The 69,751-nt window shown below is 43.8% G+C and overlaps 1 protein-coding gene across 1 annotated transcript; it reads left to right on the plus strand.

Moving 5' to 3' along the window:
• Nucleotides 1–43,541: 43,541 nt before the first annotated feature.
• slc25a48 (solute carrier family 25 member 48) lies at nucleotides 43,542–56,663 on the plus strand. Its single transcript, XM_055888290.1, has 7 exons — nucleotides 43,542–43,748; nucleotides 47,779–47,822; nucleotides 48,574–48,645; nucleotides 49,346–49,598; nucleotides 50,696–50,986; nucleotides 55,061–55,194; nucleotides 55,935–56,663. The coding sequence occupies exons 1-7, from the start codon at nucleotides 43,703–43,705 to the stop codon at nucleotides 56,037–56,039; spliced, it is 945 nt and encodes a 314-aa protein (XP_055744265.1). The 5' UTR covers nucleotides 43,542–43,702; the 3' UTR covers nucleotides 56,040–56,663.
• The last annotated feature ends 13,088 nt before the right edge of the window (nucleotides 56,664–69,751 follow it).

Raw genomic sequence — 69,751 nt, forward strand, 5'->3', positions numbered from 1 at the left:
CGTACCTACGTGTGTGGAAAACATTTCATCACAGGAAATACATTTAACCTTGTTTAGTATAGTCAGTTTTTAACTCCACTCACTACTTGTAGCTGTGTAGTCCTTTTGTTTGTGTTGTTGGTTTTGGCTAGCTTAATGTTTCCGGTTGGTAGCTTGCTAGCTAGCAATCACTTAACATGGCTGCTAGCACCATCATGAAAAAGAGCATGAGGGAAGCCCTACAGAATGACGTTTTTCAAGATATGCTCTCTTATCTCTCGAATCCTAATTGCATTGTTGGCCAAAACCATAATTATAATTGCAGTCTCTTGTACATCTGTAAACAAGCGTCCTCATACTCCATGATGTCTTTGCCTTTCCACTCTGTACAGAATTCAAACACCAGTATGTGTTTAGCATAGGAACTGTAAACAATGTACAAAAAAATGTAGTACAACATGATAACCAACCTCATTCATTCAATGCAGTGCAGTAAATGGATGGCTTAGAGTTACAAATGTTTATGCAATACTATGCAGTCATGCGTATTTTCCAGTACATTACTGTAATGCTAAAATAGTCATTAGATAGTTGCACACCTGTTCTCATTTCTGAAGGTTCGAATTATGGACGCCACTGTAAATCGACTCAAGTTGGGCTGGACTCTCAGTCCAGCCTCTCTCATGGTCAAACCGTGGTTGATCACATGATCAACAAGTGTTGCCCCAATCTCAACAGAGATGGCTCTCCTTCCTTCTCTTCTTCGCCCTCGTCCTCTTCTTCCTCTTCCCCTGCCTCCTACTCCTCTTGCTCTCTGTCCATTGTTGGCATCCATTGTTCAAAACAGGTAATCTGACCTTTGACATATTTATAGCCCTATACTACAGTCAAGCAGTGATTGGTTAGTGATCAGTTAAGCTATTAGTGTTTGCACATGTGAGGAGTGTGTGTGTGACCTGGTGAATAAGTGTAGCATTTTGATTGGTTGTGTTTGGAAAAGGAAAGCAAGTCACTTCCTGTTAGATTTTTGTGTTTTAGGTAGAGAATTGTGTGTAGTGTTTTGAAAAAAGTGTTTTATGCAATTGACAACTGAGTCAAAGGCTGAGAAATAGCTTATGGTTTTGGCTATTTGGTGTGTAGTTCTGCACTTTGAGTGAGAGGTTTCAAAAATCGTGTGACATGAAAAGATGTTGTGTGTAAGCAGTTGGGAAAAAAATGTAAAACATTGCTCATGTGAGCTCTGTCCAGATGCCAACAGGGCTCTAGACCTTCATCAATGGTGCAGAGGTTATACACACGCACACGCACACGCACACGCGCACACACGCACACGCACACGCACACACACACACAGGTTGTACAGCAGCATCCGCCCCAAGAACACGAGAACTCACTGTAGATTCTCCGCCAGCCAGACAAATTCCCACAATTTACACTGTCACAAACAAAAACTTTTCTGTAGGTTTAAACAGGTTCTGCTCCTGCTCTTCACAACTGAAGCCAGCTGGCTCCTTCTCTAGAAACAATCCATTGATTTCTAAAAATGTGTTAGAGGTATTTGAGGATAGCATAATGTGCCTATTGTAGCAGAAGTAACTACATTCCTATAAACTTATACAGTATAACTTGTAGATAACTTGTGTGTGTGGTATGTCCTAGTTAATGAGTATCTAAGTAAAGCTCTGTTGTCATCCTCGCCTCTCCTAATCAATACCAGTCTTCTCTAACACACTGTCTGGTCATTTACTGCTGCCCACAGACTTTATGTGGATAGGTCAGACTGATTGCTGTCTTAAAAAAAGCTTACGGCAGCATTTCAGCCTGAGAGCCAGGCAGTACAATCATTTTTTCTCATTTAGTATGCTGCATTGAATCAGAGTTGGGGGGGGGGTCATTGATCATTGATTCCGGTGTAGACTACAGCCATTTACTTAGGCCAGTGTCTTTGCTATAGCTGTTGTATTCGGTGCTATACCTACTCTAGCTCATAGCCTAGTGTTGTTTTTTAAAATGTTTTAAATAAGGTGTTTTCTGAATGTGCTGACTCATTAGACTGGACTGGAAAGGGGAAAGAAGTGGACATTTTTAAAGTGGACACAAATCTTTTTGTTCAGTATGTGTTTACTGTCTCCTGAAACACATGCATAAATGTGTCCTGTTGATAATGACTTTAAGTTTCTGTGTTTGTTTAGGGTCAACTGTCTACTGTCTACTTTCCTAAAGAGTTAAATTCAGTTTTAAAACATGAATGGGTCCAATTCACAAGGCAGGCAGTAGTTTATTAACTATCTTGACCACACCCTTTCCCAGGCTCCTCCCACTCACAAAGCAGGCAATATGCTTGACCACACCCTTTCACAGGCTCCTCCCACTCACAAGGCAGGCAATGTGCTTGACCACACCCTTTCCCAGGCTCCTCCCACTCACAAGGCAGACAACATGCTTGACCACACCCTTTCCCAGTCTCCTCCCACTCACAAGGCAGGCAATACGATTGACCACACCCTTTCCCAGTCTCCTCCCACTCACAAGGCAGACAATACGCTTGACCACACCCTTTCCCAGTCTCCTCCCACTCACAAGGCAAGCAATACGATTGACCACACCCTTTCCCAGTCTCCTCCCACTCACAAGGCAGGCAATACGCTTGACCACACCCTTTCCCAGTCTCCTCCCACTCACAAGGCAGGCAATGTGCTTGACCACACCCTTTCCCAGGCTCCTCCCACTCACAAGGCAGACAACATGCTTGACCACACCCTTTCCCAGTCTCCTCCCACTCACAAGGCAGGCAATACGATTGACCACACCCTTTCCCAGTCTCCTCCCACTCACAAGGCAGACAATACGCTTGACCACACCCTTTCCCAGTCTCCTCCCACTCACAAGGCAAGCAATACGATTGACCACACCCTTTCCCAGTCTCCTCCCACTCACAAGGCAGGCAATACGCTTGACCACACCCTTTCCCAGTCTCCTCCCACTCACAAGGCAGGCAATACGCTTGACCACACCCTTTCCCAGTCTCCTCCCACTCACAAGGCAGGAAATACGATTGACCACACCCTTTCCCAGTCTCCTCCCACTCACAAGGCAGGCAATACGCTTGACCACACCCTTTCCCAGTCTCCTCCCACTCACAAGGCAGGCAATACGCTTGACCACACCCTTTCCCAGTCTCCTCCCACTCACAAGGCAGGCAATACGATTGACCACACCCTTTCCTAGTCTCCTCCCACTCACAAGGCAGGCAATAGGCTTGAGCTCATCTTTACTAGAACCTTTATTAGAATCGTTTCACTCCCTGCTCTCTACCTTATCTTCTTCAATATCTGCTACCAAAGTGACTTTATATCACTCAAAATGTCAAGCTTCTGCCTCTAACCATAGAAAACTCTTTACCACCTGCTCATCCTTCCTCTTCCATCTCTGCGGACGACTTTGTCAACCACTTTAAAAAAAAAAAAAAGGTTGACAACATCCGCTCCTCATTCACTCAGCCTATTCAGTTCACTGATCCCACTCACACAGAACTACCCTGAATCTTGACCTCTTCATCCCCTCTCTCTTCTGATGAAATCCTGCGACTAGTGAGGTCTGGCCGCCCGACAACCTGCCCGTTCGTTCCCAACACTTTTGATATTGCTACTACGCAAGTATGCAGGTAGTATCACTGTACCGTTTACACATTTACATTTACATTTAAGTCATTTAGCAGACGCTCTTATCCAGAGCGACTTACAAATTGGTACACCTTCTGTATCCTGCGCATGTGACAAACAAACATATATTTTATTTGATGTCGTGTGTGTTTACCACGTGGACTCACATGTGCATCCTTAAAGAGATGGGTGGGACTAAAGGCTTAAGAGGGTGTATCAGGAATCAAGGTAAGACCCAGATGCAGACTGTGTCGGAGTAACAATGTTTATTACGGCAACAGGGTAGGCAAATGACAGGTCATGGCAGGCAGGGGTCGATTACCGGAGCAGTGGGGGAAAGGTTCAGGATGGCAGGCAGGGGTCGATTACCGGAGCAGTGGGGGAAAGGTTCAGGATGGCAGGCAGGCTCAGGGTCAGGACAGGCAAGGGTCAAAACCAGGACGGCGAGAAAAAGAGAGACTGGGGGAAAAGCAGAAGCTGACAGAAAAACTCTGGTTGGCTTGACAAACAAGACGAACTGGCCACATACAAACAGAAAACTCAGGTATAAGTACACAGGGGATAATGGGGAAGATGGGCGACACCTGGAGGGGGGTGGAGACAATCACAAAGACAGGTGAAACAGATCGGGATGTGACAGTGAACGATGCTGAATGGATGTAGACAAAGAACAGCTCTCCAGTAGGTGTACCAAAATATTCAAGGGTCATTTTCTCAAAAGCGGGGTTACAAGTTTATCAACTTTCAGAATTACTTTCCCATTGTTCCTCAACTGCAGTGTATGACATACCATTTTCTAGCTCTGAGTCTCCACTTTTATCCAATGTAAAAAACACAACTTTTGCTACATAAGACAGAATCGGGTGGTCGGTCACGTATGTCTCACGACCACCTCTTCTCTCTCTGTGAGATATGTCTCATCACCACCACCTCTTCTCTCTCTGTGAGATATGTCTCACGACCACCTCTTCTCTCTCTGTGAGATATGTCTCATCACCACCTCTTCTCTCTCTGTGAGATATGTCTCATCACCACCACCTCTTCTCTCTCTGTGAGATATGTCTCATCACCACCTCTTCTCTCTCTGTGAGATATGTCTCATCACCACCACCTCTTCTCTCTTTGTGAGATATGTCTCATCACCACCACCTCTTCTCTCTCTGTGAGATATGTCTCATCACCACCACCTCTTCTGTCTCTGTGAGATATGTCTCATCACCACCACCTCTTCTGTCTCTGTGAGATATGTCTCATCACCACCTCTTCTCTCTCTGTGAAATAGGTGTCACCACGACCTCTTCTCTCTTTGTGAGATATGTCTCATCACCACCTCTTCTCTCTCTGTGAGATATGTCTCATCACCACCACCTCTTCTCTCTTTGTGAGATATGTCTCACCACCACCTCTTCTCTCTCTGTGAGATATGTGTCATCACCACCTCTTCTCTCTCTGTGAAATATGTGTCATCATCACCTCTTCTCTCTCTGTGAGATATGTGTCATCACCACTACCTCTTCTTTCTCTGTGAGTTTTGTCTCATCACCACCTCTTCTCTCTCTGTGAGATATGTCTCATCACCACCTCTTCTCTCTCTGTGAAATATGTGTCATCATCACCTCTTCTCTCTCTGTGAGATATGTGTCATCACCACTACCTCTTCTTTCTCTGTGAGTTTTGTCTCATCACCACCTCTTCTTTCTCTGTGAGATATGTCTCATCACCACCTCTTCTCTCTCTGTGAGATATGTCTCACCACCACCTCTTCTCTCTCTGTGAGATATGTCTCATCACCACCACCTCTTCTCTCTCTGTGACATATGTCTCATCACCACCACCTCTTCTGTCTCTGTGAGATATGTCTCATCACCACCTCTTCTCTCTCTGTGAGATGTGTCTCATCACCACCACCTCTTCTCTCTCTGTGAAATATGTGTCATCACCACCTCTTCTCTCTCTGTGAGATATGTGTCATCACCACCTCTTCTCTCTCTGTGAGATATGTGTCATCACCACCACTTCTTCTTTCTCTGTGAGTTTTGTCTCATCACCACCTCTTCTCTCTCTGTGAGATATGTCTCATCACCACCACCTCTTCTCTCTCTGTGAGATATGTGTCATCACCACCTCTTCTCTCTCTGTGAGATATGTCTCACCACCAACTCTTCTCTCTCTGTGAGATATGTCTCATCACCACCTCTTCTCTCTCTGTGAGATATGTCTCACCACCACCTCTTCTCTCTCTGTGAGATATGTCTCATCACCACCTCTTCTCTCTCTGTGAGATATGTCTCATCACAACCTCTTCTCTCTCTGTGAGATATGTCTCATCACCACCTCTTCTCTCTGTGAGATATGTCTCATCACCACCACCTCTTCTCTCTCTGTGAGATATGTCTCACGACCACCTCTTCTCTCTCTGTGAGATATGTCTCATCACCACCTCTTCTCTCTCTGTGAGATATGTCTCATCACCACCACCTCTTCTCTCTCTGTGAGATATGTCTCATCACCACCTCTTCTCTCTCTGTGAGATATGTCTCATCACCACCACCTCTTCTCTCTTTGTGAGATATGTCTCATCACCACCACCTCTTCTCTCTCTGTGAGATATGTCTCATCACCACCTCTTCTCTCTGTGAGATATGTCTCATCACCACCACCTCTTCTCTCTTTGTGAGATATGCCTCTCCACCACCTCTTCTCTCTCTGTGAGATATGTCTCATCACCACCTCTTCTCTCTCTGTGAAATATGTGTCATCATCACCTCTTCTCTCTCCGTGAGATATGTGTCATCACCACTACCTCTTCTTTCTCTGTGAGTTTTGTCTCATCACGACCTCTTCTCTCTCTGTGAGATATGTCTCATCACCACCTCTTCTCTCTCTGTGAGATATGTCTCATCACCACCACCTCTTCTCTCTCTGTGAGATATGTCTCATCACCACCTCTTCTCTCTCTGTGAGATATGTCTTATCACCACCACCTCTTCTCTCTTTGTGAGATATGTCTCATCACCACCACCTCTTCTCTCTCTGTGAGATATGTCTCATCACCACCACCTCTTCTGTCTCTGTGAGATATGTCTCATCACCACCACCTCTTCTGTCTCTGTGAGATATGTCTCATCACCACCTCTTCTCTCTCTGTGAAATAGGTGTCACCACCACCTCTTCTCTCTTTGTGAGATATGTCTCATCACCACCACCTCTTCTCTCTTTGTGAGATATGTCTCATCACCACCTCTTCTCTCTCTGTGAGATATGTCTCATCACCACCTCTTCTCTCTCTGTGAAATATGTGTCATCATCACCTCTTCTCTCTCTGTGAGATATGTGTCATCACCACTACCTCTTCTTTCTCTGTGAGTTTTGTCTCATCACCACCTCTTCTCTCTCTGTGAGATATGTCTCACCACCACCTCTTCTCTCTCTGTGAGATATTTCTCATCACCACCACCTCTTCTCTCTCTGTGAGATATGTCTCATCACCACCTCTTCTCTCTCTGTGAAATATGTGTCATCACCACCTCTTCTCTCTCTGTGAGATATGTCTCATCACCACCTCTTCTCTCTCTGTGAGATATGTCTCATCACCACCTCTTCTGTCTCTGTGAGATATGTCTCACCACCACCTCTTCTCTCTCTGTGAGATATGTCTCATCACCACCACCTCTTCTCTCTCTGTGAGATATGTCTCATCACCACCACCTCTTCTCTCTTTGTGAGATATGTCTCATCACCACCTCTTCTCTCTCTGTGAGATATGTCTCATCACCACCTCTTCTCTCTCTGTGAAATATGTGTCATCATCACCTCTTCTCTCTCTGTGAGATATGTGTCATCACCACTACCTCTTCTTTCTCTGTGAGTTTTGTCTCATCACCACCTCTTCTCTCTCTGTGAGATATGTCTCACCACCACCTCTTCTCTCTCTGTGAGATATGTCTCATCACCACCTCTTCTCTCTCTGTGAAATATGTGTCATCACCACCTCTTCTCTCTCTGTGAGATATTTCTCATCACCACCACCTCTTCTCTCTCTGTGAGATATGTCTCATCACCACCTCTTCTCTCTCTGTGAAATATGTGTCATCACCACCTCTTCTCTCTCTGTGAGATATGTCTCATCACCACCTCTTCTCTCTCTGTGAGATATGTCTCATCACCACCACCTCTTCTCTCTCTGTGAGATATGTCTCATCACCACCACCTCTTCTCTCTCTGTGAGATATGTCTCATCACCACCACCTCTTCTCTCTCTGTGAGATATGTGTCATCACCACTACCTCTTCTTTCTCTGTGAGTTTTGTCTCATCACCACCTCTTCTCTCTCTGTGAGATATGTCTCATCACCACCACCTCTTCTCTCTCTGTGAGATATGTCTCATCACCACCACCTCTTCTCTCTTTGTGAGATATGCCTCTCCACCACCTCTTCTCTCTCTGTGAGATATGTCTCATCACCACCTCTTCTCTCTCTGTTAAATATGTGTCATCATCACCTCTTCTCTCTCTGTGAGATATGTGTCGTCACCACTACCTCTTCTTTCTCTGTGAGTTTTGTCTCATCACGACCTCTTCTCTCTCTGTGAGATATGTCTCATCACCACCTCTTCTCTCTCTGTGAGATATGTCTCATCACCACCTCTTCTCTCTCTGTGAGATATGTCTCATCACCACCACCTCTTCTCTCTTTGTGAGATATGTCTCATCACCACCTCTTCTCTCTCTGTGAGATATGTCTCATCACCACCACCTCTTCTCTCTTTGTGAGATATGTCTCACCACCACCTCTTCTCTCTCTGTGAGATATGTCTCATCACCACCTCTTCTCTCTCTGTGAAATATGTGTCATCATCACCTCTTCTCTCTCTGTGAGATATGTGTCATCACCACTACCTCTTCTTTCTCTGTGAGTTTTGTCTCATCACCACCTCTTCTCTCTCTGTGAGATATGTCTCATCACCACCTCTTCTCTCTCTGTGAAATATGTGTCATCATCACCTCTTCTCTCTCTGTGAGATATGTGTCATCACCACTACCTCTTCTTTCTCTGTGAGTTTTGTGTCATCACCACTACCTCTTCTTTCTCTGTGAGTTTTGTCTCATCACCACCTCTTCTCTCTCTGTGAGATATGTCTCACCACCACCTCTTCTCTCTTTGTGAGATATGTCTCATCACCACCACCTCTTCTCTCTCTGTGAGATATGTCTCATCACCACCACCTCTTCTCTCTCTGTGAGATATGTCTCACCACCACCTCTTCTCTCTCTGTGAGATATGTCTCATCACCACCTCTTCTCTCTCTGTGAGATATGTCTCATCACCACCTCTTCTCTCTCTGTGAGATATGTCTCATCACCACCTTTTCTCTCTGTGAGATATGTCTCATCACCACCACCTCTTCTCTCTCTGTGAGATATGTCTCATCACCACCTCTTCTCTCTCTGTGAGATATGTCTCATCACCACCTCTTCTCTCTGTGAGATATGTCTCATCACCACCACCTATTCTCTCTCTGTGAGATATGAAGGGATGACACCAGCTATGATTAGGCAACATATTGGAGACATGTCTGTGCAGTAGCAGGCTATTACTTTGTTGTTGCAGTGTGTAGCGTGAGAGGCTAGAGGACTCCAGTTCAACACCTGCAGAGAGGAGTTAAGTGATCCGATCAATGGCTCAATTGGCAGGGGCAATATGAGTGGCTACGGCAGGTGGGAAAGGGCAGTGTGGAGTGCGATTGAGATTGTGTCATCTGTGGATCTGTTTTGGGCAGTATGCAAATTGGAGTGGATCTAGGGTATCTGGCAGGATGCTGTGTTGTTTGCCTCGAAGCGAGCATAAAAGGCATTTAGCTCGTCTGGTAGGCTCGTGTCACTGGGCAGCTTGCGTCTGGGTTTCCCTTTGCAGTCTGTAATAGTTTTCAAGCCCTGCCACATCCGACGAGCATCAGACCCGGTGTTGTAGGATTGAATCTTAATCCTGTATTGACGCATTGCTTGTTTGCTGGTTTGTCTGAGGCATTCATTGTGAAGCTGAAGTATTCTTTCAAGCTATTTCTTTTTCAGAGTAGATTCACTCAGTCAGGTCTCTGTAGGATACTGTAGGATTGGGAAGGGGTAGGTAGGTATATTTATACTGTAGGATTGGGAAGGGGTAGGTAGGTATATTTATACTGTAGGATTGGGAGGAGGTAGGTAGGTATATTTATACTGTAGGATTGGGAAGGGGTAGGTAGGTATATTTATACTGTAGGATTGGGAGGAGGTAGGTAGGTATATTTATACTGTAGGATTGGGAGGTAGGTATATTTATACTGTAGGATTGGGAGGTAGGTATATTTATACTGTAGGATTGGGAAGGGGTAGGTAGGTATATTTATACTGTAGGATTGGGAGGAGGTAGGTAGGTATATTTATACTGTAGGATTGGGAAGGGGTAGGTAGGTGTATGTATCCTATACACCATGTGGCATGCTAGGTTGTTTCCATTTTGAAAATCCTGGAGAAAAAAATCTGTCATTAAATAAAATCCCCCGGTATTTTCAATGGCGTATCACAGCAACCCGTTCTTTCAGGCGTTGCGTAAACGTCCATATGGTCGGGGGAGGCAGCATTGTGACATCACAACCTCCTTCAGTTCCTTCCTGCTGATTCATAATTGGTTATCAAAACAGATTCCAGGTACATTTAGCATGGCTATGGCTGCTTCCCAAATGGCAGCCTTTTCCCTTTATAGTGCGCTACTTTGAGCAAAGCCCCATGGGCCCTGGACAAAAATAGTGTTATTATTATTATTATTATTATTTGAATATTATTATTACTATTATTAATATTACTATTATTATTATTCAAATATTATTATTAGTATTATTATTAGATTATTACTATTGCTATTATTATTAGTATTATTCAAATATTATTATTAATATTAATATTATTATTATTATTATTATTCTAATATTATGATTAGGATTGTTATTATTATCATTATGTTATTATTAGGATTATTATTATAGATTGGAAGAGTGTGAGAGTGTATAATAACTTAGAGATTTTCACAGATATTTCCTGTACCTACAGGAAAATGCAATGCAGTGATAAGGTGAGAGACCAGACACAACATCAAACATCCACATTACTGAAAAACAAAACAAGAATGACAGCTTAAGGACTCTGACCCCTCCCTTCCACATGACATAGCTGTCCCTCCTACACTCAATGTTACACATCCCCTTAAGGACTGACCCCTCCCTCCACATGACATAGCTGTCCCTCCTACACTCAATGTTACACATCCCCTTAAGGACTCTGACCCCTCCCTCCACATGACATAGCTGTCCCTCCTACACTCAATGTTACACATCCCCTTAAGGACTCTGACCCCTCCCTCCACATGACATAGCTGTCCCTCCTACACTCAATGTTACACATCCCCTTAAGGACTCTGACCCCTCCCTCCACATGACATAGCTGTCCCTCCTACACTCAATGTTACACATCCCCTTAAGGACTCTGACCCCTCCCTCCACATGACATAGCTGTCCCTCCTACACTCAATGTTACACATCCCCTTAAGGACTCTGAACCCTCCCTCCACATGGCATAGCTGTCCCTCCTACACTCAATGTTACACATCCCCTTAAGGACTCTGACCCCTCCCTCCACATGACATAGCTGTCCCTCCTACACTCAATGTTACGCATCCCCTTAAGGACTCTGACCCCTCCCTCCACATGACATAGCTGTCCCTCCTACACTCAATGTTACACATCCCCTTAAGGACTCTGACCCCTCCCTTCCACATGGCATAGCTGTCCCTCCTACACAATGTTACACATCCCCTTAAGGACTCTGACCCCTCCCTTCCACATGACATAGCTGTCCCTCCTACACTCAATATTACACATCCCCTTAAGGACTCTGACCCCTCCCTCCACATGACATAGCTGTCCCTCCTACACTGAATATTACACATCCCCTTGGCAAGACCTCCTCCAGTCCTCTGTGGTCTCTCTATGATGATGCAAGACCTCCTCCAATCCTCTGTGGTTTCTCTATGATGATGCAAGTCTTCCTCCAATCCTCTGTGGTCTCTTTATGATTTTGCAAGACCTCCTCCAATCCTCTGTGGTCTCTCTATGATAATGCAAGACCTCTTCCAATCCTCTGTGATCTATTTATGATGATGCAAGTCTTCCTCCAATCCTCTGTGGTCTATTTATGACAATGCAAGACCTCCTCCAATCCTCCGTGGATCGCTTTATGATAATACAAGACCTCCTCCAATCCTCCGTGGATCGCTTTTAGCGTTTTGTTAATGGTGGCATTGCGGCTGCAGCGGTCCTGTCAAAATGTGCTTGATGGCGAAGGAGCCTGTGACTGCCTGACTGCTTGGGATCGCCTGCCTGTCTGCCTGCCTGTCTGCCTGCCTGCCTGCCGGCCTCTACACTGCAGCATGAGACAAGACTAATGGTATACCAGGTTGGGGAGTTTTATTTCCCTCCCTTCCTCTCCATCTCTCTCTCCATCTCTCTCCATCTCTCTCTCCCTCTCTCTCCATCTCTCTCCCTCTCTCTCCACCTCCTTCTCTCTCTCTCTCCACCTCCTTCTCCTCCTCTCTCTCTCCACCTCCTTCTCCTCCTCCTCTCTCCCTTGCCAGACAGTTTTGCGGTGTCTCCACATAGTGATGATCTTGTGTTGCCATAATGAAGCTAGCAGCTTCTTCAAATCCAAACCCCATTCTGTCACACTCCCACCCCGCCCCACCCGACCAGTGAAATATACATCAAACCTCCACAATAAAGAGTGTGTGCAGCCAGCATGGCGCTGCTATTGGCACAACTATAATGGAGACAGAGATTGATGGTCGGGACCAGGTGTGTTTTTGAATCCTACCTGATTTAATAGCTTTTCCCCTCCACCACCAAGCCAAGCCAACAGAGCCAGTGGAGGAGGAGAGTAGCTCTGAAGGTGAGGGGAGGGGAGGGAGGGAGGGTGGGAGGGAATGGAGGGGAGAGGAGGGAGGGAGGGAAGTGGGGGGAGTGGAGGGGAGGGAAGTGGAGGGAGTGGAGTGGAGTGGAGTGGAGTGGAGGAAAGTGGAGGGAGGGAGTGGAGGGACGTGGAGGGGAGGGGAGGGGAGGAGGGAGGGAGGGACGTGGAGGGGAGGGGAGGAGGGAGGAGGGAAGTGGAGGGGAGGGGAAGGGGGAGGGAGGGAGGGAGGGAGGGAGGGAGGGAGGGAGAAGATAAAATTGAGTGGAGGGGAGGGAGTGGAGGAGATTGAGTGAAGAAGAGGGAGTGGAGGGAGTGGAGGGAAGTGGAGGGAGTGGAGGGAGTGGAGGGAAGTGGAGGGAGTGGAGGGAGTGGAGGGAAGTGGAGCGAGTGGAGGGAAGTGGAGGGAGTGAAGGAGGGAGTGGAGGAGATTGAGTGAAGGAGAGGGAGTGGAGTGGAGGGAAGCGGAGGGAGTGGATGGAAGTGGAGGGAAGCGGAGGGAGTGGAGGAGATTGAGTGAAGAAGAGGGAGTGGAGGGGAGTGGAGGGAAGTGAAGTGAAATGAAGGAGGGAGTGGAGGAGATTGAGTGAAGGAGAGGGAGTGGAGGGAGTGGAGGGAAGTGGAGAGAGTGGAGGGAAGTGGAGGGAGTGGAGTGGAGGGAGTGGACGGAGTGGAGGGGAGGGAGTGGAGGGAAGTGGAGGGAAGTGGAGGGAAGTGGAGGGAGTGGAGGGAAGTGGAGGGAGTGGAGGGAAGTGGAGGGAGTGGAGGGAGTGGAGGGAAGTGGAGGGAGTGGAGGGAAGTGGAGGGAAGTGGAGGGAAGTGGAGGGAAGTGGAGGGAAGTGGAGGGAGTGGAGGGAGTGAAGGGAAGTGGAGGGAGTGGAGGGAGTGGAGGGAAGTGGAGGGAAGTGGAGGGAGTGAAGGGAAGTGGAGGGAGTGGAGGGAGTGGAGGGAAGTGGAGGGAAGTGGAGGGAGTGAAGGGAAGTGGAGGGAGTGGAGGGAGTGGAGGGAAGTGGAGGGAAGTGGAGGGAGTGAAGGGAAGTGGAGGGAGTTGAGGGGAGAGGAGGGGAGGGGAGGAAGTGGAGGGAGTGGAGGGGAGGGGTGGAGGGAGGGGAGGAGAGGGAGTGGAGGGGAGCAGAGGGAGTGGAGGGGAGGGAGTGGAGGAGAGGGAGTGGTGGGAAGTGGAGGGAGTGGTGGGAAGTGGAGGGTGTGGAGGGGAGTGGAGGGGCTGCGATGTAGATGACCTGTTTCACTGCTACATTATCATGTCACGGCACAGCCCCCATCATGGAAACCTCATCCCTTCCCCTCCATTTATATTAAAATAAAACTTCCTGCCTTTCGCTTCTGGCCTTTCGCCCTCCTCTCCTGGGTTCACCTGCTGAGATTCAGCCAATGACCACACTAAGCCTTCTCCTCTCCTGGGTTCACTTCCTGAGATTCAGCCAATGATGGTATTCAACGACAGGAATAATTAGACTAAGCCTCCTCTCCTGGGTTCACCTCTACTCGATGCCATGCAAGAGCAGAATAACAATACCTCTCTGTTTTAATGGCATGCCGGCTGTGTCTGTGGCTGTGTCTGTGTCTGTGTCTGTGGCTGTGTCTGACAGGTGTAGCTGGTAATACCCTATGCTACAGCCATGTGCTTGTGTGTGTGTGTGTGTGTGTGTGTGTGTGTGTGTGTGTGTGTGTGTGTCTCCTCCACTCTCTGGGAGTGTAACCCTTCATGCCTCTCTCCTCACCGCTCACAGGGCCTCAACCCCGGGTGGTATTCAACGACAGGAATAATTAGACCAAGTCTCCTCCTCTCCTCTAGAATAAATGTGGAGTCTATTCTTCCATATCACCTATAAAGCTAATGTACTCACCCGGACATAAACATTTTTAAGAATCACTGTAATTACGTTTTGTATGTATAATGGCACAGTGAACAATATGAAAACAGTCTAGATGTGCAAACACAGTGTTTATATGTATGTTCCTAGTGAATAATGACAACTGCTTTGGTACAGCACATTCAGATGTTTATTACTGAACACAGAATCACGTAGATTTGGTGTGTCAGACACCACGGCGACGTACGTAATCTGTCACCACGGCGACGTACGTAATCTGTCACCACGGCGACGTACGTAATCTGTCACCACGGCGACGTACGTAATCTGTCACCACGGCGACGTACGTAATCTGTCACCACGGCGACGTACGTAATCTGTCACCACGGTGACGTACGTAATCTGTCTGTGGGACAGAGTGTCTGCTAAATGACTCACTACTGTAGTGGCTCTGGATAAGAGTGTCTGCTAAATTACTCACTACTTATCAACATTATCGGGGATGAGAGGAGAGACAATACAGTTAACCAAACAAGGCAGTGAAATGTGTTGTTTTACAGGGTCAGTAATAGTAGCTCAGCGCCCCTGGAGTAAATTAAGGGTAACCCCTTTCCTGCAGTCAAATGACCTAGTGGTCTCATGGGTGGAATGTTATTCATATATTTCATCATTTCATAATTAATAAATATTCAAACGGTTTTGTTATATTTCAGTCTTCTGTGATATATGTAAAGTGTACTATCGGGATGAAAACTGAAAAACGAATACATTTCAACTCTATATCTGACATGGTACAGGTGTCTTATTTTTTAAGCCCGTAACCATGTGTGTGAAGTGTGTACTTTTGTTTCAAAGAAGATTTGTTGAAGACAAACGGAGAAACACTCCGTTACTCTGAATTAACCCACTGCAGTAAAAGGTTAAGTACCTTGCTCAAGGGCACATTGGCAGATTTTCCACATTTTCCACCTTGTAAACCAGCTTCAAACAGCTGAAAGTACTATATTTTTGGTTATGGAAAATACATTAGTCAGAGGTTCTGATGGTACAATGAGTCTCTACACAATGACTGCTTGTTTTGTCACATAAATTCAATTTAGGGGAACAATTTGAATTGTAGCAACCAGGAAATGGCAGAGATTTCTGCATGGTGCGTCTTTGAAATATTCGGCATACAGTAAAAACACTGTGTGTTTGTTGAAGAAAGACTTCTCGTTGAAGTGAGAGAAGACAGAAAAGCGTGGAAAGGATTGTCTTTGGAAGTGTGAAGTCTGTTGCTGGGCAATGGGTCCTGATAGGGAAAGAAGCGGATTAACTTGCACGCTTATTAGTTCCACTTATTGAGAGGGGTGGTGGAGTATATACTATGTAATAACATTATTAGGAGGGGAGGGTGGGGTATAAACTATGTAATAACATTATTAGGAGGGGAGGGTGGGGTATAAACTATGTAATAACATTATTAGGAGGGTGGGGGTATATACTATGTAATAACATTATTAGGAGGGGAGGGTGGGGTATAAACTATGTAATAACATTATTAAGAGGGGGGGGGGGTGGGGGTATTACTATGTAATAACATTATTAGGAGGAGAGGGTGGGGTATAAACTATGTAATAACATTATTAGGAGGGGAGGGTGGGGGGTATATACTATGTTTAACATTATTAGGAGGGGAGGGTGGGGGTATATACTATGTAATAACATTATTAGGAGGAGAGGGTGGGGGTATATACTATGTAATAACATTATTAGGAGGAGAGGGTGGGGGTATATACTATGTAATAACATTATTAGGAGGGGAGGGTGGGGTATAAACTATGTAATAACATTATTAGGAGGGGAGGGTGGGGTATAAACTATGTAATAACATTATTAGGAGGGGAGGGTGGGGTATAAACTATGTAATAACATTATTAGGAGGGGAGGGTGGGGTATAAACTATGTAATAACATTATTAGGAGGGGAGGGTGGGGGGTATATACTATGTAATAACATTATTAGGAGGGTGGGGGTATATACTATGTAATAACATTATTAGGAGGGGAGGGTGGGGTATATACTATGTAATAACATTATTAGGAGGGGAGGGTGGGGTATAAACTATGTAATAACATTATTAGGAGGGGGGGTGGGGTATATACTATGTAATAACATTATTAGGAGGGGAGGGTGGGGTATAAACTATGTAATAACATTATTAGGAGGAGAGGGTGGGGGTATATACTATGTAATAACATTATTATGAGGGGAGGGGTATATACTATGTAATAACATTATTAGGAGGAGAGGGTGGGGTATAAACTATGTAATAACATTATTAGGAGGGGGGGGGTGGGGGTATAAACTATGTAATAACATTATTAGGAGGGGAGGGGTATATACTATGTAATAACATTATTAGGAGGAGAGGGTGGGGTATAAACTATGTAATAACATTATTAGGAGGGGAGGGGTATATACTATGTAATAACATTATTAGGAGGGGGGGTGGGGGTATATACTATGTAATAACATTATTAAGAGGAGAGGGTGGGGTATAAACTATGTAATAACATTATTAGGAGGAGAGGGGTATATACTATGTAATAACATTATTAGGAGGGGGGGGTGGGGGTATTACTATGTAATAACATTATTAGGAGGGGGGGTGGGGGTATTACTATGTAATAACATTATTAGGAGGGGAGGGTGGGGTATAAACTATGTAATAACATTATTAGGAGGGGAGGGGTATATACTATGTAATAACATTATTAGGAGGAGAGGGTGGGGTATAAACTATGTAATAACATTATTAGGAGGGGAGGGGTATATACTATGTAATAACATTATTAGGAGGAGAGGGTGGGGTATAAACTATGTAATAACATTATTAGGAGGGGAGGGGTATATACTATGTAATAACATTATTAGGAGGGGGGTGGGGGTATATACTATGTAATAACATTATTAAGAGGAGAGGGTGGGGGTATAAACTATGTAATAACATTATTAGGAGGGGAGGGGTATATACTATGTAATAACATTATTAGGAGGAGAGGGTGGGGTATAAACTATGTAATAACATTATTAGGAGGGGAGGGGTATATACTATGTAATAACATTATTAGGAGGGGGGGTGGGGGTATATACTATGTAATAACATTATTAGGAGGGGAGGGTGGGGGGTATATACTATGTAATAACATTATTAAGAGGGGAGGGGTATTACTATGTAATAACATTATTAGGAGGGGGGGTGGGGGTATATACTATGTAATAACATTATTAAGAGGGGAGGGTGGGGTATATACTATGTAATAACATTATTAAGAGGGGAGGGTGGGGGTAATACTATGTAATAACATTATTAGGAGGGGAGGGTGGGGTATAAACTATGTAATAACATTATTATGAGGGGAGGGTGGGGGTATTACTATGTAATAACATTATTAGGAGGAGAGGGTGGGGTATATACTATGTAATAACATTATTAGGAGGGGAGGGGTATATACTATGTAATAACATTATTAGGAGGAGAGGGTGGGGTATATACTATGTAATAACATTATTAAGAGGGTGGGGGTATAAACTATGTAATAACATTATTAGGAGGGGAGGGGTATATACTATGTAATAACATTATTAGGAGGGGAGGGGTATATACTATGTAATAACATTATTAAGAGGGGAGGGTGGGGGTATTACTATGTAATAACATTATTAGGAGGGGTGGTGGGGGTATATACTATGTAATAACATTATTAGGAGGGGAGGGTGGGGTATAAACTATGTAATAACATTATTAGGAGGGGAGGGGTATATACTATGTAATAACATTATTAGGAGGAGAGGGTGGGGTATAAACTATGTAATAACATTATTAGGAGGGGAGGGTGGGGTATAAACTATGTAATAACATTATTAGGAGGGGAGGGTGGGGTATAAACTATGTAATAACATTATTAGGAGGGGAGGGTGGGGTATATGCTATGTAATAACATTATTAGGAGGGGAGGGTGGGGTATAAACTATGTAATAACATTATTAGGAGGGGGGGGTGGGGGTATAAACTATGTAATAACATTATTAGGAGGGGAGGGTGGGGGTATTACTATGTAATAACATTATTAGGAGGGGAGGGTGGGGTATATACTATGTAATAACATTATTAGGAGGGGAGGGTGGGGTATAAACTATGTAATAACATTATTAGGAGGAGAGGGTGGGGGGTATAAACTATGTAATAACATTATTAGGAGGGGAGGGGTATATACTATGTAATAACATTATTAGGAGGGGAGGGTGGGGTATAAACTATGTAATAACATTATTAGGAGGGGGGGGTGGGGGTATATACTATGTAATAACATTATTAAGAGGGGAGGGTGGGGGTATTACTATGTAATAACATTATTAAGAGGGGAGGGTGGGGGTATTACTATGTAATAACATTATTAGGAGGAGAGGGTGGGGGTATATACTATGTAATAACATTATTAAGAGGGGAGGGTGGGGGGTATATACTATGTAATAACATTATTAGGAGGGGGGGTGGGGGTATTACTATGTAATAACATTATTATGAGGGGAGGGTGGGGTATAAACTATGTAATAACATTATTAAGAGGGGAGGGTGGGGGTATTACTATGTAATAACATTTTTAAGAGGGGAGGGTGGGGGAGTATATACTATGTAATAACATTATTAGGAGGGGAGGTTGGGGTATAAACTATGTAATAACATTTTTAAGAGGGGAGGGTGGGGGAGTATATACTATGTAATAACATTATTAGGAGGGGAGGTTGGGGTATAAACTATGTAATAACATTATTAAGAGGGGAGGGTGGGGTATATACTATTTCCATTGTGGATGGAGAGACTGTGGGATTCAATATCATTATCAAGTATGAGGGAGATGATGTGAAGAAAACGCCTATTCTGTTTGTTTGTTGGAGAAACCAGAATAGATATTTAACGGTGTGGATGGATGGTCGGTCTGATTAAGGAGAGAAGCTTATTAACTCACAGGCAAAACAGCCCCGTGACATTATTTGTAAGATATGTCACTACCATCACATCACAACGCTCCCTGACCTTCGTGACAAAGTCCTAACAGACTCCTGACAGACTCCTAACAGACTCCTAACAGACTCCTAACAGACCCCTGACAGACTCCTAACAGACTCCTGACAGACTCCTAACAGACTCCTAACAGACTCCTAACAGACTCCTGACAGACTCCTGACAGACTCCTAACAGACTCCTGACAGACTCCTAACAGACTCCTGACAGACTCCTGACAGACTCCTGACAGACTCCTGACAGACTCCTAACAGACTCCTGACAGACTCCTGACAGACTCCTGACAGACTCCTGACAGACTCCTGACAGACTCCTAACAGACTCCTGACAGACTCCTGACAGACTCCTGACAGACTCCTGACAGACTCCTAACAGACTCCTGACAGACTCCTGACAGACTCCTGACAGACTCCTGACAGACTCCTGACAGACTCCTGACAGACTCCTAACAGACTCCTAACAGACTCCTGACAGACTCCTAACAGTCTCCTGACAGACTCCTGACAGACTCCTGACAGACTCCTGACAGACTCCTGACAGACTCCTGACAGACTCCTGACAGACTCCTAACAGACTCCTAACAGACTCCTGACAGACTCCTGACAGACTCCTGACAGACTCCTGACAGACTCCTGACAGTCTCCTGACAGACTCCTAACAGACTCCTGACAGACTCCTGACAGACTCCTGACAGACTCCTGACAGACTCCTGACAGACTCCTAACAGACTCCTGACAGACTCCTAACAGACTCCTGACAGACTCCTGACAGACTCCTGACAGACTCCTGACAGACTCCTAACAGACTCCTAACATACTCCTGACAGACTCCTAACAGACTCCTGACAGACTCCTGACAGACTCCTAACAGACTCCTGACAGACTCCTGACAGACTCCTGACAGACTCCTGACAGCCTCCTAACAGTTGATGTGGCTTTTGATAGATAGAAGTCTAATCTGGTCACATCTTACTCACACTGCCTCCGTTTTATGATAGATTATTTTTATATTTCCATTTTATAAATTCCCTCTTTCTGTCTCTCTTGATTCCTTTTGGTTGTTCAGTCTGTGTTATTTTTTCCAATTTCCCTTCAGTGACATTAGGTAATAATAATAATTTGGTAGGTGCTGTATTTGTCTTATTTCACAAGTACAAGCCTGTTTTTCCACACGTGTGAGTTGGAAATGTGTTTTTTTGCATATCCAAACTCCCACGGCAACATCCTCGGAGACATCCTCGGAGACATCCTCGGAGAGTGGGGTCATGTCCAGGGCCGTTATCAACGGCAACCCTGGAGTCATTTAAGTGCCTTGCTCAAGGACAAATCGACAGATTTTTTAACTTCTTTTTCAAGACACATATTACAGATCAATCTCATATACTCCAGCGTGTTAACACATGTTACACATCAATCTCATACAATACAGCATGCTGAACCCTGTGACCTTTACTCCATTACAAAAGCCCTCTCACCAAACCCATCACTGTACTGGTAGTGTGTTTACGTACAAGCCAGGTCTGACAGTCGAAACCTATTTCACAGTTTAAATACATGATCAAATATATGTTGCTGACCCCCACTTGACTTATCATACACCTGGGGAGCCCCTCCCCATTGAGAACTAGGCCTGCATCATAAAAGGCATCCTATACCCTATGTAGTACACTTATACCTGTATTAGGGAACTGGTCAAGAAGCACAGCCTTTTACAGTAGCCCCACTGATGAAAACTTAAATCCTTTCCTCAGGAGGTTGCTTTCCGTTTAGTTTCTCTCTCTTGGTTCTACTTAATCTCCAGTCTGCATAGTTGTTACATTTCTACTCAGACCGACTGATGGCTAAATCCCAAAACAGCGGAACAGACCGGGGGTTTTGATGGCTAAATCCCAAAACAGCGGAACAGACCGGGGGTTTTGATGGCTAAATCCCAAAACAGCGGAACAGACCGGGGGTTTTGATGGCTAAATCCCAAAACAGCGGAATAGATCGGGGGGTTTGATGGCTAAACTATCAAACAACAAAATAGACCGGGGGGTTTGATGGCTAAACTATCAAACAACAAAACAGACCGGGGGGTTTGATGGCTAAACTATTAACCTGTTTGGGCTGGAGCCCGACACCGGTACACTTATGACAACATCCAGCTCAAGTGCAGGGCGCGAAATTCAAAAGATTTTTTTTTTTTTATATTTAACTTTCACACATCCTGGTAAACCAAGTGGATGTGCCCTTCCCAAATGGAACCCTATTCCTTATAAACTCAGTATATACCCTATGGGCCCCTGATCGAAAGGACTGCACTATATAGGGAATAGTATGCCATTTGGGACGCAGGCTGTGTCTGCCGCGAACACGGGCCGCTTTCATTCCTCAAATCTGTTTACAACACCTGCTTTACAGCGGTACAGAGAGGAGAGTGAACCTGTTCTGTTTGAAGGTTGTAAAAGAGGTTCAGAAATTCAGCTGATGGAGAGAAAATCTGAAATATATACTTTTTTACTTTGCCATCTTCGAGATAACTAATTGGGCTTTGATATTTGCATCATAAATGTCCTTATGAAAGTGATTGAGGACACCATAATAGGATATATTAATATACAGACAAAATGAAGTCGTTAGGAAATGAGACCTTGGAGGACAGGGTAGTGGTAGGAGTGGTACTTGGTATTCAGAGGGATACAGGTAGCTAATGCTGACCTTCAAAATCAGAAACACTGAAAACCTTTAATCATGCTCTACTCTGTTCTTTGTTCAGCACAACGGCACTGATAGATTTCTCTTTAAAGTATGTGTCACGGATTCCCTCGGTACTGCTGCTCATTCCGTGCACAAGTTCCGGAGGTCTACGTCACCGGCCTCTAGACGTCATTGAACTGTCTCATTACGCACACCTGGTTCCAATTCCCCCTGATTAGTAATTGTATATATATATATATATATGCTGTCTGTTCCCCATTGTCTTGTCGGTTATATTTCCCATGTCTGTTGGTCTGTGAGTACTTTTCCTTTGTAATCTCGGCTTTCGTGCTGCGTGTATTGTGCACTTGTTATTACGGGTCTCGTCCCGTGTAGTGTATTACGGGTCTCGTCCCGTGTAGTGTATTACGGGTCTCGTCCCGTGTAGTGTATTACGGGTCTCGTCCCGTGTAGTGTATTACGGGTCTCGTCCCGTGTAGTGTATTACGGGTCTCGTCCCGTGTAGTGTATTACGGGTCTCGTCCCGTGTAGTGTATTACGGGTCTCGTCCCGTGTAGTGTATTACGGGTCTCGTCCCGTGTAGTGTATTACGGGTCTCGTCCCGTGTAGTGTATTACGGGTCTCGTCCCGTGTAGTGTATTACGGGTCTCGTCCCGTGTAGTGTATTACGGGTCTCGTCCCGTGTAGTGTATTACGGGTCTCGTCCCGTGTAGTGTATTACGGGTCTCGTCCCGTGTAGTGTATTACGGGTCTCGTCCCGTGTAGTGTATTACGGGTCTCGTCCCGTGTAGTGTATTACGGGTCTCGTCCCGTGTAGTGCATTACGGGTCTCGTCCCGTGTAGTGCATTACGGGTCTCGTCCCGTGTAGTGCATTACGGGTCTCGTCCCGTGTAGTGCATTACGGGTCTCGTCCCGTGTAGTGCATTACGGGTCTCGTCCCGTGTAGTGCATTACGGGTCTCGTCCCGTGTAGTGCATTACGGGTCTCGTCCCGTGTAGTGCATTACGGGTCTCGTCCCGTGTAGTGCATTACGGGTCTCTTCCCGTGTAGTGCATTACGGGTCTCGTCCCGTGTAGTGCATTACGGGTCTCGTCCCGTGTAGTGCATTACGGGTCTCGTCCCGTGTAGCGCATTACGGGTCTCGTCCCGTGTAGCGTATTACGGGTCTCGTCCCGTGTAGTGCATTACGGGTCTCGTCCCGTGTAGCGTATTACGGGTCTCGTCCCGTGTAGCGTATTACGGGTCTCGTCCCGTGTAGTGTATTACGGGTCTCGTCCCGTGTAGCGTATTACGGGTCTCGTCCCGTGTAGTGTATTACGGGTCTCGTCCCGTGTAGTGTATTACGGGTCTCGTCCCGTGTAGTGTATTACGGGTCTCGTCCCGTGTAGTGTATTACGGGTCTCGTCCCGTGTAGTGTATTACGGGTCTCGTCCCGTGTAGTGTATTACGGGTCTCGTCCCGTGTAGTGTATTACGGGTCTCGTCCCGTGTAGTGTATTACGGGTCTCGTCCCGTGTAGTGTATTACGGGTCTCGTCCCGTGTAGTGTATTACGGGTCTCGTCCCGTGTAGTGCATTACGGGTCTCGTCCCGTGTAGTGTATTATGGGTCTCGTCCCGTGTAGTGTATTACGGGTCTCGTCCCGTGTAGTGTATTACGGGTCTCGTCCCGTGTAGTGTATTATGGGTCTCGTCCCGTGTAGTGTATTACGGGTCTCGTCCTGTGTAGTGTATTATGGGTCTCGTCCCGTGTAGTGTATGTGGGTCTCGTATTTAACCTCGCTCTTATGTTTGGGTTACATCCCTGTGTTTACTAGAGGTTTAACCTCTTCTGTTTGGGTTACATCCCTGTGTTTACTAGAGGTTTAACCTCTTCTGTTTGGGTTACATCCCTGTGTTTACTAGAGGTTTAACCTCTTTTGTTTGGGTTACATCCCTGTGTTTACTAGAGGTTTAACCTCTTTTGTTTGGGTTACATCCCTGTGTCCTGTATTTACTAGAGGTTTAACCTCTTCTGTTTGGGTTACATCCCCATGTCCTGTATTTACTAGAGGTTTAACCTCTTCTGTTTGGGTTACATCCCCATGTCCTGTATTTACTAGAGGTTTAACCTCTTTTGTTTGGGTTACATCCCTGTGTCCTGTATTTACTAGAGGTTTAACCTCTTTTGTTTGGGTTACATCCCTGTGTCCTGTATTTACTAGAGGTTTAACCTCTTCTGTTTGGGTTACATCCCCATGTCCTGTATTTACTAGAGGTTTAACCTCTTGTTTGGGTTACATCCCTGTGTCCTGTATTTACTAGAGGTTTATCCTCTTTTGTTTGGGTTACATCCCTGTGCTTTTGTGTTTGTTTTGGGCTTCGTCCCCGTGCCTTTTCATGTCATGTTGTATATCTTGGGTGGAGTATTAAACCCCCCCCCCCCCCCCCCCCCCCCCCCTATTACGAATTCCTGCGCCTGTCTCCAATCATTTATACAACGTGACAGTATGAGTTGAAATCTAATCGTATCGGACAAAACAATATGTACTGTTGAGGTAAACAAACAATAATAAAGGTTAGCATTTTGCATGCACTGTTGCACTATAAGGTATTTAATCAAGGTCAGTTATTGTCATGGTCAGTTCTTGTTATTGTCATGGTCAGTTCTTGTTATTGTCATGGTCAGTTCTTGTTTTTTCCCCCCCAAGAAATGTCTACTAAGTGCATCCAATGTGAAATGGCTAGCTAGAGTTGGGGCATGGCGAGGGATGGAAGCAAGCCTGTTAAATCAAGGTTGGCTTTGCTTACATCCTGACATAATAAACATTTCAGTGTCCCTGCATGCACACAGGATACATTTGTATAATGAAGGTTTTTAAAATGTTTTCTCGCCTCAAGTCTTTTCCTAATAAACATTGGTGATGTAATGGTCCAACATGGTTTTGAGGCTCTAGCAAATTGTCTCTTAACAGGTCAAGACTAGGGTGCATCCCAAACAGCTCAGTATTACCTATAATAGTGCATTACTTTTGACCAGGGCTATATTGGGATCTGATCAAAAGTAATGCACTATGTATGTAATAGGGTGAGGTTTGGGACGCAGCCTAGGTAATGGATAGGACATGGAGGATGCTGTGGCCGGATGCCAGGCTGGGGATTCACTCCTACTTACAGCAATGACAGGACATTATCAAGTCAAGTCTAGGAGGGGAGGCACTGTGACTTTGTTCATGAGACAGGGAACAACAGGGTGTTTTTATGGCTGATTTACAGAGAACAGGGATATGGCCCAAAATATTCAGAACAGACTGTAATTAACCAGTATTGACAGAGTACTAATTATCTGATGGAGCCAGACACAGACCAAACACTTAGCAGACGTACAGTAGCAATTAGGGTTAAGTGCCTGTGCTCAAGGACAGATCACACATCAGACTTTTCACAAATAGTCAGCTCAAGGATTTGAACAAGCAATCTTTCAATTACTGGCCCAAGGCTCTTAACCGCTAGGTTACCCTGCCACCCCCTGAAGATATCCACCCCATTAAACTATGGGCCAACTGTCTTAGCGGGACTGTGCCACCAATCTGCCAGAGGCTTTGCTAGTCTGAGATCCAGACCATGAGGTTCAACAGCAGCTTCGATACCCAACGGAAATGGTATTTAACAGGGTTGGCGTCTATTTCAATTCCAGTAAATTCAGGGAGTACACTGAAATTGCAAATTCCAATTCTCTTCAATGCTTTTCAATGAGGAAAATGTTGAATTTGAATTAGGTTTACTTTCTGAATTGAAATGGAATTGATCCCAACCCTGATATATAGAGTGTCTAGTCATGGTCAGGTAGAGGCTTTGAGGCTCATTTCAAATACGTCACACTGCATATGAACATGGACAGCTGCAGGGGGAGACATAACACCATAGATATTAGCAAAATTCTCAAGCAGATAAATTAGCAGGCAAAGTATTTGATCTCTTTTGACAGACCCTTGTACTAGGGAGGGGAACACTATTTTGCAGTACGGATATTATCAAACAGAATGACCCATATTCCAGGTAGCAGATTGTCATATTCTCATATGAGAAGATGAGGCAGCTGCAAAAACAAGCTTAATGTGTGTCTGTTTCAGTATTCACACTAGCTAGCACACTCTGTACTGTGAAACAACACCCCGGGCATGCATTCTAACTAGTATGGACATTGGAACACATCACATCTAATGGAACTCACGAGTGGAACCATTGGAACCCCATGTGAACAGAGCAGGCCAAGGTGACTGTTTGGATACGATTCCATGTGGGAAATAAATGCATCCTTTAATTTGAAACACTTTGTAATTAGTTTGTATTAAATGGTTAATAATCATGTAGCCAAATGAGAGAAATCACTGATGTTTCATCACATTGATTCAACAGACCTTCTAGAATGATCTGCTGCTGTCGTAAGTGTGATTACAGTGGATAAATGAGTAAAATACTTGTCATGGGACTACAGTATGTTACTAACAGTCAAGTCAAGTACGTCAAAAGATAAACATGGTGGTGGAGTCATCCTCATCCTGCAGATATATTTAAGATGATTGAGAAGTTCTGACAGCTCAGACACGACCAATGACTGTTCGCTTTCAGGATTCTCAGCAACCACTTGGCAACACTGCGAAGACCTAACCAGTAATGAATTAGCCCTAAAGACAGCCAGACTGGAGAATCACCTCAGAGGAAACAGAGAACAGTCTAGAAGCCCTAAAGACAGCCAGACTGGAGAATCACCTCAGAGGAAACAGAGAACAGTCTAGAAGCCCTAAAGACAGCCAGACTGGAGAATCACCTCAGAGGAAACAGAGAGCAGTCTAGAAGCCCTAAAGACAGCCAGACTGGAGAATCACCTCAGAGGAAACAGAGAACAGTTTAGAAGCCCTAAAGACAGCCAGACTGGAGAATCACCTCAGAGGAAACAGAGAACAGTCTAGAAGCCCTAAAGACAGCCAGACTGGAGAAACACCTCAGAGGAAACAGAGAACAGTCTAGAAGCCCTAAAGACAGCCAGACTGGAGAATCACCTCAGAGGAAACAGAGAACAGTCTAGAAGCCCTAAAGACAGCCAGACTGGAGAATCACCTCAGAGGAAACAGAGAACAGTCTAGAAGCCCTAAAGACAGCCAGACTGGAGAAACACCTCAGAGGAAACAGAGAACAGTCTAGAAGCCCTAAAGACAGCCAGACTGGAGAATCACCTCAGAGGAAATAGAGAACAGTCTAGAAGCCCTAAAGACAGCCAGACTAGAGAATCACCTCAGAGGAAATAGAGAAAAGTCTGTTTCGTTCTCCGAAGTTAAATACATCATCTGCTAATGTAAGTATTAATCGTGGTCTATGCCATACTGCTCTGTTCTCCTATTTGGCATTTCGGATTTGATATTTGGTATTTGAACACCGTGGCCTTGTCTATGAAGGCCGGTCTCTGTCTGGAGAGAATAGGGTTTGACTTGAGATGCAGACAGCCTCCCTGGCTGTGGTCTCTGTCTGGAGAGAGCAACTGAGAGTTAAACACACACACACTCCTGCTGCCTGGAGAGAGCAACTGAGAGTTAAACACACACACTCCTGCTGCCTGGAGAGAGCAACTGAGAGTTAAACACACACACACTCCTGCTGTCCGGAGAGAGCAACTGAGAGTTAAACACACACACACTCCTGCTGCCTGGAGAGAGCAACTGGGAGTTAAACACACACACTCCTGCTGCCTGGAGAGAGCAACTGAGAGTTAAACACACACACTCCTGCTGCCTGGAGAGAGCAACTGAGAGTTAAACACACACACTCCTGCTGTCTGGAGAGAGCAACTGAGAGTTAAACACACACACACACTCCTGCTGCCTGGAGAGAGCAACTGAGAGTTAAACACACACACACACTCCTGCTGCCTGGAGAGAGCAACTGAGAGTTAAACACACACACTCCTGCTGCCTGGAGAGAGCAACTGAGAGTTAAACACACACACTCCTGCTGCCTGGAGAGAGCAACTGAGAGTTAAACACACACACTCCTGCTGCCTGGAGAGAGCAACTGAGAGTTAAACACACACACACTCCTGCTGCCTGGAGAGAGCAACTGGGAGTTAAACACACACACTCCTGCTGCCTGGAGAGAGCAACTGAGAGTTAAACACACACACTCCTGCTGCCTGGAGAGAGCAACTGAGAGTTAAACACACACACTCCTGCTGTCTGGAGAGAGCAACTGAGAGTTAAACACACACACACACTCCTGCTGCCTGGAGAGAGCAACTGAGAGTTAAACACACACACACACTCCTGCTGCCTGGAGAGAGCAACTGAGAGTTAAACACACACACTCCTGCTGCCTGGAGAGAGCAACTGAGAGTTAAACACACACACTCCTGCTGCCTGGAGAGAGCAACTGAGAGTTAAACACACACACTCCTGCTGCCTGGAGAGAGCAACTGAGAGTTAAACACACACACACTCCTGCTGTCTGGAGAGAGCAACTGAGAGTTAAACACACACACTCCTGCTGCCTGGAGAGAGCAACTGAGGTTTAAACACACACACACTCCTGCTGTCTGGAGAGACCAACTGAGAGTTAAACACACACACACTCCTGCTGCCTGGAGAGAGCAACTGAGAGTTAAACACACACACACTCCTGCTGTCTGGAGAGAGCAACTGAGAGTTAAACACACACACTCCTGCTGTCTGGAGAGAGCAACTGAGAGTTAAACACACACACTCCTGCTGTCTGGAGAGAGCAACTGAGAGTTAAACACACACACTCCTGCTGTCTGGAGAGAGCAACTGAGAGTTAAACACACACACTCCTGCTGTCTGGAGAGAGCAACTGAGAGTTAAACACACACACTCCTGTTGCCTGGAGAGAGCAACTGAGAGTTAAACACACACACACTCCTGCTGTCTGGAGAGAGCAACTGAGAGTTAAACACACACACTCCTGCTGTCTGGAGAGAGCAAATGAGAGTTAAACACACACACACTCCTGCTGCCTGGAGAGAGCAACTGAGAGTTAAACACACACACTCCTGCTGTCTGGAGAGAGCAACTGAGAGTTAAACACACACACTCCTGCTGCCTGGAGAGAGCAACTGAGAGTTAAACACACACACTCCTGCTGTCTGGAGAGAGCAACTGAGAGTTAAACACACACACTCCTGCTGTCTGGAGAGAGCAACTGAAATCGCAGGGAGGTAGAACACATGGAAGACAGCTAGTAAAACAACGCACCCCACAGGAGTTGAGATTGGTGATTTATTTCTCCCGGCGGTTTCTCGGGGTGAGAGAAGAGGAGGGAGAAGAGGAAGAGCTGAAGGATGGCCTCTAGAGAGCAAGCACAGGGCCAGGCGGCTTGTTGTCAGGGGAATGTGGAATCATACCACCACGTAGCAACAGAGAGAGAAAAACTGTTTTATTCAGGGGCCTCATTCTAGAAACTAGTTTATAATATAGAGAAACATTTTAATAATAATATATGGAAATATGGAATCTTATTAAAAAAGAGCAGAATAAATAAACAGTTACATTCCATAAGTCCAGAATCTAGAAAAAAAAGTCCAGAATCTAGAATTCCACCATATGGAATCACAAGAATTCCACACATGCCTCTTTCAATTCACGACTTCTGTTGGGGAAGTAAGCTCTTGATAAACGTCCTTCCTCCTTCCACTTTATTGTTTTCCATCTTTCAGAAGAAGCCTTTAGTTTTCCAACCTGCGGGCCAGGACAGGGCCAGTCAAAGCCGGCACGGCCGAGCCTCTCTTCTCCTCTCCCCCACGCTATGCCACACTCACAACTAGACAAGCAGCCCATTCTGTTTCAGAACTGTCACTCTGCATTACGCTGCCTCACCCTCAACTTGCAGCTGTAGGGTCAAATACAACCTTGCTTTACATAAGCACCTAATTCTTGTTTAGACCTTAGCCAAGCACATCTCCCTCGCCGTGCTCGTAGTGACTCACATGTCTTCTGAAGGCAACGAGTGTGACTCAGTGACAGCTTTAACCTTTCACTGGAGACAAGGAAGAAGAGAAAGAGGAAGAGGGTTTGGCCCTTTGTGACTGTCCTGGTCTGTGTGGTCTGTACAGTACCGTGAATCTCCATACCTGCTCTGTGTGGTCTGTACAGTACGGTGAATCTCTATACCTGTTCTCTGGTCTGTACAGTACGGGGAAGCTCCATACCTGGTCTGTGTGATCTGTATAGTACGGTGAATCTCCATACCTGGTCTCTGTGGTCTGTACAGTACGGGGAAGCTCCATACCTGGTCTGTGTGGTCTGTACAGTACGGGGAAGCTCCATACCTGCTCTGTGTTGTCTGTACAGTACGGTGAAGCTCCATAGCTATTGAAACCTTTTTCATGTTCAGTAGTTTTGGACATTGTACTTTTTCTCCTCAAAAACAATCTATTTTTACAGTTAACAGTATCAATGTCTCCACAATCACTATAGAGGTTGGCTTGTCACAGCCTGAACTGAGTCCTTTACCATACATGTGCAGTACGACCAATTATTATGACCGTGTCTGATCCTCTGTTACCATAACAATGTAGGCAGATATTTTCATCATGCTATAGTAGTAGTTGTCTGTTCCATCCAATAATATAATATGCACAGTGGAGTTATTATCCAGCTACCTTAGGCTACTTCCTATATGTGGTGGCGTATCTCCGTTTTCTCCTAGTTTTATACACTACACTACAAAAGTATGTGGACACCCCTTCAAATTTGTGGATTCAGCTACTTCAATCAGACCCGTTGCCGACAGGTGTATAACAACGAGCACACAGCCATGCAATCTCCACAGACAAAAATTGGCAGTAGAATGGCCGTACTGAAGAGCTGCAGTGACTTTCCACGTAGCGCAGTCATAGGATGCTACCTTTTCAACAAGTCAGTTCGTCAAATTTCTGCCTTTCTAGAGCTTCCCCGGTCAAGTGCTGTTATTGTGAAGTGGGAAAGTCTAGGTGCAAAAGCAGCTCATGGTTGGAACACTCACTACCGAGTTCCAAACTGCCTCTGGAAGCAAGAACTGTTTGTCGAGAGCTTCATGAAATGGGTTTCCATGGCCGAGCAGCTGCCGAACACAAGCCTAAGATCACCATGCTCCATGCCAAGCGTCGGCTGGAGTGGTGTAAAGCTCGCCGCCATTGGACTCTGGAGCAGTGGAAACGCGTTCTCTGGAGTGTTGAATCACGCTTCACCATCTAGCAGCCTGACCAATGAATCTGGGTTTTGCAACGCTACATGCCTAAATGCATAGTGCCAACTGTAAAGTTTGGAGGAGGAATAATGATCTGGGGCTGTTTTTCATGGTTCGGCTCCTTAGTCCCAGTGAAGAGAAATCTTAACGCTACAGCATACAATGACATTCTAGACGATTCTGTGCTTCCAACTTTGTGGCAACAGTTTGGGGAAGGCCCTTTCCTGTTTCAGTTTGACTATACACAATGCAAGGTCCATACAGAACTGGTTTGTAGAGATCGGTGTGGAAGAACTTGACTGGCCTGCACAGAACCCTGACCTCAAACATCTTTGGGATGAATTTGAACGCCGACTGCGAGCCAGGTCTAATCGCCCAACCTCAGTGCCTGACCTCACTAATGCTCTTGTGGCTGAATGGAAGCAAGTCCTTGCAGCAATGTTCCAACATCAAGTGGAAAGCCTTCAGAAGGGTGGAGGCTGTTATAGCAGCAAAGAGGGGACCAACTCCTTATTAATGCCCATGATTTTGGAATTAGATTTTCGACGAGCAGGTGTCCACATATTTTTAGTGTAGTGTAGCAGTTTTACACATTTTTCCATGAGGCTGAGAGAACATTTAGCTGTTTTTGAGATACTTTGCTGCTATTCTACACATTTTGTCATGAGGATTTAAAAAAAAAAAATTCAGCTGGACCATCTGATATAAAAATAAAAGGGGACAGTTTGATGAAAAACCTTTAAATAAAGGTTCAAATCCAGGTCATGTGACATGATTAGCCAAAACACAGGGCCATAGTCTTACCATGTGAGCTCTACAACCTCCTCATAGGTAGTATGATACTGTGGGGGGGTATTCCCTGGCTCATGATGTGTTAATATGCTATCTGGATGACCTGACCTGCAGGGGGGCTCCAACCTGTGACATTGAGAAGTCTTTAACCGAGAACAAAGATTAAATTAATGGCAAGAGGTCCTTATATCCAGATATTGACCTCTCCTGCCCCCTAGTGGATGGAAGTGAAACCTAAAAGATTTCACGAAGACTTTCCATAGAACAGAGTGAGTTATGAGTCAAGACCTGAGTGAACTTGCAAAAAATACAACAGGAAAACATATAGTATTTCATGATGTTCTGCCTATATGTCTACCACTTTGTTTAGCCGTTAGCGATGCTAATGATACTGGAGCGCCAAGTCTAGGTCCAAAATACTTAACAGCTTCTACCCCCCAAGCCATAAGAATACTGAAGATCTAATCAAATGGCTACGTGGACTATTTGCTGTTTTTTTACGCTGCTGCTACTCGCTGTTTATTATCTATGCATAATCACTTTACCCCTACCTACATGTGCATATTACCTCAATAACCTCGACTAACCTGTTACCCGCACGTTGACTCAGTACCAGCACCCCCTGTATATACTGTAGTCTCGTTATTGTTATTTATTTTTTACTTTAGTTTATTTTATTTAGTAAATATTACTCTTAACTTCAACGTTGGTTAAGGGCTTGTAAGTAAGCATTTCCCGGTAAGGTTGTATCCGGTACAAATGATTTGACTTGAAAGCCTAACCATCTTGGGGTAGATGAAAAGGCAGTTCAACGGTCACTACAAAGTTGCAGATGTAACAGTATAACTTTAAACCGTCCCCTCGACCCGACACGGGCGCGAACCAGGGACCTTCTGGACACATCAACAACGGTCGCCCACGAAGCATCGTTACCCATCGCTCCACAAAGGCCACGGCCCTTGCAGAGCAAGGGGCAACACTACTTCTAGGTTTCAGAGCAAGTGACGTAACCGATTGAAACGCTACTAGCGCGTACCCGCTAACTAGCTAGCCATTTCACATCTGTTACACAGAATCATGACTATTTACATAAAATCCAGTGGCCATTTATTTTTGAAAACTCCCATCACAAAGTGCACTACAGAAACACCAACCCAAACACAACTGTCTGGCTGATGCCAAATGAATTAAGGGTAACTACATTAAAACAAATCTACATTTCTCCGATTTTTCGCAGACTCCAGAAATGGTTTTTGTTGACCTGGTTTTTGTTGATGACTCATAACATCCAATTTTGACAGGATTTTTTTATTTTAAAAAAGTGTGATTGTGAGCGAAACCCCCCCCCCCCCCCCCAAAAAAAAAAAACTGAAGTAACTCACAGTCCTAAGCATGCTTTCTACCTTTTTTTGCAGCGGTATCGTTTTGGTATCAAGCATTGTTTTTTAAATTCCCGCCCTGTAGAGGAATTTGCAGAAAAGAACACATGCCACTTAGAAATCTGCAATAAATACATTTTGCACTTTTATTTTTTAAGTCTCTTTTGTTTGCTGTTACACTATAATCTATCCAAATCATTGTGAGAACACTAGGGCATGTTAATTTAAAAGATGACTAGTCATTATTAGCCTGGTTCTGTATGGAATGCAGGCACATTATGGAACACAGGCCTGGTCATTATCAATAAATTTAAAACATTGGTACGACCAAGGGGACCAGCCCTTTCCTGTGCAGTATGGACAGGTCGCTAAGGACAGGTCAGTATGAACAGGTCACTAAGGACAGGCCAGTAAGGACAGGGCAGTTAGCTCTATCTACAGTATAACACCTAGAACAGGAACACAGATTACTGCATGGGGTACTGTGGATTCAAATGGCACCCTATTCCCATACGGAGTAGCAGGTAGCTTAGTGGTTAGAGTGTTGGGCCAGTAACCAAAAGGTTGCCAGATCGAATCCCTGAGTTGACAAGGTAAAAATCTTTTCTGCCCCTGAACAAGGCAGTTAACCCACTGTTCCTAGGAATTTTTTATTAATTAACTGTCTTGCCTAGTTAAATAAAGGTTATGTTTAAAATATATAAACATAGTCTACTACTTTCAACCAGAGTCCACAGGGCTCTGGTTAAAAGTAATGCATTACATAGGGTATGGGTGCCATGTGGGACGCATCCACACTGTGGATCTGTTCTTCAATGTGAATGTGCACAATAAACATCTTTGACCAGGGAATACCCTCCCACAGTATCATACTACCTATCAAGAGGTTGTAGAGCTCACATGGTAATAAACTAGTCTAGGAGGAGCATTGTGGAATAACTAGGGCCCTGTGTTTTGGTTAATCATGTCACATGACCTGGATTTGAACCTTTATTTAAAGCTTTTTTTTTATTGGTCCAGCACCATCCTGAGATTATTGCTTTTTGTTTTTGGTCTAAATCTCATTTCTGGAAAAGGTTTCAAATGTAAATAAAGGTTAAAATCCAGGTCATGTGAAATGATTACCCAAAACACAGGGCCCTAGTTATAGTACAATTCTCCTCTGGGAAATTCTTTGTGTTAATTGTTTACGTTTACGAACTAGCAAGGTTGCAATCACAAATCTTTTTAGCCAATAGGTACTGCTAATTCCTAATGTACGGCTTTTGTTTCTTACATTATGATAATGTATAAGGAAATAGCATACTGTAGCCCAGGGGTGTCAAACTCATTCCACGGAGGGCCTAGTGTCTGCAGGTTTTTGGTTTTTCCTTTCAATAAAGCCCTAGACAACCAGGTGTGGGGAGTTCCTAACTAATTAGTGATGTTAATTCATCAATCAAGTACAAGGGAGGAGCGAAAACCCGCAGACACTCGGCCCCCGTGGAATGAGTTTGACACCTGTGCTGTAGCCTATTGGCTAAAGTGATTTTCTTTCTAAGAATGAAATATTTATTTCTTCCTCATAGCATAGGCTATCTGACCTCTGGTCTAATCTATCCAGCTCAAGGAATTCTATTGGAATCACATGGTCCGTGACATAAATCCATAGCTAGCGGGTAAAGGCTGGCCGTAATTTAAGCTGTGACATTGAGATATCTTGAACCAAGAACAAAGGGCTGAGTTAATGGCAAAAGGTCCGGCTATCTACAAACATTGATCTCTCCTGCCTCCTAGTGGAAGGAAGTGAACCATAAAAGATTTCTCCAAGACTTTCCATAGAACAGAATGAGTTATGAGTAAAGACCTAACAAATTGCAAAAACGTACAACAGGAAAGGATATAGTCTTTCATAATGTTTATGATATTTATGCTGCTGTCTGAATAAATGAGAGAACTAGTGATGAGAGAGGAACGTTTTGTTTGTCTTTGATTATTTTATGAGAGATTAATTTGAGCCAGTTTGCTACAGTATGAAGATAACCCTGCAGCAACAGGAAATGTGAATTATTATGTGGATTATAATTTATGAATCTTTTTTATAGGGATTGATACATTTTTAATTTGAACAGATCTAGTCTGTGGAAATTGCAAACTTTAGAAGCCTTTTTAACCTAGAATACACTACAAGTTTGCATTTCCTGCTGTCCAGGAAAATTCTCAGCAACCTAAGTGTGATCAAATTAAGATCCTACATTTTTTTGTTTATTTAATGTAAAACAACACTGCTTTCAGCGCTCCTTTGTCTCCAATTGCCTTGTTTCATCCAGAAAAGGCAGTCAGACCAACCCTGGTCATAGAAAAGTCCAAATGTTTCAAGGCTGATCACATTTCACTGCTCCTATCTGGTATACGTGACAATAAAACATGTATTATGTGTCCTTGAACTGACTTTTAGGCAGTCAGCTAGTTAGGGCTACAGAAGGGGTAATGTGTCATTAAACTGCCTTTTAGGCAGTCAGCTAGTTAGGGCTACAGAAGGGGTAATGTGTCATTAAACTGCCTTTTAGGCAGTCAGCTAGTTAGGGCTACAGAAGGGGTAATGTGTCATTAAACTGCCTTTTAGTCAGTCAGCTAGTTAGGGCTACAGAAGGGGTAATGTGTCATTAAACTGCCTTTTAGGCAGTCAGCTAGTTAGGGCTACAGAAGGGGTAATGTGTCATTAAACTGCCTTTTAGGCAGTCAGCTAGTTAGGGCTACAGACGGGGTAATGTGTCATTAAACTGCCTTTTAGGCAGTCAGCTAGTTAGGGCTACAGAAGGGGTAATGTGTCATTAAACTGCCTTTTAGGCAGTCAGCTAGTTAGGGCTACAGAAGGGGTAATGTGTCATTAAACTGCCTTTTAGGCAGTCAGCTAGTTAGGGCTACAGAAGGGGTAATGTGTCATTAAACTGCCTTTTAGGCAGTCAGCTAGTTAGGGCTACAGAAGGGGTAATGTGTCATTAAACTGCCTTTTAGGCAGTCAGCTAGTTAGGGCTACAGACGGGTAATGTGTCATTAAACTGCCTTTTAGGCAGTCAGCTAGTTAGGGCTACAGACGGGTAATGTGTCATTAAACTGCCTTTTAGGCAGTCAGCTAGTTAGGGCTACAGACGGGTAATGTGTCATTAAACTGCCTTTTAGGCAGTCAGCTAGTTAGGGCTACAGAAGGGGTAATGTGTCATTAAACTGCCTTTTAGGCAGTCAGCTAGTTAGGGCTACAGAAGGGGTAATGTGTCATTAAACTGCCTTTTAGGCAGTCAGCTAGTTAGGGCTACAGATGGGTAATGTGTCATTAAACTGCCTTTTAGGCAGTCAGCTAGTTAGGGCTACAGAAGGGGTAATGTGTCATTAAACTGCCTTTTAGGCAGTCAGCTAGTTAGGGCTACAGAAGGGGTAATGTGTCATTAAACTGCCTTTTAGGCAGTCAGCTAGTTAGGGCTACAGAAGGGGTCATGTGTCCTTAAACTGCCATTTAGTCAGTCAGCTAGTTTAGGCTACAGAAGGGGTCATGTGTCATTAAACTGTCTTTTAGTCAGTCAGCTAGTTTAGGCTACAGAAGGGGACATGTGTCCTTAAACTGCCATTTAGTCAGTCAGCTAGTTTAGGCTACAGAAGGGGTCATGTGTCCTTAAACTGCCTTTTAGTCAGTCAGCTAGTTTAGGCTACAGAATGAGTATTATGGATTTAAAAACACATTAATTTATTCAATCATTGTAAGATATATTGGTAAAATAACCATACACTATCTCTAAGAAAAGTTAGTGATAGATTTCTTATTCACTATTTCTATTTAGATAGACCGGCATTAGAAACATGCCCAAAATACACATGATACCCAGGCACAACTTGTGCGTTAGCTATGCTGTCTTATACCCACAATGTGCTTTTAGCTGAGGTCTGTAAACATCCGTAAAAAGTGACCTCAGCCCACTGAGCACAAACTGGTTAAATCAACATTGTTTCAACATAATTTGTCAATGTATTGTGAAAGTCATCAAACTGTTGTTTTGAGGGTCAAATTTAAACCACAGGTTAGTCATCCTGGTAACCAATTTTCTACAAAGACAAACCTTGTATAAAATATATAGAATTTATACCTTTTAAAACAACATCAGATCTTCAACATTATATCGACTATCAGTCTGGGCAGCACCTCCTTCGGTCTCCCATCCAGGGTTTTTAACCAAGCCGAGCTTTGATATTTTTCTCTGACTATTAGCCAATGTGCTATAGTGGAAAATGACTGAGAAATCTCCACTTATTGGATTCACTGTTGCTGTCAAAGTCAGTCTAAAATAGTAGGTTCAACAGGGCAAATGAACAAATGTGACCTTATCACTATATACTCAATGATAGTATTTAGGTATTTATATAGCATTAGGGAAGTCATCAAGAGCTAGTGTTTCAGTTCAACCCAGGATTCAATTAAAAAACAGACAATACATATAGTATCATAATATATAGTACATATATATAGTATACCTATGGTATCAAGTTTTGGTTCATTTCAAATGGAATCTACAAGTTTTATTTAATATTTTAATGTTGGAATCGTGTCGTTATCTCAACCAAAAATAAAAGTTAAAGAATATGATTAAATTAAATGTATTTAAAAGTGCATTTTATGTTTGATTTGATTTAGTCCTATTCTTTAACTTACATTTCTGGTTGACATGGACACGTGAATTCAACATATTAATGAATCATTTGTAGACCAACTGGAATTAAAGCCAGACTCAGTCGGTGGTACAGATGGATTTAGGTACAGATGGATAAGGTACAGATGGATTTATACAAGCAGAAGATTTCCTTCAACCGTTGAAATTTGGTTGCATTGACAACCAAACACAATTCAATATCAGTTTTGCAATAGGGTAAATGGCCTATCAACCCTCTATAGGTTATATAACGTACTGCGTCTGGCTTTAATTCCAGTTTGTTAACAAATGATATGTTGGATTCCCGTCTCCTCATTCAAACAGAACAGTCAAAGAACATGATTAAACCAGTGTCTCAGATGGAGCTGCCCAAGCAGTAGATCTGTAAGCAGATTAACCAAGCACAATTCAATATTACTTTTCTAAGACAGTATATAGCCTAAAGTTAAGGTTATCTTGCAGACTAATGTAACAGTTTTCATATCACGTTAAAATGAGGGACACATCCATGGACACATTTTGAAGTTACTGTAACAACAAATGTCCTCTAATGTAATGATAGAAAACATTCATCTTGAGTTCAGGGTCTCAGGTCTGTTGCTATAATTGTTGCTAGAGTAACTGTTGCTATAATTGTTGCTAGAGTAACTGTTGCTATAATAACTTTCACAGAATGTCATTTTTTTTTAAACTTTTTAGTCAATTAGCTGACACTCTTACCCAGAGCAACTTGGGTTAAGTGCCTTGCTCAACATCAACATATTTGTTTTACCTATTCGGCTCGTGATTCAAACCAGCGACCTTTTGGTTTCTGGTCCAATGATCTTAACTGTTAGGCTGCCTGCTCCCTCAAATGGCATTGATCACTTATTTATAACCTTGACAACGTCTGGACTATATTTCCTATTCATGTTGCAACTCATTTCACGTCTGTTTTCATGGAAAACAAGGACATTTCTAAGTGACCACAAACTTTTGAACTGTAGTGTATATATTAATAATAATAACAAAGAAGACAGGAAGCTATATACAGGGTCAAATTAACATTAGATTAATATTAACATTACACTACATTCTCGAGAGTTAACAAGAAAATGAATACCTGCGGCTAAATCTGTTGACAGGTACAGTGCTTTCAGAAAGTACTCACACCCCTTGACTTTTTCTACATTTTGTTGTTGTTACAGCCTGAATTTAAAATTGATTACATTGAGATTTTGTGTCACTGGCCTGCACACAACACTCCATAATGTCAAAGTGGAATTATGTTTTTAGAAATGTTTACAAATTAATAAAGAAGGAAAATCTGAAATGTCTTGAGTCAATAAGTATTCAACCCATTTGCTATGATAAGCCTAAATAAGTTCAGGAGTAAACAGGTGGTTAACATGTTGCATAATAAGTTGCATGGACTCACTCTGTGTGGAATAATAGTGATTAACATGATTTTTCAATGACTACATCATCTCTGTACCCCACACATACAATTATCTGTAAGGTCCCTCAGTCGAGCAGTGAATTTCAAACACAGATTCAACCACAAAGACCAGAGAGGTTTTCCAATGCCTCGCAAAGAAGGGAACTTATTGGTGGATGGGTAAAAAAAAAAGCAGACATTGAATATCCCTTTGAGCATGGTGAAATAATTAATTAAAATATGGATGGTGTATTACACCCAGTCACTACAAAGATACAGGCATCCTTCCTAACTTAGTTGCCGGAGAGGAAGGAAACCGCTCAGGAATTTCACCATGAGGCCAATGGTGATTTTAAAACAGTTTCATTGTGTAATAGCTGTGATAGGAGAAACTTGAGGATGGGTCAACAACATTGTAGTTACTCCACAATACTAACCTAAATGACAGAGTGAAAAAAGGAAGCCTGTACAAAATAAAAAAATATTATTAAAAGACATGCATCCTGTTTGCAATAAGGCACTAATATAATACGGCAAAAAAATGGGCCAATGCAATTCACATTTGTCCTGAATATAAAGTTTTATGTTTGGGGCAAATCCAACAACACATCACAGAGTACCACTCTTCTTATTTTCAAGCATAGTAGTGGCTTAATCATGTTATGGGTATGCTTGTAATCGACAAGGACTAGGGAGTTTTCTTTTAGGATAAAAAATAAACTTAATAGAGCTGAGCACAGGCAAAATCTTAGATTAAAATCTGGTTCAGTCTGCTTTCCACCAGACACTGGGAGATCAATAGCCTAAAACACATGGCCAAATACACTCACCAGCAAGTTTATTAGGTACACCACCCTGTTCACAAAAATGTATCTCTCCTACAGACAGTGAGTCATGTGGCAGTGGCTTGTTATATAAAGCAGGTGGACAGGCTGCTTTATCGAGACATTCAGTTACTGTTCAATTGAACATTAGAATGGGCAAAACTAGTGACCTAAGCGACTTAGAGCGTGGCATGATCATCGGTGCCAGGCACGCCAGATCCACTATCTCAGAAAAGGCTGTCCTCCTGGGCTTTTCAAGCACAACAGTGTCTAGGGTTTACCGAGAATGGTGCGACAAACAAAAAACATTCAGTCAGAAGCAGTCCTGTGGGCAAAAATAGCTTGTTGATGAGAGATTTTGAATGATAATTGGCAAGAAACCTGCAAACTAACAGGCGGGCCAAAAACAGACAAATAACAATAGTGGATGCAGAATGGCATCTCGGAAAGCACAACTCGTCGATACTTCTCACGGTTGGGCTATAGCCCTTATGCACATTCCATGTAAATTAGAACGTTGGAGGCGGTATAATGCATAGAGCCTATTGCAGCAAACGACAAAACCTGATTTCACTGCTATCAGCTAAAAACAAGAAAGGGGGAACACCTTGTCAGTTGTACAACTGAATGCATTCAAATCAGAGAGGTTTGAGGGGCTTCCATAATCGACATGCACATCTTCGGCACCTGGGGAACAATGGGTTAACTGCCTTGCTCAGGTCAGAATGACAGATTTTTACCTTGTCAGCTCGGGATTTTCTCCAGCACCCTTTCGGTTACTGGCCCAACGCTCTAACCACTAGGCTACCTGCTGCCCCAAGAAGCAGCAGCTCCAGTGGGCCCTTGATCACCATCACTGGACAATTGAGGAGTGGAAAAACATTTCCTGGAACATGACAGCGAGTTCAGTTGACTTTAACGGCCTGTGCAGTCCCATCTGTGCAGTCCCATCTGTGCAGGCCTGTGCAGTTCTCATCTTTGACGAAACAGGCTGTTCACAGCATGAATGTACCGACATCTGGAGAAGCTACGTGATGCCATCGCGTCAGCATGGAACAACATCCTTGTGAAACGTTTCTGACATCTTGTAGAATGCCCCAAATAATTCAGGTTGTTCTGGAGGCAAAGGGGGGTCCGACCTGGTACTAGATGGGTGTGACTAATAAACTGACTGGTGAATGTATACACTGAAGTTGCTTACTAAGATGACATGGAATGTTCCTGAGTTGCCAGGTTACAGTTGTGTCTTAAATCTGCTTAGAAATCTATTGCAAGACTTGAAAATGGCTGTCTAGCAATGATCAACAACCAACTTGACAGAGCTTATAGACTTTTTTAAAGAATAATGTGCAAGTATTGTACAACCCAGGTGTGCAAGGACTTGATTTAGGGGTGTTAATATTTATGTCAATTTGATATTTTTGTATTTTATTTGCAAAAATTTGCAAAAATGTCTAAAAGATGTTTTCACTTTGTCATTATGGGGTATTGAGTGTAGATGGGTGAAGATAATATAAATGTAATACATGCTTAATTCAGGTTGTGACACACATTTTTGGGAACAAGTCAAGGGGTATGAATACTTTCACTAAATGCACATGCTAATAAAAGTGTGGGTTTTTATCCTCTACTGGATCGATGGGTGCCCCGCAGGACGGTTGAGCTAACGTTGGCTAATGCGATTAGCATGAGGTTGTAAGTAACAAGAACATTTCCCAGGACATAGACATATCTGATATTGGCAGAAAGCTTAAATTCTTTATAATCTAACTGCACTGTCCAATTTACAGTAGCTATTACAGTGAAAGAATACCATGCTATTGTTTGAGGAGAGTGAACAGTTATGAACTTAAAGACAGTAATAAACCAATTAGGCACATTTGGGCAGTCTTGATACAAAATTTTGAACAGAAATGCAATGGTTCAATGGATCAGTCTAAACCTTTACACATACACTGCTGCCATTTGGTGGCCAAAATCTAAATTTTGTCTGGGCTGGAATAATACATTATGGCCTTTCTCTTGCGTTTCAAAGATGATGGTACAAAAAAAATACAAAAAAACACATTGTTTTTTTCTTTGTATTATCTTTTACCAGATCTAATGTGTCATATTCTCCTGCATTCATTTCACATTTCCACAAACTTCAAAGTGTTTCCTTTTAAATGGTATCAAGAATATGCATATCCTTGCTTCAGGTCCTGAGCTACAGGCAGTTAGATTTGGGTATGTTATGTTAGGCGAAAATTGAAAAAAGGGGCGGATCCTTAATAGTAATTGAGGTTTTCTGAATGAGTCTTGAGGTCCAGCGGTGTAAGCAAAGAGAAAATATCTCTGTCCCACTTCTGGCACCATATTTTGCTTGTAATTTTCCATCCTGCAGTGCAATGGTTTCTTATCTTTGAGCGCTATATGTGTGTTTTTCTAGGCAATATGTCTGGGTGTGTCTTCAGCCCTGTTCTGTTATCTCCTCTTTCACAATATATATGGTTAGTTTGCTATATAGCCTATTAACTAGGAAAATAACTTATTAACAACTATAAAGAAGAAAAAAGCTATCTTGCACAATTTTTATGGAGTTTATTTGTGTTGCCCGAATAAGTTGATAAATGTTTTGTGATATGATATAGCCTAGACCACATTTCTGTTATGCACTTATACTAAAATGCTGGCTTTATGCATCAATCTCCTCCCATGTGGCTAATTATGTAAGTGACCAATGAAGATTATATTTTGTTTACATCCACATTCCTCTTGGCTTACAGTATTTATGACGTTATTTTATTCCCAACTGCAGAAACAATTTAGGACGGCTTGAAGGTCGTCAGGGCAAGTAACTGGCCAGTTTGTTTTGCATAGCCCTGTGTCCCGTTTTAGGCGATTCCATTTGTCCTGACGTTTTGAGACCGCAAACGCTGCACAGAAATCCTAGATGCTGATTGGTTTAGAGACGCCCAATCACTCCCAACGTTTTTATGTTTACTGACCCTCCTACACCTATCTAGAGGTTTACATAGATGCTAGGAAAGTACATTTGTTTTACTTTGTTTCTCAAATAGCCTACCCCGCGTGTCTGTATCGACTTTCAATTCCAGACAATTAAGATTTCTGCCCACAAGTGACTGACTAGTGATAAAAGAAAAGGTATTAAGAGCATCCAAAAATGAATTGTTTTCATTTAGATGACTTCCTTGCAGGGTGGATTGGAGGTGAGTGTCCGTTATTTTTTAACTAGTCAATTAGCTGTAGAATTAGAGATGAGTTTGGGATAGAGCACGTGTTGGACAATTGTATGTCGATTTTGTTGTTTGTTTAACACACATGATGATAAACAAACTTTTGTTTTTTATTTTCATACATTTGCTATTTTTGTTATTTAGGCCTATGTTTAATCTATGTTCTATTATAAAGAAATAAAACATAATTGGAACAAAGTTTTTAAACAATGGGAAGCATACAAATCTTTTCCAAATCTAATTGCCCACATAGCGCTTGACATTTGATTAATAATTAAATAAAACAGTTCCAACACGTTTGACTATTTAGTTTGAGAAAAAGTCTTCCTTTTCTATATTCTACTTCTGCAAGGTGCGCTACCTGAAACGGCCAGTAGGGGCACAGTAGTTGCGCATTACATAATGATATCTGTGGAATGCTGTAACTTGTTCTCATTCTTCATCGCCTGTTATTCGCCTATAGGCAGACAACTGTAGTTATGAACATTATCGGCCTACGTTTGTTGTTTTTTTTTGTTTCAAATGTTATGTCAGAATGATCCCGAAGCAGAGGTAGAGCTGTGGTTGTGTTTTAAAATGCTGTTGAGACTGTCTGGCGGGACATGATTCTCCCAGTTCTCTCTGTATTTCCCTGAAATCTGTGGTACTATAGTTGTATTGTCCGAGGAGGGCTGGATGTTCTAGGCAGTGTGCCACCGAAACAACATTATGTCGTTATTATCTCTCACTCGCTTTCACTTCCATTTGCCTTATTAACATGACTTAACAACGCACATCTTGCCAAAGCGTACTTTGGCAATTAAGTGATACATTTACGATATTAACATAATAATAATCAATACTGTCAACGGGACAATCAGTAACAACAATATTCAAGGGTCAAAATAACCATACAATGGACAATAACAATGGCATAAAGGGCATGTGCAGGTTGGTTGGTCTGTCAGACACTGTCCCTCATTTTATGGCAGGCAGCAATGTAGTGCGCTGCCAACCCACAGCTCTCTGCGTCCTCTGCCAACAGGACGGGTAGCCTATTGTCATCAGAGAGGTCTTTGAAACCGTGAATAAGGGTTTTACATTTGGGGAAATGACACTCATTGTTTTATATTTTTGACATTTTGTCAGGAAATGCAGTTCTGTCACAGGATCAGCTGTGGTGCATGGCTGTGCTCGCTGAGCCTGTACTTTGTCAAGGTTTTTCTAAGGTTTTGATCAGTAACCTTGGTCATATAGTTTGCCACGGTGTACTGTCGATTTAGGGCCAGATAGCACTGCATTTTGATTTGTGCTTATGTTTCCCAATAGGTAATATAGTTGTGTTTTGATTGTTGTATTTTATCCTGATTGATTGGATGTTTTGGTCCTGATGCTTCAGTGTGTTAGTAGAACAGATTTGTGAACTCAGCCCCAGGACCAGCTGGATGAGGGGACTCTTTTCTTTGCTCAGCTCTTGGCATTGCAGGGCTTGGTAATGATATGAGAGGGGGTCACTGTATTTGAGATGTTTCCAAAACTTAATTGCTCTATTTTAAGTTTTTCTTATTATCAAATTGAATTGGTCAAATACACATGGTTAGCAGATGTTATTGCGATTGTAGCGAAATGCTTGTGCTTCTAGTTCTGACAGTGCAGTAATATCTGTATATGTAATCTTAACAATTCCACAACAAATACCTAATACACACAAATCTAAGTAAAGTAAAGGAATGGAATAAAATATATAAATATATGGATGAGCAACAACCATTAGTGGATATTGGCCTAAATCTGCCCTGCGTGTATTGTTTGTAGTTGTCCTCTGGACATGTAGGAGACTCTTATAGAACTCTGCATGCAGGGTTTCAATGGGGTGTTTGTCCCATTAGGTGAAATCTTGTTTTGCAAGTGGAACCCACACCTCACTGCCATGAAGTGCAATTGGTTCAATGACACATTTAAATTAGATTTAGGCAATTTTAATAAGTATTTTGATTTTAATTTGCTTTTTAATTGCGTAGAATGCCCTGCATGCTTTCTTTCAATTTCAATGTAAGGGCTTTATTGGCATGGGAAACATATGTTAACATTGCCAAAGCAAGTGAAGTAGATAATAAACAATACAAATGAACAGTAAACATTATACTCACAAAAGTTCCAAAAGAATAAAGACATTTCAAATGTCATATTATGCAAATTGTTAAAGTAAAAAAGGGAAAATAAATTAACAAAAATATGGTATCTACAATGGTGTTTGTTCTTCACTGGTTACCCTTTTCTTGTGGCAATAGGTCACACATCTTGCTGCTGTGATGGAACACTGTGATATTTCACCCAATAAATATGGGAGTTTATCAAAATTGGGTTTGTTTTCAAATTCTTTGTGGAACTGTGTAATCTGAGGGAAATATGTGTCTCTAATATGGTCATACATTTGGCAGGATGTTAGGAAGTGCAGCTTAGTTTCCACCTCATTTTGTGGGCAGTGTGCACATATCCTGTCTTCTCCTGAGAGCCAGGTCTGCCTTTGGCGGCCTTTCTCAATAGCAAGGCTATGCTCACTGAGTCTGTACATAGTCAAAGCTTACCTTAAGTTTGGGTCAGTTACAGTGGTCAAGTATTCTGCCAATGTGTACTCTATTTAGGGCCAAATAGCATTCTAGTTTGCTCAATTTTTTTGTTAATTCTTTCAAATGTGTCGGGTCTAATTGTGTTGCTGTCCTGGGGTGTTTGTGTTTGTGAACAGAGCTCCAGGACCAGCTTGCTTAGGGGACTTTTCCAGGTTAATCTTTCTGTAGGTGTTGGCTTTGTTATGGAACGTTTGGGAAATGCTTCCTTTTAGGTGGTTGTAGAATTTAACAGTTTTTTGGGGGGTTTTGATCATTATCGGCCTAATTCTGCTCTGCATACATTATTTGGTGTTTTTGCCAATTTTAACCACACACTTGTTGTTTGTGTACATGGATTTTTATAATGTATGTTTTTCCCCCAACACCACTTTTCATCAATTTGTATAGCAGACCCTCATGCCAAATTAGGTTAAGCTTTTTTGAAATCAACAAAGAGCGACAAGACTTTGCCTTTGTTTTGTTTGTTAATTATGGTGTGCAGGGTGAATACGTGGTCTGTCGTACGGTAATTTGGTAAAAAGCCTATTTGAGATTTGCTTAGTACATTGTTTTCACTGAGGAAATGTACAAGTCTGCTGTTAATGATAATGCAGAGGATTTTCCCAGGGTTGCTGTTGACGCATATCCCACATTAGATATTGGGGTAAAATTTGTCTCCACTTTTGTGGATTGGGGTGATCAGTCCTTGGTTCCAAATATTGGAGAAGATGCCAGAGCTAAGGTTGATGCTAAAGAGTTTAAGTATAGGCAATTGGAATTTGTGGTCTATATATTTTATCATTTCATTGAGGATACCATCAAGACCACAGGCCTTTTTGGGTTGGAGGGTTTGTATTTTGTCCTGTAGTTCATTCAATGTAATTAGAGAATCCAGTGGGTTCTGGAAGTCTTTAATAGTTGATTCTAAGATGTGTATTTGATCATGTAAATGTTTTTGCTGTTTGTTCTTTGTTAAAGAGACAAAAAGATTGGAGAAGTGGTTTATCCATACATCTCCATTTTGGATAGATAAATCTTCGTGTTGTTGTTCGTTTAGTGTTTTCCAATTTTCCCAGAAATGGTTAGAGTCTATGGATTCTTCAATTACATTGAGCTGATTTCTGACGTGCTGTTCCATCTTTTTCCATAATATATTTCTGTATTGTTTTAGTGATTCACCATAGTGAAGGCGTTTTCTGGGTTGGATAGGTTTCTCAATTTCTTTCTTAGGTTTTTGCATTCTCCATCAAACCATTTGTCAATGTTGTTAATTTTCTTTGGTTCTCTATGTTTGTTTCTCTCTTTCACTCTCTCTCTCTTTCAACCTCACTCCCCCCCCTTCCCCCTCCTCTCTTTCACCCCTATCTATCCCTTCTCACTCCTCTAAATGTGGTTTCCATCTGTTTTTCCAATAGGAGCTTCCAGTGTTATTGTGGGTCATCCGCTGGACACAGTCAAGGTACATGAGGACACAGTTCAACACACAAAGGACTGGTTTCCCAGACACTGATCAAGCCTAGTCCTGAACTGAAAGGACATTCTCTGTTTATCTTGAGTTTAAGTCCAGGTTTAGGCTTAATCTGTGTACAGGAAACTGTCCGATGAGGTTTAAACAGTGGAGGCTGCTGAGGTGAGGAAGGCCTCTAATAATGGCTGGAACAGCACACATGGAATGGCATCAAACACATGAAAACCATGTGTTTGATACCATTCCACTCCAGTCATTACCACGAGCCCATCTTCCCCAATTAAGGTGCCACCAGCCTCCTGTGAGTTTAAATCAGGGATTGACATTAAGGTCTGAAAGGCACACAAAAATATCCATAAATTGTCTCTTTCATTTAAACAATGGAGGGGAACCAGGCAGGTCAATGCTTGCAGTTTCGTTGCTGTCAGTAAAAGAAGAAGAGAAAGCCCAATGGGGGTAACCTCCGAGCTCAACTTGCCCAACTGTTCAGTTCACTTGCTCTAAGCAATAGATCAACACTTATCAACACACATGTCAAACCTTGGGTTTTTACCAAACGTGCAATATTACTGTATCTGTACATACACAGTTGCCATGTAGAGGGCTATAAACCTGCAGTAACATTTAAACCAGTTAGCACACATCACCTAGCCTACATGTTGTAGATTGTGTAGGCCGTTGTTTTATGTAGTAGTAATGTTGAGGTTCTTATCATTTCCCATTCTGTGATTCTACCCAACAGACTCGTCTGCAAGCTGGGACAGGATACAAGAACACCCTTCACTGTGTCCTCCAAATCTACAGAAAGGAAACTGTTAGTGATTAACTAGTTGTTACTTTTATTTCTTATTCGTATTTTGTTTTTAAACTACATTGTTGGTTAGAGGCTTGTAAGTAAGCCTTTCACTGTAAGGTCTACACCTGTTGTATTCGGCACATGTGACTAATATTATTTGATATGTCACTGCTCTTGTAGTCTAAATGTAATATAGGCCATTTAGCAGACACTTTTATTCAAAGCAATTTACAGTCATGCGTACATAGACATGTTGTGAGGTCCCAATGGTATGGGAACCCAGAGTAATCCATGGGATAATATTTGGCATAAGAAACCATTTGTCGTCATTGTATTAGAAGCGTTTCCTTTAGAACTGTAGAGGCCATGGACATAAGTGTCAGCCTCGACAACTACTGAAAAAGTGAATTAATAATATCCTATATTCAACTCACTCTCATCTGGAGATTAAACTGTAGGCCTAGCTGTGACGGTTCTGGAATGAAATTTAGACTTTTGAAGCAACTGTGCTTTTGTTTTATAAAAAATGATTGTGCCTTGCTGTGAATACTCCCTCTGTGTCCTCTCTCTGGCTGGGAGGGAGAAAAACCTGGAAAGTAGTGGAGGGCGCTCTGGGAGAAAGAGAATGCTTAAAACTGCCAAAGGCCACGTGGTATACTGGGACCCAGGCCTGCAAAACAAATTGTTCCATAAAACCTCTCATTTTTCTTCCACCTAGGTTGCTGGCTTCTTCAAGGGTCTCTCCTTCCCGCTGGCCAGCATCACTGTGTATAACTCAGTGGTGTTTGGATTCTTCAACAACACACAAAGGGTTATAAGCAAGTTCCGCCATGGTGACGAGAAACAGCCGTGTGGTATGCTGGACATGACCCTGGCCAGCATGTTGACAGGGCTGATGTCAGTGGGACTCGGAGCTCCGGTCGACTTAGTTAAGATAAGACTGCAGATGCAGACTCTGCCCTGTCTAGCAGGTAAAGTCAAAGCCCAATACAACATTATATAGCATTCTAGCAGGTATTTCCTTTACTTTAACTACCCTTCAGACCATTCTAAAAGGTATTTCCTTTAGTACAACTACCCTTCAGACCATTCTAAAAGGTATTTCCTTTACTTTAACTACCCTTCAGACCATTCTAAAAGGTATTTCCTTTACTTTAACTACCCTTCAGACCATTCTAAAAGGTATTTCCTTTAGTACAACTACCCTTCAGACCATTCTAAAAGGTATTTCCTTTACTTTAACTACCCTTCAGACCATTCTAAAAGGTATTTCCTTCAGTACAACTACCCTTCAGACCATTCTAAAATGTATTTCCTTCAGTACAACTACCCTTCAGACCATTCTAAAATGTATTTCCTTCAGTACAACTACCCTTCAGACCATTCTAAAATGTATTTCCTTCAGTACAACTACCCTTCAGACCATTCTAAAAGGTATTTCCTTCAGTACAACTACCCTTCAGACCATTCTAAAAGGTATTTCCTTTAGTACAACTACCCTTCAGACCATTCTAGCAGGTACAGTGCCTATAGTTCCCATGGGTTTAGACAGCTCATTTTAGTGGGACTTTACACGGAGGTCTAGATTAGAACAGAGCCGCAATTCAACGAACCAGGGACAACGATTAATTTGCCGATTCAGATTCAGCGCCCCATTAGTTTTCCAACAGCCATTCATATTTCACAACAGCAACTCAGACGAGCTAGCTTGAGATGATAAATCCCGTGGATTGTAACCAGCTCACTTAAAGGTTGATAAATTAAAGGCGTTATAATCACCTGTCGGTGATGAGTCACCAGTCACCGTTTTGAAGACGGAAACTGCTGCACCTTTTTTGTATGGCGATGTACCACACGTACTTGTGTGTTGCCCCATGGATCTTTATGATGCCTACAGTATAGGGCATAATACATGGGTTAAATCTTCACCATCACCTGTTGTTCTGGTATATAGTTAAAGCCGCCTTCCGCATAAGGTTGACCCTTAATCCAATCTTCTTTCTACATGAGCGGTCAATAAAGTAAAATACAGTCTGATCTTTATTGTTTGTTTCCTTGTGTATTTTAGAGAACCTGAACATTGCCGGGACGACCGGAAACGGGAACGGTAATATCGCTGTGCGCTCCGTGTCTCTCCAGGGCCAGCCGACCTACAGAGGGCCCATCCATTGCATCAGTTCCATACTGCAGACTGAGGGGATCCAGGGACTCTACAGAGGGGCCGGGGCCATGATCCTGAGAGACGTCCCTGGGTACACGCTGTACTTCATCCCCTACGCGTTGTTCCGTCGCTGGCTATCCCCTGAAGGGAGGTCATCACCTCATCCCTGTTCTGTATGGGTGTCTGGAGGACTGGCAGGTAACTGGAAGGTGTTTACGGATGGATGGTAATGTTACTGTTGTGCTTGGTGGAAGCACATTTGTAGTAGCCTTTAGGTCAGATAAAGTAGCCTTTAGGTCAGATAAAGGTGCGTTCTGTTGAAACCGTGGCCTCGTTTTGGTTTCCACTAGGCCAGAGAATGTACTGGTGGAGGGTTATTAGGCCCAATAATAAATCAAACTCACAATCTTGACATTGTTAGCAGGGACGTAACCAGGGTTTGAGTTTTAGTCTACCGCCTTCCCGGACCTCACTGTCTCATCGTTGTCGGGGATCAGGCCTACCACTGTTGTGTCTTCAGCAAACTTAATGGTGTTGGAGTCATGCATGGCCATGCAGTCATGGGTGAACAGGGAGTACAGGAGGGGACTAAGCACGCACCCCTGAGGGGCCCCCGTGTTGAGGATCAGCATGGCAGATGTGTTGTTTCCTACCCTTACCACCTGGGGACGGCCTTTCAGGAAGTCCAGGATCCAGTTTCAGAGGAAGGTGTTTAGTCCCAGGGTCCTTAGCTTAGTGATGAGCTTTATGGGCACTATGGTGTTGAACGCTGAGCTGTAGTCAATGAATAGCATTCTCACATAGGTGTTCCTTTTGTCCAGGTGGGAAAAGGCAGTGTGGAGTTTGATTTGAGATTGCGTCATCTGTGGATCTATTGGGGCGATATGCGAATTGGAGTGGGTCTAGGGCAGGGCTGCCCAACCCTCTTCCTGGAGATCTACTGTCCTGTAGGTTTTCAATCCAACCCTAATTTAGCACTGATTCAGCTAGTTAAGGTTTTGTTGCGCAGCTAATTAGTAGAATCAGGTGTGTTAAATTACGTTTGGAATGAAAATACACAGGACGGTAGATCTCCAGGAAGAGGGTTGGACTGAAAACCTACAGGACAGTAGATGTCCAGGAAGAGGGTTGGACTGAAAACCTACAGGACAGTAGATGTCCAGGAAGAGGGTTGGACTGATAACCTACAGGACAGTAGATCTCCAGGAAGAGGGTTGGACTGAAAACCTACAGGACAGTAGATCTCCAGGAAGAGGGTTGGACTGAGAACCTACAGGACAGTAGATCTCCAGGAAGAGGGTTGGACTGAGAACCTACAGGACAGTAGATCTCCAGGAAGAGGGTTGGACTGAAAACCTACAGGATGGTAGATCTCCAGGAAGAGGGTTGGGCAGACCTGGTCTAGGGTTTCCCGGGATGAACACCTAGCCTATTAGCTATACAGTTTTAATGTTATACCTCTGTAATATGATAAATGATTCACACTGTCACGTAGCATCAGCAACTGTTCAGTCCGTTTTAATGATGAATTGCATAAAATGATCAACTCTTTACATCAATACTGTATCTCTCTTGTCAAAATACATAGCATTCACATTTTTGTATTCCAAGGCATTACTAATCAAGCTTCGCACAAACAGACCTCTGTATTATCAGTAATGTAGCGGTTTAAAAAAATTAATTGGGTAATGGGTGAACTATGAACTTCCATCGAGCGAGATAAGACGAACAACCACAGATAGAAAGGAAAATGTAGGACATTTTTAGAACTGTTTTCGTGTTGATAGAATTTTAACACGGAATTCAAAAGTACAGTGCTTGTCTTTTCATAATTTGGTCAGATATACTTGGATGTCTAGTGTCAGCGTTTGTTGCTGGCATGTCATGCCTACGTTTTCTAATCTTGCCAATGAAAAAAATCATTGAAGCAGTTGGCGCTATCAGTGGATTTTGTGATGAATGAGCCATCTGATTCAATGAATGAGGGAGATGAGTTTGCCTTTTTTTCCAAAAATGTAATTGAAGGTGCTCCAAAGATTTTTACTAGTTATCTTTGTTCCATAGTGTAGTTTCTTCTTCTTTTTATTTAGTTTAGTCACATGATTTCTAAATTTGCAGTACGTTTCCCAAATCGGTTGTACAGCCAGACTTATTTGCCATTCTTTTTGCCTCATCCCTCTCAACCATACAATTTTTTAATTCCTCAACAATCAACAGGGATTTCAGTTTTTTGTCATTTTCTTAATGGGTGCATGCTTATCAGTAACTGGGATAAGCAATTTCATAAATGTGTCAAGTGCAGCCTCTGTTTGCTCCTCATTACACACCACGGAACAACAACTATTCTTTACATCAACAACATAGGAATTATTACGAAACTTATTCTATAACCTCTTATACACTATATTAGGCCCAGCCTTTGGAACTTTGGTTTTCCTAGAAATGGCTACTATATTGTGATCACTTCATCTGATGTATTTGGATACTGCTTTCAAGCACATGTCTGCAGCATTAGTAAAGATGTGATCAATACATGTTGATGATTTTATTCCTATGCTGTTTGTAACTACCCTGGTAGGTTGAAGCTTTTTCTTGAGTGGGCAGCTTGATAAGTCAGTCCAGTATTTAAAATCACCCAGAAAATATACCTCACCGTTGATATCACATACATTATCAAGCATTTCACACATGTTATCCAGATACTGACTGTTAGCACTTGGTGGTCTAAAGCAGCTTCCCACCAGAATGGGCTAAAGAGGTGACAACGATTCATTATGACTACTTCCTGCCATTTGAATGTTCGAGAAAGGTGTTGTTGATTTAATTAGACCATATGGTTCAAGCCTAATTCATGAAAAAAGCATCTAATCAACGATGGCATTTATTTCAATGAACTCTGCAACTCTTCCTACTGTTGACTCGTTTCACAACTGCCACCAGTTTGACCCCAAAAAACATCGACAACAAACACATAGTGACATTGTAAAATAAATACAAGAGTGTGAAAAAAATATGTCAATGATATTTCATGCTGAAACTCTCATATTAAACAAAAATTGTATTTATAAAAAAATATATATATATTATTTACAATGACGGCCTACACCAACCACACCCAGACGACGCTGGGACAATTGTGTACCGCCCTACGGGGATCCCAGTCACGGCCGATTTGAACCAAGGTGTCTATAGTGACATCTCTAGCACTGAGATGCAGTGCCTTAGATCGCTGCGCCACTCGGGAGGCTTCACTAAATAGATGGTTTATATTTAGATGTTTTACAGCTTCGTCATTCTGTTTTCTATTTTAAATCATCTTATTTAATTATATTGTGATACGGCCACACAGGACAAGACATAATTACAGACGTCTGTGATAAGCACTCAAAGGGCCAACTAGATGTCTTGTGATATATTTCAAGGATTTTATGTATTCTAACAGAATTCTGCTAGTTTACCCTCCCTTTACAACTGTAGTTCTCAATAAGTGAGGGTCTGATGTTTTTAGTTAAATAAAAAATGTTTGTGTGGAAAGCAACAAGGAGAGGACATTTGGGATTTTGAATAGATTAAAACAGAAGGAAAAAGCTTCCATTCCCACTGAAAGGTGACTTCCTAGTAGTGTATCAGCACAGTTTTCAAAAACCTGCCAGTTCAGTGTGTTTGAAGACATCTTGACGTTTTACAAAATGTAATTGGCTGTTTAAGAATGTAACTGTAATCCATTCATTTTTTTAAGTAATCTGGGTTGGTGTAATCTGATTACGTAATCCCTGTTACATGTAATCTGTCAGTACCCAAAACTGGTTGTACCTCTATGGTAGCTACACTCTTAACTGAACTGTAGGGATGAGTGCTATAGTCTTCTCTACCACCAAATTATGTATTATTATTATTTGCATTACATATAAAGCTTTGCCGACTGGAACATGCCCTGATTGTAGCCAAAGCCTGTTACAAGGACCTTCTAAAACATTATAGATCAACTCTGTTGCTACATGCTAATGTACATCACTGTAGCCAAAGCCTGTTACAAGGACTTTCTAAAACTTTTATAGATCATCTCTGTTGCTACATGCTAATGTACATCACTGTAGCCAAAGCCTGTTACAAGGACCTTCTAAAACATTATAGATCAACTCTGTTGCTACATGCTAATGTACATCACTGTAGCCAAAGCCTGTTACAAGGACCTTCTAAAACATTATAGATCATCTCTGTTGCTACATGCTAAAGTACATCTCCTGACCTCTGACATGTTTGTGTCTACAGGTTCTATCTCGTGGGTCACGGCTACTCCAGCTGACGTGGTGAAGAGCAGACTACAGGCTGACGCTCTCCACACAAGGAAATACAGAGGGATTGTACACTGCATCGTCCAGAGCTACAAGACCGAGGGGATACATGTAAGCAAACAGACACACAGTACACACTGGGCCTGTTTCCCAGACTCCCATTAAGTCTGTAGACCTGGACTAAGCAGCACTTTCAGTGAAGATCATTGAACATGCTTCTTTGTCCATGTGTAGGTCTAATCTTTGTACGGGAAACCAGCCCACCGTGTAGTAATTTAACATCGATTCATCACTACATTTCATTTGTAAAGTAATAGAGTAGGCTGTGGTTTTGGTGTAGCTCTGTGGCAACATAGATCATTGCTGACACTACTAGTAGCTGCAAGTTTTAGTCCCTTTAACTTTTAAAGTTTATACTCGGGTGAACCCAACTCAACATGTACTGTAAAAGTCACAAGGGCAAAACGAGATCTGTTCCAACGAAAAGTTATTAACTAACTACCAAGGTCGTTCCTAGGTTAAGAGGGAGTTCAAACAGGTTTTGGTCCATTTGTGATGTAACAAAATAGTAAAAAGCCAATAGTGTTATGTCACACCCCACCCCACCCCCAAGTGACCAGACAGATCTTGTTCAAATGTGTTTTGGCAGACAGAGACGGATCAGACGTTTGATCAATACCTGACAATCATTTAACCAGAGAGGCACTTGGCCTGAATAAGCTTGAATAGGTGTTAACCATGTGGTTTCAGCTATATATTTGTTTGGTTGGCTGTAATGAACATAGGATATTACATTTTAATTCCTTTTTTTTATTATACATTATGTAATTATTTTCTATCACTCTCTTCAGGTCTTTTTCCGCGGAGCCTCAGTGAATGCTATCCGAGGCTTCCCCATGAGTGCCACCATGTTTCTGGGCTATGAACTCTCTCTGCAGTTCTTCAGGGGTCTCTAGTATCTACACCAGGAATATAATGAAACATTATCTTGACAGCTATCCTCTTGTCCTAGGACACCCCAAATGTTTTCCCCAGGAAGATCATTTGAATCCTTGCACAATGAAAGTAGGGAGCGGCTTGACTTGACAATTGTTCTAGTTGAGAATTATCTGCGCTATTCCCATAATACAATATATTTTTAAAGTGTAAATACTAATTTCTTATATTAAGAAAATATCTTCATTAAAGTGCCTTACATTAATTGACAAATGTATACATTTAAATATGTTGTGCTATAATATACAGTAACAGTATGCTTAATATTTTAATATATAGCGGTACTGTATAAATGAACTAGTTTTAGTACCCAACAGTTAACCAGTTCTAACCTCCATAATGATACGCACATGAATCATTTATATTTTGTTGGTGCCAGGCTTTTAATTCAATTGTTTAAACTTTGTGATTTGTAAATAAGTATGAGAGAATTTAAATGTCATTCCACAAGGAGGCATAGTTTTTCTTAAGTTATTTTCTTAAAAGTTATTTTAATGTGGGTTTTTTGGGGGAAATTCTTGTTACAGACCGTTTCTGTACACTTTTACTTGGAAAATCTAATAAACACATTGTTTTAATTTAAATTGTATTATTTCTTTGAATAATCTCCAAAAGTCACAGTGTTTTCTAAATGACTGCAGTAACCTTAAAGATACTAGGCTACTGACGTGTAACAGTAATCGGGTAAACACAGGAACAAAAACATCAGGGGCCCACAGTGTTGGCCACTTGTTACCGAGCACATGTAGCGGGGCAATGAAGAATCCTTCTGAAGAACCTTATCTCAGGGCTGTGGCTGACTGATAAAGTCAGGTGGCAGGGTGCTTCTGTACAGCTGTCTTTACACTATACAGTAGCCTGATGCAGTGTTTCCCAAACTCTGTCCTGGGCCACCATACCCCCCACACACACACACACACACAACCCCCCGGGTACACGTTTTGAATGAACTGTTGACTACAAACAACCTCCACTAGAAGGCACTGTTCTCTAAATAAACGTTACCAGCTGATATCCTAGAGCAGGGGTTATCAACCTCTGGGACCACCAGCCATTCCATATATTTAAACTATTCTAGAGTTAGTATACCTGATTCAACTGAATACCAAGCCCTTGGTTAGGGTTAGTATACCTGATTCAACTGAATACCAAGCCCTTGGTTAGGGTTAGTATACCTGATTCAACTGAATACCAAGCCCTTGGTTAGGGTTAGTATACCTGATTCAACTGAATACCAAGCCCTTGGTTAGAGTTAGTATACCTGATTGAACTGAATAAATACCAAGCCCTTGGTTAGGTTAAATAGAGCTAGCACAGGACTACAACTAAATTGTGAAATGTCTGGTGGTCCTTGAAGATAGGTTTGAAAACCAATGTCCTAGAGGACAATATTTCATATAATTATTGCTCTCTATATACACTACATGACCAAAAATATGTGGACACCTGCTTGTTGAACATCTCATTCCAAAGTCAGGGGCATTCATATGGAGTTGCCCCCCCCACCCCCCCTTTTCTGCTATAACAGACTCCACTCTTCTGGGAAGGCATTCCACTAGATGTTGGAACATTGCGGTGAGAACTTGCTTCCATTCAGCCACAAGAGCATTAGTGAGGTCAGGCACTGATGTTGGGTGATTAGACCTGGCTCACAGTCGACGTTCCAATTCATCCCATAGGTCACAGGTGTCAAACTCATTCCACAGGGGGCCGAGTGTCTGCGGGTTTTCGCTCCTCCCTTATACTTGATTGATGAATTAACATCACTAATTAGTTAGGAACTCCCCACACCTGGTTGTCTAGGGCTTTATTAAAAGGAAAAACCAAAAACCTGCAGACACTAGGCCCTCCGTGGAATGAGTTTGACACCCCTGCCATAGGTATTCGACGGGGTTGAGGTCAGGGCTTTGTGAAGGCCAGTCAAGTTCTTCCACACTGATCTCAACAAACCATTTCTGTATGGACCTCGCTTTGTGTACGGGGCATTGTCATGCTGAAACAGGAAAGGGCCTTCCCCAAAATGTTGCCACAAAGTTGGAAGCACAGATTTGTCTAAAATGCCACTGTATGCTGTAGCATTAATATTTCCCTTAACTGGAACTAAGGGGCCTAGCCCGAACCATTATTCTTCCTCCACCAAACTTTACAGTTTGCAATATGCACTGGGGCAGGTAGCGTTCTCCTAGCATCCGCCAAACCCAGATTTGTCCGTTGTACTGCCAGATGGTGAAGCGTGATTCATCACTCCAGAGAACGCGTTTCCACTGCTCCAGAGTTCAATGGTGGCGAGCATTACACCACTCCAGTCGACGCTTGTTATAGAGCATGGTGATCTTAGGCTTGTGTGCAGTTGCTCTGCCATGGAAACCCATTTCATGAAGCTCCTGACCAACAGTTATTGTGCTGACGTTGCTTCCAGAGGCAGTTTGGAACTCTGTAGTGAGTGTTGCAACTGAGAACAGAGAATTTTTACGCGCTACACGCTTGGCGGTCCCATTCTATGAGCTTTTGTGGCCTACCACTTCGCAACTTAGCGGTTGTTGCTCCTAGATGTTTCCACTTCACAGTAACAGCACTTACAGTTGACCGGGGGCAGCTCTAGCATGGCAGAAATTTGACGAACTGACTTGTTGGAAAGGTGGCATCCTATGACGGTGCCACATTGAAAGTCACTAAGCTCTTCAGTACGGCCATTCTCCTGCCAATGTTTGTCTATGGAGATTGCATGGCTGTGTGCTCAATTTTATACACCTGTCAGCAACCGGTGTAGCTGAAATAGCAGAATCCACTAATTTGAAAGGTTCCGCTGTCCTTTCCTAACATTACGCTGTACTTTCCTAACATTACGCTGTCCTTTCCTAACATTACGCTGTCCTTTCCTAACATTACGCTGTCCTTTCCTAACATTACGCTGTCCTTTCCTAACATTACGCTGTCCTTTCCTAACATTACGCTGTCCTTTCCTAACATTACGCTGTCCTTTCCTAACATTACGCTGTCCTTTCCTAACATTACGCTGTCCTTTCCTAACATTACGCTGTCCTTTCCTAACATTACGCTGTCCTTTCCTAACATTACACTGTCCTTTCCTAACATTACACTGTCCTTTCCTAACATTACGCTGTCCTTTCCTAACATTACGCTGTCCTTTCCTAAGGTTACGCTGTCCTTTCCTAACATTACGCTGTCCTTTCCTAAGGTTACGCTGTCCTTTCCTAACATTACGCTGTCCTTTCCTAACATTACGCTGTCCTTTCCTAAGGTTACGCTGTCCTTTCCTAAGGTTACGCTGTCCTTTCCTAACATTACGCTGTCCTTTCCTAACATTACGCTGTCCTTTCCTAACATTACGCTGTCCTTTCCTAACATTACGCTGTCCTTTCCTAACATTACGCTGTCCTTTCCTAACATTACGCTGTCCTTTCCTAACATTACGCTGTCCTTTCCTAACATTACATTGTCCTTTCCTAACATTACGCTGTCTTTTCCTAACATTACGCTGTCCTTTCCTAACATTACGCTGTCCTTTCCTAACATTACGCTGTCCTTTCCTAACATTACGCTGTCCTTTCCTAAAATTACGCTGTTGTAACGATCTGAGTGTCGGGAGGTGCGAAGTCAGACGCAGGAACAGCAGAGCTTCAATATGTTGAGTCTTTTAATACTCAACTTGCAAACACAATGTCCAACACGGACATACTGGGTGTCACACACAACGGTCCAACGACACGAATAAAACGAACCCAGTCCACAATAATAATAATATCCACTCCCGAAATCCAAAAGCCACAATAAAACAATCCCGCACAAAGAAGCGTACGGGCTGGCTGACTAATAAAGCCACACTAATTAACAATTAACTGAACACAGGTGATACAAATAAACACATAAGGAGGGGGAGGAAAAAGAGTCAGTGGCAGCTAGTAGGCCGGTGACGACGACCGCCGAGCGCCACCCGAATGGGAAGGAGAGCCTGCCTCGGTTGAAGTCGTGACAGTACCCCCCCTCTGACGCGCGGCTCCCGCAGCGCGCCGACATCAGCCTCGAGGTCGACCAGGAGGACGAGGCGCGGGGCGATCCGGATGGAGGCGATGGAAATCTCTTAACATAGATGGATCCAAAATGTCCTCCACCGGTACCCAGCACCTCTCCTCCGGACCGTACCCCTCCCAGTCCACGAGGTACTGCAGGCCCCTCAACCGGCGTCTCGAGTCCAGAATGGCCCGTATCGTGTACGCCGGGGACCCCTCGATGTCCAGACGGGGGGGAGGGACCTCCGGCACCTCACCGTCCTGCAGGGGACCAGCTACCACCGGCCTGAGGAGAGACACATGAAACGAGGGGTTAATACGATAATAGGAAGGGAGTTTTAATCGATAACACACCTCGTTTATTCTCCTCAGGACTTTGAAGGGCCCTACACACTGCGGCCTCAGCTTCCGGCAGGGCAAGCGGAGGGGTAGGTTTCGGGTCGAGAGCCAGACCCTTTCCCCCGGTACAAACACGGGAGCCTCACTGCGGTGGCGGTCAGCGCTCCTCTTCTGCCTCCTAGTGGCTTGTTGAAGGGACTCCTGGACGGCCCTCCAGGTCTCTTTGGAGCGCTGTACCCACTCCTCCACCGCAGGAGCCTCGGTCTGGCTCGGATGCCATGGTGCCAGGACCGGCTGGTACCCCAACACACACTGAAAGGGGGACAGATTAGTAGAGGAGTGGCGTAGTGAGTTCTGGGCCATCTCGGCCCAGGGAATGTATCTCGCCCACTCCCCTGGCCGGTCCTGGCAATAGGACCGCAGAAACCTACCCACCTCCTGGTTCACTCTCTCCACCTGCCCATTACTCTCGGGGTGAAAACCGGAAGTCAAGCTGACCGTGACCCCCAGACGCTCCATGAACGCCCTCCATACTCGGGACGTGAACTGGGGGCCCCGATCAGAAACGATGTCCTCCGGCACCCGTAGTGCCAGAAGACGTGAGTGAATAAGGCCTCCGCAGTCTGTAGGGCAGTAGGGATACCGGGCAACGGGAGGAGACGGCAGGACTTAGAAAACCGATCCACAATTACCAGAACCGTAGTGTTTCCCTGAGAAGGGGGAAGATCGGTCAGGAAGTCCACGGACAGATGAGACCATGGCCGTTGTGGAACGGGGAGGGGTTGCAACTTCCCTCTAGGAAGGTGCCTAGGAGCCTTACTCTGAGCGCATACCGAACAGGAGGAGACATAAACCCTAACGTCCCGAGCTAAGGTAGGCCACCAATACCTCCCCACTGTCCTCGTCACCCCAGGGTGACCCGAGGAGGGTAGGACATGAGCCCACCGAATCAGTCGGTCCCAAACACCAAGCGGTACGTACTTACGGCCCACCGGGCACTGAGGCGGCGCGGGTTCCGCCCGTAACGCCCGCTCGATGTCCGAGTCCACCTCCCATACCACTGGCGCTATCAACCTCGAGGCGGGGATGATGGGAGTGGGCTCGGTGGTCCTATCCTCCGTGTCGTAAAGGCGAGACAGTGCGTCAGCCTTTACGTTTTGGGAACCGGGTCTGTAGGACAACGTGAACCTAAACCGGGTGAAAAACATGGCCCACCTTGCCTGACGCGGGTTCAGTCTCCGAGCTGCCCGAATATACTCCAGATTCTGGTGGTCGGTCCAGATGAGAAAAGGGTGCTTAGCCCCCTCAAGCCAGTGTCTCCACACCTTCAGAGCCCTGACCACCGCTAACAACTCCCGATCCCCCACATCATAGTTACGCTCCGCTGCACTGAGCTTACTAGAGAAGAAAGCGCAGGGGCGGAGTTTTGGTGGCGTACCCGAGCGCTGTGATAGCACGGCACCCACCCCAGCCTCGGACGCGTCCACCTCCACTATGAATGCTAAAGAGGGATCCGGATGCGCCAACACGGGAGCATCCGTGAACAGAGCCTTCAACCTGTTGAAAGCTCCGTCCGCCGCCGCTGACCACCGCAACCGCACCGGGCCCCCCTTTAGCAGTGAGGTAATGGGAGCCGCTACCTGACCAAAACCCCAGATAAATCTCTGGTAGTAGTTGGCAAAACCCAAAAACCGCTGCACCTCTTTCACCGTGGTTGGAGTCGGCCAATTACGCACGGCCTTTATGCGGTCACTCTCCACCACCACCCCCGAGGTGGAAATGCGATAACCCAGGAAGGAGACGGCTTGTTTGGAGAACACACACTTCTCAGCCTTGACGTATAGGTCATGCTCCAGCAGTCTGCCAAGCACTTTGCGCACCAGAGATACATGCGCGGCTTGAGTAGTTGAGTAGATCAGAATGTCATCGATATACACAACTACCCCCTGCACGTGCAGGTCCCTGAGAATGTCGTCTACAAAGGATTGGAAAACAGCTGGAGCATTCTTTAACCCATACGGCAGGACGCAGTACTCATAGTGGCCCGATGTGGTACTAAATGCAGTTTTCCACTCGTCTCCTTTCCGAATACGCACCAGACTGTACGCGCTCCTGGGGGTCCAGTTTTGTAAAGAACTGCGCTCCGTGAAATGATTCCACCGCCGAAGCGATGAGAGGTAGTGGGTAACTAAACCCAACTGTGATGGCATTTAGACCTCTATAATCAATACACGGACGCAAACCTCCCTCCTTCTTCTTTACAAAAAATAAACTTGAGGAGACGGGTGAGATGGAGGGCCGAATGTACCCCTGTCCCAGAGACTCCGCGACATATGTCTCCATAGCCAACGTCTCCTCTTGGGACAAAGGGTACACATGACTCTTGGGAAGCGCAGCGTTAACCTGGAGATCTATCGCACAATCCCTACCCGGTTGATGTGGTGGTAATTTCGTCGCTTTCTTTTTACAGAAAGCGATTGCCAAATCGGCATACTCGGGGGGAATGCGCACCGTGGAACCCTGGTCTGGACTCTCCACCGACGTGGCACCAATGGAAACTCCCAGACACCTTCCAGAACACTCCTCTGACCACCCCTGGAGAACCCCCTGTCTCCACGAAATACTGGGATTGTGCCGGGCCAACCAGGGAATACCCAGCACCACTGGAAACGCAGGCGAATCAATAATAAAGAGACTGATACGTTCCCTATGATTCCCCTGCGTCACCATGTCCAGGGGAACTGTGGCCTCCCTGACCACCCCTGACCCTAATGGCCGGCTATCTAGGGAGTGCACGGGAAAGGGAGAATCTATCGGCACAAGCGGAACGCCCAACTCTCGGGCGAGTCCGCGATCCATAAAGTTCCCAGCTGCACCTGAATCGACTAGTGCCCTATGCTGGGAAGAGGGGAAAAAATCAAGGAAAAGAATTGAGACAAACATGTGACCGACAGGGGGTTCTGAGTGAGTTTGGTGCTGACTCACCTGGGGTGATCGAGAAGCGTTCCGCCTGACATCTCGGCTCCCAGACAGACCCCCCCAGCACCGATCGACCGTGTGTCCTCTCCGACCACAGCTGGTGCAGGGGAGGCCTCCTCCTCCGATACCCCTAGGCGCGGCCCCGCCCAACTCCATCGGGATGGGAGCCGGGGCGCTGGGTGGTGGAACGCACAGGACCCTCTCCGAACGCCCGCGGGCAGCCAGCAGATTGTCCAGTCGGATGGACATGTCGATAAGCTCATCCAAAGACAGAGCGATGTCCCGACACGCTAGCTCCCTGCGGACGTCCTCCCGGAGACTACACCGGTAGTGGTCAATAAGGGCCCTGTCGTTCCACCCTGATCCCGCGGCCAAGGTCCGGAACTCCAGCGCGAAATCCTGTGCGCTCCTCTTCTCCTGCCTGAGATGGAATAGTCTCTCACCCGCCGCTTGGCCTTCTGGGGGGTGGTCAAACACGGCACGAAAACGACGGGTAAACTCCGGGTAGTGCTCCTTCGCTGAGTCCGGGCCATTCCAGACTGCGTTGGCCCACTCCAGAGCACGACCCGTTAGGCAGGAGACGAGGACACTCACCCTCTCCGCTCCCGAGGGAGTGGGGCGAACAGTGGCCAGGTATAGCTCCAGCTGGAGTAGGAACCCCTGGCACCCTGCCGCCGCTCCATCATAATCCCTCGGGAGCGAAAGACGGAGCGCGCTGGAGCCGGGGGATGGAGAGTCCTGAGGAAGGGGAGCCGAATGTGGAGAGAGGAGCCCACTCCTCTCCTATCTCTCCATTCTCTCCATCATCTGGTCCATGGCTGATCCGATCCGATGGAGGACGGTGGTGTGGTGGAGAACCCGTTCCTCCATCGATGGGAGAGGGTTGGCTGCTGCTCCTGCTGACTCCATTTAGTGGTGCGGGATTCTGTAACGATCTGAGTGTCGGGAGGTGCGAAGTCAGACGCAGGAACAGCAGAGCTTCAATATGTTGAGTCTTTTAATACTCAACTTGCAAACACAATGTCCAACACGGACATACTGGGTGTCACACACAACGGTCCAACGACACGAATAAACGAAACCAGTCCACAATAATAATAATATCCACTCCCGAAATCCAAAATCCACAATGAAACAATCCCGCACAAAGAAGCGTACGGGCTGGCTGACTAATAAAGCCACACTAATTAACAATTAACTGAACACAGGTGATACAAATAAACACATAAGGAGGGGGAGGAAAAAGAGTCAGTGGCAGCTAGTAGGCCGGTGACGACGACCGCCGAGCGCCACCCGAATGGGAAGGAGAGCCTGCCTCGGTTGAAGTCGTGACAGCTGTCCTTTCCTAACATTACACTGTCCTTTCCTAACATTACACTGTCCTTTCCTAACATTACACTGTCCTTTCCTAACATTACACTGTCCTTTCCTAACATTACACTGTCCTTTCCTAACATTACACTGTCCTTTCCTAACATTACGCTGTCCTTTCCTAACATTACGCTGTCCTTTCCTAACATTACGCTGTCCTTTCCTAACATTACGCTGTCCTTTCCTAACATTATGCTGTCCTTTCCTAACATTACGCTGTCCTTTCCTAACATTATGCTGTCCTTTCCTAACATTACACTGCCCTTTCCTAACATTACGCTGTCCTTTCCTAACATTACGCTGTCCTTTCCTAACATTACGCTGTCCTTTCCTAACATTACGCTGTCCTTTCCTAACATTACGCTGTCCTTTCCTAACATTACACTGTCCTTTCCTAACATTACGCTGTCCTTTCCTAACATTACGCTGTCCTTTCCTAACATTACGCTGTCCTTTCCTAACATTACATTGTCCTTTCCTAACATTACACTGCCCTTTCCTAACATTACGCTGTCCTTTCCTAACATTACGCTGTCCTTTCCTAACATTACGCTGTCCTTTCCTAACATTACGCTGTCCTTTCCTAACATTACGCTGTCCTTTCCTAACATTACGCTGTCCTTTCCTAACATTACGCTGTCCTTTCCTAACATTACGCTGTCCTTTCCTAACATTACGCTGTCCTTTCCTAACATTACGCTGTCCTTTCCTAACATTACGCTGTCCTTTCCTAACATTACGCTGTCCTTTCCTAACATTACGCTGTCCTTTCCTAACATTACGCTGTCCTTTCCTAACATTACGCTGTCCTTTCCTAACATTACGCTGTCCTTTCCTAACATTACACTGTGCTTTCCAGCACAGTTCCAGCAATTCTGATGGATGTGTAACCAGGCTGTACAGATGGGCTCAGCTCAGTTTGGCTCAGTAGTGGAAAGCAAGGGTGCAACTTTCACCCCCCCCCCCCCCCCCCTGCTTTACGACCATGCGGACGCCTCCAAGTTGTTTGCAGTGTTTATCCAACGGGGAAAAAATGATACGAAAAAACACTGTTCTACCCATCGCTTGGAAAACACCCTATTTGATTTCATGATTTTTATTGGGCAAAGTTACCATGTGGTATTTGTGTTGCTTTAGAAAATAGACAATGAATTGCCTAGATATACATTGTGATGATAACGTTTCCCTGACAACCAGGTGTAAGCCCTACCTAGGATCAGTTGAATATCTGAAAGAACGTTTCCCTGACAACCAGGTGTAAGCCCTATCTAGGATCAGTTGAATATCTGAAAGAACGTTTCCCTGACAACCAGGTGTAAGCCCTATCTAGGATCAGTTGAATATCTGAAAGAACGTTTCCCTGACAACCAGGTGTAAGCCCTATCTAGGATCAGTTGAATATCTGAAAGAACGTTTCCCTGACAACCAGGTGTAAGCCCTATCTAGGATCAGTTGAATATCTGAAAGAACGTTTCCCTGACAACCAGGTGTAAGCCCTATCTAGGATCAGTTGAATATCTGAAAGAACGTTTCCCTGACAACCAGGTGTAAGCCCTATCTAGGATCAGTTAAATATCTGAAAGAACGTTTCCCTGACAACCAGGTGTAAGCCCTATATAGGATCAGTTGAATATCTGAAAGAACGTTTCCCTGACAACCAGGTGTAGGCCCTGAAAGAAGAAACATCTGATAAAACATCAGAGTAATATAAAATCTCAGTGGTTTCAGTTACTACAACGCCAAACAGCTGTAGTTATGATTATCTGTTTATTATGGTACCGTTGTGAACTGGACAAAGACTCAGAGAGGACAGTCATAAAACAAAAATGATAGGCAATAAAATGGGAATAAAAGGTGAAAGATTAATTTTGTCATCTGTGTGTCAACAGAATCCATGATGACTGGTCTAGACAGAGAGATGGTGCCAGCCAGGGCCGCCATCCGTCCTCCATTGTGTGTGTGTGTGTGTGCGTGTGTGTGTGTCTGTGTGTCACCATCCCTCCTCCGCTGTCATTAAAATTTACTGCAGTCCTGCAGGTACTGACCCATCAACCCACTGTATTAAGGCTACCAGAGAAGACCAAGCTTTTAGTCTGTTTCTGAAATTGAACTCTATTTCCTACATAGTGCACTACTTTAGACTAGGGCCCAATATTTAGTGCACTACTTTAGACCAGGGCCCAATATTTAGTGCACTGCTTTAGACCAGGGCCCAATATTTAGTGCACTACTTTAGATCAGGGTCCAATATTTAGTGAACTACTTTAGACCAGGGTCCAATATTTAGTGAACTACTTTAGACCAGGGCCCAATATTTTGTGAACTACTTTAGACCAAAAGCACTATATATATGGAATAGGGTGCTATTTTAGACTCATCCTGAGTTTCAACAGCCTGAATACATCAAATATTTAAACATCTATATTAGTTTCTATCTCTGGAGGAAATACAGCTGTAGATGGATGGATCTACTAACTACTGTGACCTGATATAACCCTGTAGATGGATCTACTAACTACTGGGACCTGATATAACCCTGTAGATGGATCTACTAACTACTGTGACCTGATATAACCCTGTAGATGGATCTACTAACTACTGTGACCTGATATAACCCTGTAGATGGATCTACTAACTACTGTGACCTGATGTAACCCTGTAGATGGATCTACTAACTACTGTGACCTGATTTAACCCTGTAGATGGATCTACTAACTACTGGGACCTGATATAACCCTGTAGATGGATCTACTAACTACTGTGACCTGATATAACCCTGTAGATGGATCTACTAACTACTGTGACCTGATATAACCCTGTAGATGGATCTACTAACTACTGTGACCTGATATAACCCTGTAGATGGATCTACTAACTACTGTGACCTGATGTAACCCTGTAGATGGATCTACTAACTACTGTGACCTGATATAACCCTGTAGATGGATGGATCTACTAACTACTGTGACCTGATATAACCCTGTAGATGGATCTACTAACTACTGTGACCTGATATAACCCTGTAGATGGATCTACTAACTACTGTGACCTGATATAACCCTGTAGATGGATCTACTAACTACTGTGACCTGATATAACCCTGTAGATGGATCTACTAACTACTGTGACCTGATGTAACCCTGTAGATGGATCTACTAACTACTGTGACCTGATATAACCCTGTAGATGGATGGATCTACTAACTACTGTGACCTGATATAACCCTGTAGATGGATCTACTAACTACTGTGACCTGATATAACCCTGTAGATGGATGGATCTACTAACTACTGTGACCTGATATAACCCTGTCGATGGATCTACTAACTACTGTGACCTGATATAACCCTGTAGATGGATCTACTAACTACTGGGACCTGATATAACCCTGTAGATGGATCTACTAACTACTGTGACCTGATATAACCCTGTAGATGGATCTACTAACTACTGTGACCTGATATAACCCTGTAGATGGATCTACTAACTACTGGGACCTGATATAACCCTGTAGATGGATCTACTAACTACTGTGACCTGATATAACCCTGTAGATGGATGGATCTACTAACTACTGTGACCTGATATAACCCTGTAGATGGATCTACTAACTACTGTGACCTGATATAACCCTGTAGATGGATCTACTAACTACTGTGACCTGATATAACCCTGTCGATGGATCTACTAACTACTGGGACCTGATATAACCCTGTAGATGGATCTACTAACTACTGGGACCTGATATAACCCTGTAGATGGATGGGTCTACTAACTACTGTGACCTGATATAACCATGTATCTCTGCTGCTCCAGTACAGTACACCCATTGTCCTCTATTCTTCACTACACCCACACGGGCCTCACAGTGTGCACGTGTAACAAACACACAGCTAGCACAAAGCAGGAGATGTCCCAAACACACAGCTAGCACAAAGCAGGAGAGAACTGACACGCTCTTCAGCCAGTTTATTAGTTGTTGTCGACCTGTTGTGTATTTTTTGGAAACAGGTCATGAATTCTGCAACATTGTTACCTCTCTGCAGTACCCGAGCTGACAGAGTGGAAAATCTACCGCTGTGCCCTTGAGCAAGGCACTTAACCCTAATTTGCTCCAGGGGTGCCGTACTACTATAGCTGACCCTGTAAAACAATACATTTCACTGCACCTATCCCGTTTTTTTGGAACAACAATGTATTTTATTACAAGAGGATATTTTTGTGATGGGACCCACCCGACTGTAAACTGTAGCATAATAACAATCGAATAAAGAACTTAATTTGAACCATACTGTATAATGTATAAATAAAGTTATATGTCTCAACCATTAGCCTCTCGCCAAGGAATTCCGTCAACACCTCATTATGAAAGTCTATTCTGAGACATGGTTCCCTTATTCCACCCGCTGTAGCACGCGGAAGACTTCATGGCTGTTTTTATTGGGAGGAGAGAGGGAGGTTCAGTCAGGGGGTCAACTAGATGGTGTATTGTATTGAGGAAGGCAGAACATCTATCACGGGACCAGAGGCTCCAACAGCTAAACAACAGAGAATAAAACATTGTTTAATTACACCCCGTGGAAGACTTTCAACAAATATGGTTTAAACTTTTTTAATTTAATCTTGATAAGTGTTTTTAGAAGACACACATAAATGGGATATGATAATTGTCTCTTCTGGCTCTGGCGGGGACTGCTGCTATCGCATAGTGTTGATGTTCATGATAAAATACGATTGTTGATGGGCGGTTTTTGTTTTGCATTTCAATAACAGCCCAAACTCACAACCGTGTTGTGTATCCCCAACATGACAGAGTTAACAACAACTGTTGGGCCAGTGGACCCCAAACATGCTGTAGTTTCAACTGTCAAAACAACAACTGTTGGGCCCCAAACATGCTGTAGTTTCAACTGTCAAAACAGCAACTGTTGGGCCCCAAACCTGCTGTAGTT

The sequence above is a fragment of the Salvelinus fontinalis genome, chromosome 29 (assembly GCF_029448725.1).
Source record: "Salvelinus fontinalis isolate EN_2023a chromosome 29, ASM2944872v1, whole genome shotgun sequence".
NCBI lineage: Eukaryota > Metazoa > Chordata > Actinopteri > Salmoniformes > Salmonidae > Salvelinus > Salvelinus fontinalis.

Excerpts from the sequence above, each read along its gene's own strand:
- slc25a48 (XM_055888290.1), top strand. The coding sequence starts at position 43,703 with ATGAATTGTTTTCATTTAGATGACTTCCTTGCAGGGTGGATTGGAG. Across the intron at positions 43,749-47,778 it reads CCTTGCAGGGTGGATTGGAG|GAGCTTCCAGTGTTATTGTG; the intron begins GTGAGTGTCCGT and ends TTTTTCCAATAG. Across the intron at positions 50,987-55,060 it reads GGTGTCTGGAGGACTGGCAG|GTTCTATCTCGTGGGTCACG; the intron begins GTAACTGGAAGG and ends TTGTGTCTACAG.